This window comes from Poecilia reticulata, linkage group LG2 (genome assembly GCF_000633615.1).
Source record: "Poecilia reticulata strain Guanapo linkage group LG2, Guppy_female_1.0+MT, whole genome shotgun sequence".
Taxonomy (NCBI): domain Eukaryota; kingdom Metazoa; phylum Chordata; class Actinopteri; order Cyprinodontiformes; family Poeciliidae; genus Poecilia; species Poecilia reticulata.
The window spans coordinates 35,692,482-35,764,570 of NC_024332.1; the positions used below are offsets into that span (position 1 = coordinate 35,692,482).

At 36.9% G+C, this 72,089-nt stretch overlaps 3 protein-coding genes and 1 long non-coding RNA gene across 7 annotated transcripts; 1 reads left to right on the forward strand and 3 right to left on the reverse strand.

Annotated features, from left to right (window-relative positions):
• Positions 1-3,805: 3,805 nt before the first annotated feature.
• vgll3 (vestigial-like family member 3) lies at positions 3,806-8,176 on the reverse strand. Its single transcript, XM_008403706.2, has 4 exons — positions 7,763-8,176; positions 5,747-6,107; positions 5,102-5,653; positions 3,806-4,384 (listed from the first exon to the last, which is right to left on the reverse strand). Exons 1-4 carry the CDS (start codon positions 8,030-8,032, stop codon positions 4,344-4,346), a joined length of 1,224 nt encoding a protein of 407 aa, XP_008401928.1. The 5' UTR covers positions 8,033-8,176; the 3' UTR covers positions 3,806-4,343.
• An 11,098-nt stretch (positions 8,177-19,274) lies between these two features.
• On the reverse strand, positions 19,275-23,523 carry LOC103461387 (uncharacterized). Its single transcript, XR_533106.2, has 3 exons — positions 23,226-23,523; positions 22,223-22,273; positions 19,275-20,165 (listed from the first exon to the last, which is right to left on the reverse strand). It is a non-coding gene; the product is annotated as an uncharacterized LOC103461387 (long non-coding RNA).
• chmp2ba (charged multivesicular body protein 2Ba) lies at positions 20,159-33,427 on the forward strand. Its single transcript, XM_008403696.2, has 6 exons — positions 20,159-22,072; positions 26,721-26,812; positions 29,637-29,831; positions 30,553-30,655; positions 30,876-30,982; positions 32,024-33,427. The coding sequence occupies exons 1-6, from the start codon at positions 22,039-22,041 to the stop codon at positions 32,141-32,143; spliced, it is 651 nt and encodes a 216-aa protein (XP_008401918.1). The 5' UTR covers positions 20,159-22,038; the 3' UTR covers positions 32,144-33,427.
• A 2,278-nt stretch (positions 33,428-35,705) lies between these two features.
• pou1f1 (POU class 1 homeobox 1) lies at positions 35,706-55,768 on the reverse strand. 4 transcript variants are annotated; one of them, XM_008403665.1, is made up of 9 exons: positions 55,682-55,768; positions 49,047-49,151; positions 48,197-48,638; positions 46,463-46,615; positions 45,718-45,816; positions 39,511-39,771; positions 39,187-39,351; positions 38,160-38,220; positions 35,706-38,063 (listed from the first exon to the last, which is right to left on the reverse strand). In XM_008403665.1, exons 3-9 carry the CDS (start codon positions 48,330-48,332, stop codon positions 37,823-37,825), a joined length of 1,116 nt encoding a protein of 371 aa, XP_008401887.1. In that variant the 5' UTR covers positions 48,333-48,638; positions 49,047-49,151; positions 55,682-55,768; the 3' UTR covers positions 35,706-37,822. The 4 variants fall into 4 exon arrangements, with proteins under 4 accessions (XP_008401887.1, XP_008401880.1, XP_008401895.1 ...); XM_008403658.2 differs by lacking the exon at positions 55,682-55,768 and having other exon boundaries at positions 49,047-54,382; XM_008403673.2 differs by lacking the exons at positions 49,047-49,151; positions 55,682-55,768 and adding an exon at positions 48,785-49,035.
• Between the last annotated feature and the right edge of the window lie 16,321 nt (positions 55,769-72,089).

Consider the following 72,089-nt stretch of genomic DNA (forward strand, 5'->3'; position numbering starts at 1 on the left):
CAAATGTCTTCAGAAGTTACCTAATCGGCAATTGTGACTCACTTGTGTAAAAATAAATCCTGTTATAAATACCTATGTGAGGTCCCTGGGTTTGTGGGAATATTAATGCACAAACAGCATCATGAGGATCAAAGAATGCAGGAGCCAAATCGGGGATAAAGTTATATTACAAACAAAATGTTGACCTTTCAAGATCTCATACAGAAACACTGAGCTGCTGACATTCACAGTTGAGAGAATCTGATACAGTTTGCTAAAAGCTATGTAAGGGACGCAGCAGACATGTGGAAGAAGATCATTTGTTCAGATGAGACCAAAATGAGCTTTCAGAAAGCTAACACTAATGGAGTCATGCAGAGGGGATTGTTTTCTTATCATTACGTAATAATATGATATACAAATCTAAAGTGGCAAAATGTCAAACACATGCAAAGCACTTAATCCTGCTAAGTTGTTTCGTAGTTGCTCATATTGTTGTTTGATTTGAATAACAACAAAAAACAGTTATCAGACTGATATGCTAAATTAACAGATACAAGAAAACAAATTAGAACGATAAAAATTTCAGCTTACTCTTTTACAGAAATTGTTTAGTTTGAGGTGGTATAAAAAATGTTTAAGATGAGATGTGGCTGTTGACCAGCAGATCTATAATTTTAAAAAATTGAAAAAGAAAATTAAACTATTTTCTGCTATTGTTAAAAATAAACATAGCTCTTTGTCGTAGAAATTACATGAAGGGTACTGACGGAAAAGGCAATTATGTCAACAAGAAGATGAGGACCCAGAACCAGAAATTGGCTCAGAGTTTATACTTTTCTCTTTTGTGAATGCTCAGTGCAACATTGATGCATGTGGTTGTGTATACCTCAGTTTATAATTGAGTTTTTCCAATTTAATAGTACTTTGAACTTGATTGCCAATGAGGAAAAAACATACAAAGTACATCTGTTTATATGGATGTACTTGTTTGTAGGACCACAAAATCTCTGTTAAATGAGAAAGGGTTTCAAACACATGTTTTATATTGTTTTCCAAATCATAAGCTGCTTAAAGAAGCATGTTAGAATACACTGAAGAATTTCAGTATCAGCACAAAACAATGACTGTTTGATGTTTAATCAAAATTTTATGTTAAACACACAGAGTTCCCTAAATTTCTTACCGTCTCCTTGTTAATCTTTATAATTATGTGAACATAGTTTTACAAATATTCAAGGAGCATTTTGTACTGTCTTCCTGCAGTGGAAGTGCCTGTGGTGATTCTGCAAGGCTGCCAGTGGGATGCCTGTTAGCATGTTAGTGCACGACATGCAGATTCAGAGGCTACGGGCTAATGCTAATGAGGTGCCAGACTTTTAAATACTCCTGCAATGAACCCAAACATTGGTGGGAAACACATTTTGGACAACCAAACTTCACAAAGACAGTAAGAAAAGTGGTCATTATTGTTTCTTTTTTTTATATAACAACACTTTTAGAGATAAGTTCCACACTATTGGACTGTTACAATTTCTAAAGCAAATTGTTTCAAGGGTTTTGATCTGCATTTTGTTTTGAAAATCTGACTATAATGGATCCTGTAAACAAGTGAGCAAAAGATTTCTTTAACACCACTGCCATCCAAACTTTTCAACTTTATTAATTAACAGCTATCAGTCATGCTTAATGGATCCCTCCACATTTACACTCTCAAACTATTAATCTGTTTACTATACTGTTTTTTTTCAGGTGGTAAAATATAATCTTTTATAGAAGTACGACAGTCCTGTTGAAATCTGAGCGTCATCTTTAATGGTTAAAATAATGTTATAGGAAAACAGATACAACACATTTGTGGAACAAGAACACTGTTATTGTGGATAAGTTCAAACCTGATGCATACACACAGTCTTGTAAAACTGTCTGAGGAGCCAGAGCATGTAGACAAGTACCATTTTGGCTGCTTCTACCCACTGAACACTATAGCATAACATGTTCCTGAGAAAATGTGAGACATCTATATCAAATCTGTGCTTTTCTTGATTTGCTGTAAAATTGTGTGCCAGTGGTTTTCTGTCATTTAACAAGCATTTCTGTCTAAAGTATGAAGAAACATGAAACTTAACATGAACACGGCTTCAGTGTTGCACAGGCTCCATCCATAAAAGAATTATGTTACATGTTTTTAACTGACCGTTCACAGAATGTGTTTTTTGTTATCTAATGTTTTGTGTTTGGGAGAATTATAACAACTAAATGCCAACATTATAAACATATTCTTGAGAACTGAAGATAATTCAGAACAGTAAACAGCTAACTTTCAAATGTGTCCTCTCCCTTCAGCTATGTGTCTTTTCCTTCCAGTGCATTAAGATTTGTTGATTCTCCATCTGGACATGCAGCTGCTGTGTTCCAGATTTAAAGTCCCACTGTTTAGTGGAGATGAAGAATGAGATACGTGGGAGCTGAGGCTGGAATGTTGCTGGGTTGGTACTGCTGGTCATACCACCTGGTCAGGCCACTCATGGAAAAAGAAAACACATGCAGTAGATGTGCTTCAGTCACACCAGGGAACTTCATATTGATTTACACTGAGCTGCTGGGGACTTAATCTAACATCAGTTAAGAGATTCACATCTTATCAAAGCAATCATTTTGTTGTACATGTTGTCAAACAATAGCTCCATCAGTTGGCTTTCGAAAATTAGGAGTTTTGAAGATGCTTATTGCACAAATTAACTGTGCAGAGACCAGGAAGCACCAGTCAGAATATCTCAAAAAATCCAACTCTAAAAAACATTGCTAATGTTTGCCCTTCTCTCTAACTCTGGATTACTTTATGTATCACTAATGTCACCAATGTGAAAGATGAATGAGTTTTTAGAGTGAAGTAGGTAATATTTCTTCTGGATTATTTGTCATTTTTCTACTGGGATATTACATGTCGTCTCTCGATTCCTGACTCAAAAAGTTGTCTGTCATCTAAATCAACTAAGAGAAATGTGCCTGTGTGCTGTTCTGGGCCAAAAAAGAATCAAAATGTAAAAAATACTCCTAATTGTATCAGTAAACAATTACTCTGAATGCTTTTTTCTGTTTCTCTTTTTGATGCTTTGTCTATATATTTTAAATTGGAGTCAAAGGACATTTTCATTTTAGTCTTACTGAACGGCAGATTACATAGTTATGAGTAAACTTTCAAAAGGAGTTGCATGTGGATGACAGCTGAAGCATATCAGTGAAACAATCAGTTTTCCCGTCTTAAAAAAAGTTAAGCCCCACATGAAATTAAAAAGTGCTTTCATATCTGTTGAAATATTGGTAAAGTTGCAGATTACATTTTTTGTATATAGAGTTCATTATTCAGATACTAAATTATTTCCTAGATAGACTTTTAGGAAGATATATTTTTCATGTTCAGTAGTTATACTGACACAGTAACACCATCTGACACTTCTGTAGTAATTTTACATGCCTTAGCTTTTCAGACCAAGATCATGCATGAAGATTTTTTTAATGCTGAATTATTGTAATGTATTAAGCCAACTGCAACCAAAGCCAACCATCGTTTAACATCCATGTTTGTGTCTGCACACGAGTAGTCTGGTTCAGCCTAACAAACTTCCTTTCCAGACAGGAAATGCATTCTTTTGTGCCCAGTCTGGAAATGTGTGTGGATGTTTTCAGTACAATAACTGCCTTTGGAATGCAGCAAACTCCCTGCAAGAGTGTTTGTCAGCAATGAGCTGATTTAACCTAGTTTATACAGGTTTTCTTGAATTGTGTTGGCTTTTTCTAGGCTTTACTGAAATAAATACACATGTTTTCCAATTTATTTATTTTTATTAATTTATTATATTCAACATAAAGCAACTGTATTTGAATTACACATTTCTGAAGACAAATAAGCATAGAAGTCAATTAAGCAACGGTTTTCATACACCATTCACCAAATAACAGTTTAGCATGGTAAACAATACACACGCTGCAAGGAATTTACAGTAAAACATTAACAAGGCGCCAATAACGTGGATCAAAATCAAGCTCTTTAAACAGAACTCCTTGATCTCACATTAAGTTAAAAGTCAAAAAGATTTGCACCAACAAGAGATTTTCTATTCCTACAGCTAGTAGTCTTTTGTCATCATTTAAGGGGTCGTGACAGGTCGCCACTGCATCGTTGTCACACCAGTACAAGCCTGAGTTCATTTTCATTAGGACTGTGAGGACTCATACATAAATGAAACTGTAGGTAGTGTTCTTCATCTACATTTGCATTACAGTGCTGGTCATGCAGCCATAAGGTCACATAGTTAGTCCTTTTTTGGTGTGAGCAGATAGTCCATCTTAAGATTCATCCATTAGAACCAAATGGATGTCTTCATCTTGGTCTGATCAATAGCTGCAGAGAAAAAAAAAAAAGACAAGGGGATTTTTTTTTCTTTACTTTCCATTATCAATTGCACATATTAGTGTCCAAGTAAGAAATTGTTGGGACCAGCCATCTGATTCTGAGCTGAAGAAAGTCTGGTATATTACATTAAGATCAGGCAAATAATCCAATGGCAAGTCCTGTCAGGACTTGGGAAATCTTTAGAACTTGCCACTTTTGATTTTGTTGGACAAATTGGTTTCACACATAATCTATAGGTTTGATGAACTCTTAGTGCACTTAAAGCTGACTAAAAAGTCCCAGCTAATAAGACAAAGTGATAAAGTCAGCAACACTTACCAAAGAAACTGTATAATAACACGAATAATGTTTGGCTAAGAAAGCAGCAACAGAATTTGCAAGTTACCAGCAAAATTGAACCATTTAACATTCACTAATGTGGCTCAAAATCAATCTCTTTAAACAGAACTTCTTGGTCTCACATTAAATTTAAAGCCAAAAATATTTGCACCAACAAGAGTTTTTCCTATTTCTGCAGCTAGTAGTCTTTTGTCATTATCTGAGGGGTCGTGGCAGGTCGCCACTGCATCATTGCCAGTACAAGCCTGAGGTAATTTCCATTCGGACAGGTTAGGCTGGTTAGCCTAACCTGAGAGCAGGGAAGGTTAACCAGGTTGTTTTAACAATTCAAATAATGTTTTAAATAGATAGACCGTTTTAAAATACCTGAGTCATAAGTCTCCAGGGATCCATGCAGGGCCGCAGGGGTCCAGGAGACAGCGGCTGCAGAGATGGGGCTGTTGCTACCGAGATCTAGCTCTGCTTTGCCCCCTTCGCTGTGTGGGGAGCTACCAGGGCTGGTGGCAGCTTGACTTTGGCTCCTAACACTCGGCAGCAGCAATGCATTGAATCTGGGATCCAAAGCTGGGCTGTGGGGTGAGTACGAATGAAGCATGGAGTGATGATGCCTGGTGTGGATGTGGGGATGGGACCGTGGGTGCGAGTGGTAGACATCGTGAACATTAGGATAGCCACTTGTGCCCTGGGGACTCAGACTGTAGGTCCAGCTGTCAGAGAGTGAAGCTGGAGATGGGATGCTGGCCTGGGAAAGCACATGGCTGGCCCACAGTGCTCCATCTGGATGGCTGAAGGAAACGGGGCTGGGGGAGAACTCTGGGTGGACTGAGGAGGAAACCGATGGCAGACAGGAACTGACTTGAGGAGGGAAAGGACTGCTCCAAGATGAAGTGCCCTGACCATCAGGATGGGAAACACCATCTAAAACAGTCAAAAAATGTTAACACAAAGCCATAGGATTCTTCCCCCACCCCCATCTTCTTTGTTGTTCAGTGAGAAACTTTATATTCTTACCTTTCCATAGGTTGTTAGTGGCTGTGGAAGTGATCTGAGTCACTCTAATGGGCTTGCTCTCAACACTAAAGGAGCTGGGTTGACTGAGAGCACGGGAGAAATGTTCGTCCACAACGTCCCCAATGTCGCCTTGAAAGTAGGTGAACAACACACATCGCGAGCTCAAGTATTCTGCCTCAGCTGGTTGAATACTGTCCTTTAACTCTGATTCAGCAGAGGATCTAGGACTTGATTCAGCAGTTGCTGCTGCAGGACTCTGCTGAACACCCCGATTGTTCTGCAACATCCCTCTCACTCCTCCCTGAGGTGGCTCCTGCTGCTCTGTACACTCCTGCATCTTGTTGTAAGCACTTAACTTCCTCTGGAGGAGAGAACCAAGGGAAAAGACAAACAAATATATAGACAAACGAATTAGTTCTAGACCAGTGTTTCTCAACCCTGGTCCTCACCGCTCTCCATGTCCTGCATGTTTTAGGTGTTTCCCTTCTGCCACACACCTGAATTGTATCTCTGAGTGATTAACAGGCTTCTGCAGCATTTGATGGTCATGCAATCATTTGAATCAGCTGTTCTAGAATAGAGGCACATCTAAAACATGCAAAGCAGGGGGGCAGTGAGGACCAGGGTTGAGAAACATTCTAGACCTTGAAATAAGTAGAATAAACTTGAATATTTTACCAATATAACATATTCATGTCATACCACCAGTTAGGGATCAGGTGGGCAAAGTCCACAGTGAAGTAATGATATTAGGAAGTCAAGTGATGGTGAAGGTTTCAAATATTGCAACATGCTGCAATGTTTTTTTTCATCATGGAAAATATTTATACTTTTAAACACCTTTGCCTCTCAACTATTATTACAATATTTCCAATACTCTCATTGGCCATTAGCATCTTTGGTGCTGCATTCTATAATTTATGGATCTACTGGAGTGACCCTTCATTCAACAGGCTGAATGTCTTGTTGTAAAGTAAAGCATGAAATGCTGAGCCTAATGTCTAACACGCATTGTGTTCTGATGTGCACTATCAACACTGCATACACGTATTTATTAAATAAAATTTCCTAAAAATTTTGGGACATAATATGAAGTCCTAATGTCCACTCCTATAAATTCTCTTCTCCCTTCACACTGCAAGACAGTTTTGAGTGGATGTTTTTTTTTACATTAATTAAAGAAAGAAAAGGACAAACTTTGGTGAGTGGCAATATGTATTTGTTGATGTTAATGTGTTTTCTTTGTTGTCCTTCATTATTCCCATTTGTCAGTGGCTGTTGGTCTGTCACCTAAAAGATGACAGGATCACTTACTTATGTCATAAATTTAGGAGAGCAATATCCTTATAAACTGATTGACACTAACATTTGCACGTGTCAGAAAAGCAGTTTTGCAGATATACACTTGAAAACATGAATTTAGGTTTTAAAAACGTCTAAAGACAATCACGTTTATTTTTTAAAATAAACTTTAACAAACTTCTGAAATTCTATCGTAGCTTTTGGTTTTGGTGCCACATCTCAAGAATATCAACCAACCCTAATCAAACTTTTTTGGAGAAGTGTCTGCCATTAATAACTTGTTTTACTAAAGCAATCTGGGAGTCGTGTGAAGATAACTTTTTTTTATTCACAAACTGCATTCCAGCTATTTGTCATGCTATGGTCCACATTCCTATGTGAGTGACTGGCTGTCATTACATCACTGTTTGACCGCAGGATTAATCGCTCTGTGTCATTACGCCTGACCTGAAGTGAATACTAAATCCTAGATTGGAATTTAATCATTGAAAAGTCAAATCAAAGGCGACAGATAAGAAGATGATCCCTGTATTACTCTTAGTTTAGCTTTTCAAAACTTAATAGTCACGATTATAAAATTCAAATCTTAAATCCCCATTACCATAGCTTTTCAGGAAATAATCATTTTCTTAAATCTGAATAAAATCTCCGAGAGAAAGTAAATAAAAGTCCTTGTCTGTTGCGCAAAAAAAAGTACTTGTATCAGCGTCTCACCTGTTGTTGCTGCTGATGGTGGTTATAGTATGTCGCCTTGTACGCAGCTGCGGGGAGGTAGTGCGCTCCATAGCTTTGGTGGTACATCACATCCAGGCAACTCATAGCGAGGAAGCCAATCAATTTCGAAAGATAGAGAAAGTCACATGAAAGCAAGAAAAGAGCCGAGAACAACTCTCCTTGAGACTTTAGACGGGCGGTGTCCTCCGAGCCTGCAGCGGCTCCATATATACCCAATCGCCTACAATGGCCATGCCGTCCAGTTTGCATACAAACAATGCGCCTCCCTGCTGTGCGCTTCACCAGCACCACCCGGGGCTATGAAATGAATCTAAACGGTGTAAGACTCACGGTATATCCGGGAACATTCTCTCCTGACAACTTCCCAGATTGCTTTTGATCGAGAACGAATTCCGTTCTGTCTTTTTCTCTCCTTCTGTTTTGAAGGGGAGTTATATTTAGAGAGGGCTGTGGCCATTACGCACGCCCACCGGGGAAGGGCCTGCTATAGAGAATCTCTAAACTGTTGACACTGCGGGTTTCCACTCAGCAAAGTGGACAGGTGCAGCTCACCTTTTTAGAATATTGTCAGAAAGTTCATGTCATAAATACAAATCAGAAAGTGCAACTCATTTATTACACGGATTAATTACGCAGAGATGTTGTGTCTGTTAGACTTAATGATTGTGGTATACAAAAATTAAAGCTCGAAATGAAGCACCTCAGAAATGTTGATTTTTAGATCGCTTTTCTAGAGTGCTCTGGCACTCAGGGAATTTAACTCTCAGCAAGAACTGATGTGGGCAGTGGTTAACAAGAAAATCACTGTTGGTGGTGATTTATTTATACTGTGGTATGTTCGGCTCCAAAACACCTGGCAATGGCCTCAAACCCAACTTTGCTCTTTTCCAGTTCTAAACTAATATTAAGCCACAGTCACATGTCATTACAGAAACACTTTATTAACAAAGAAACCTACTAAAGTTTCCTTGTGGATATCCAATTGTGAAGTCAAATTTTGACTTAAATTTACAATTTTCCAAACAATAATTACTTTTTCAACAAATCTTGTGAAGCTAAATGTTGTATACATGTTTTTGTGTTGATCAAAAGATGTGTACTAAATTTTAGTCTAAACAAAATGAAAACCATAACGTTTTGAAAATTATTTTTTTAAGTACCCCATGTATTAGTTCAAAAATACATGTTCTATTTTCCTTCAAACTCTAACTATTTTGTCAGAGTTTTGTTTTTACACAGTTTTAAACTGTGTAAAAACACCAACTTCCTTAAGCAAAAACTGCAGTCAATCCATAAAATCTTCTGCTTTATGAATTGGGAAATAAATGAATTTATTGTACTTGGGGTAAAAGTCTAAAAGTCCAAGAAACTCTGAAAATCAATTATTACATGCATTAGTAAACTAATTATAACCTAAACCAAACACAGAAACACCTATGAATATAAACCGTGTGTGTGGTTGCTGATGTTTTCTCCTGGGCTGTTGGACTCATTAATTTACTGAGCTGTACTATCTGCTGCCACCTATTGATGAGATATGATATAACAATTCATCAATTCGACCCATGTGCTCATTATGCACCTTATAAAGTAAATTAGGTGAAATGGTAGTGAAAATAAAATATGTTTTACAAAACATGATGTCACAAACTGTAAGTCTTACTACACAAAACAAAGTTATTTCTGGGACAAGCACAATCTTCTTCAAATGCATACTGTGAGACTTTGAGTTTATTCACAACTTTGTGGTTACTGGAAAATGCAGATGGTATTATTAATTATATTCTTTAAATATTCCAAGTAACAAACTATACCAAGATACTAAAACTTAACCTATAATGAAAGTAAGCAGAAATAATTTATGTAAGAGTAAAACCTGGGGATATATTTTTCAAAAATAAACAAAAAATGAATAAATAAATGAATAAATAAATAAACAAATGTGACCCACCTTTCCATTATTCAAATAAGAGTTTCTTGTCTAAATCACAGAAATTCATTTTCCATTGTCAGCTGCATTCATCTACATCTTATCATGCTCTATAGGATCTGTGGAAAGATTAATATTTAAGGAGCACAAAAGGAAGATTTATTATTTATATGTAGCCCATGCACTACAATGAAAGCTGACACTTTTGTTAGCAGATGTGAAGACACGTCTGGGACTTGAACAGTAACAATCTCATCAATTTCACTTATGTTTCATTCACTTTGATGACACAGAGGAAAGCTGAATTATTCAGGCCACATGTTGAAAGTGTGTGGTGTTACTGACAGAAAAAATGCTTGTAAAAAGAGACAGAAATATGTTTGAAGCGACAGAAGCAGATAAAGCTGTGAAACCATAGTTTTGTGTTGAATTTGTTTCTGACTGAAAGTGCTTTGCAAATGTATTCACATTCTTTAAACATACTGTTACCTTCCAGCTACAAACTTTTGTGTATTTTATTTGGGGCTGTATGCAGTGTGGGCTGTACGGCGAAGGAGTTGGTATCACTGTTGCCTTGCAGCAAGAAAGTTCTGAGTTGAATTGTTAGGATCTACAATAAAAGACCCTAACTCTCTGAATCCACTGTCCTGTCCTGTAACGTACAGGCCAAACATGTGAACAGGTAAAGCACACATGTTTTGACCAACAGAAAGCAGTGTGTTTAGGTCAAAATTAAAGTTCCTTCCAATGTTTGTGGTGAACTTAAACCAGATTACTTCTGGCTTTTCTTCAGGAGTGGCAGATTTTTGGAGTCTACAACTAATAGCTGCAGTGCTACAGTTTTTCCTACCTCTGCAGCTCCTCCAGAGTAAACACAGGCTTCTTCTCTGGTTGATGCTGAGCAGCCTGTCAGTTTAGATGGACAGAGCAGATCTATTGTGAAAAAGTAGATTGTTCCAGTGAATAGAGGCAGCTACTGCAAATGCACTGCATCTTTGTTTAATCTGGGAAAAGCAAGGAGCATTTTGGTTATATCTTAGGATTCGCAATGGGATGAAAGGTCATGGAGAAACTAATAGGATCTTGAGCCAGCGAACCAAAGCCAGCCAAAATATGAAAATAATTCAAGAAATAATACTAATTATTGCATATACTTTTCAGGATCTGGAAAATAGAAACAACTACTCTGTCTTGTAATGAATGAGAATAAAGATTGTCAATATAATTGGAGTAAAAGTAAAAGTAGGGCAAAAAGATTAAATATTAAACTAATGAAAATATTTTGATGAAACATGTCACTTCATAAGTTCATTCATAAGGAGGGCAGTGGAACTGTGCAGGAATTATCGAACCTGTGTAAAGTTCACAGTTCACATTACAGCACACAAATATGCACAAACTGTCTGAGACAACCCTCTGGACCTCAGGGGGGGTTTCCACAAAACATCTGGAGCAGTCGGCGCCTCCACTCCTCTGCTCCTTAATGAGGCACAGAGAAGATTATTAGTGGTGGGTTTAGAGGGAAAAGCARAGGGAGGAGAAGGGAAAGGACTGGAATTAAAGAGAGGGAATTGTTTGCTTTTCCATCAAAGTGTCAGAAAGACCTCCAGTGCTTTTAGATCTAAAGAAACTTGATGCTTTTATTTAGCTTCCACCAGCACAGATCACAGACGTGTTTGAAGGAAACACGGATCCGGTTTTGGGGATCCATCCCATGGAACCAAAGAACAGCTCTCAAGGGTTTTGTCCTAGATACTGTGTAACTCTCAGAGGTAAAGGAAGATCAACGCCACTCTTTGAAACTTCACACTTTGAAATGTCACAACAAAAACATTGTTCTTAAAGGGGTCCCAGCATTTTTCCCCCCCCCCCCCCACCCCTCCACACTAAGTAAAGCTGGTTTTAATAATAATAAAACAAAAATCTCTCATATACTTCATACCTAATGAGCAGGTGTGTAATAACTCTGAGGTCTGTTGATGATTACATCTCACATTAGGCAGACTGCAGGATCAGGAATTTTGTGCTGTAGCTGTTCGGATTCTTTTGCCCCGGAGAGTCCATCGCAGTGTACACCTGCTTGTGTTTACTCTCAAGATGGCAGTATAATGATGATAACATTTATTATGAATACGAGATGAAAATGATTAACAATGTTCAGATATGCACGTAGTTCCTATATTGTAAATTAACCCTTTGGTCATCAATAAGGGAGTTTTTTCAATGACTATTTTTAGTGGTAAATGAATAAAAAACGATAAAATGATAATGTAATAGAAGGATGTATTGGTTCATTGTTTATATTTATTATAAACTTAAAATAGGAAAAATAGCATTGGTCATGGATAATGTTTCCCATCCCCTTACAGGACAGTGTTTGAGCTCTGGAGAGCTGACAAGCTGCTGCCTTCTATGCAGAAAGGAGCGATAGACTACTGACTGTCTTTCAACAGGTTTGTATATTGTCCTAAATAGTCTGTTTTACCCCCAGTATAAAAAAGCACAATTTGTACAGTTTCGTGTAATCCTAATACAATTGCCCATTTAATTTAGTACAGTTTTTTCATCTGTTTTAATATGTGCTTCCTTTTCCCTGTCTTTGGTGCAGTCTCCATTGATGGACCAAAAAAAAAAAAAAGAGTCTATTCTGTTTGTTTTTGGTCTGCTACCAAAAAGTATCTTAGTCACAACCAACTTAAAATTAAAGAGAAAAACTAAATCAAGTCACAGTTTATGTTTTCAATATCAAGATGATTTGATTTATAATGAGCAGGTTGGAGAAATGTGAAACATTCCAGTTTTGTGCAAAATAATATATTGCTTTTGTGTACTGCTTAACTTAGATTAATATTTAATAGTGTTCAATTTTAGTTTATCAAATTGTGACGAGAAAATTTGATTTATTTGCAGGTGATAATTATCCATTTTTCCAATCTAGAATGACTTTGGTATTTTTGACTGAAATTTCTCCATAAACGAAACAATTCATAATGTTTGTATCTAAAACATTAGACATATGAAGTAACAGTTACCTCAAGGATCTAGTAAGGAAATGCTGAGTTATTGGTGTTATTGGTTGTATTTGTCTCACTCACTGGCCCTCATGTTACTTTGTATGCATTTCTGTTGTGTGAGATTTCATCAAATTAGGCCAGATGCACTTTCGACTCCAGATGGCATTGTGCCTGAAAGAGGGATCATAGCAAGCTATCCATATTTATGCTGTAGAGAAGGAAGAAAAAGATTCGAGCAAACAGTTTGCACACTGATGGTTTGTGTTATGTGTGGTTTGTGTGCAGCTTTCCTTTGTAAATCTGAAGTCTTAAAGCTATCTTCAAGTCTTTTGGTAATGATCACGTTTGTGTAAACACATATTTCCAACACTACGTGGCCCATGAAAGAGAGAGGAAGACAAGTGTGAAGTGTCAAGCCCCTTAAAAGTCAGCTGCGAAAACAAAAGCGCTAAAACACATGACACAATAACAACACTAACCAGACATTTAATTGGGTACACCTGTTCAATTGCTTGCTAATGTTAACAGTGCAGTCAGCCATTCCTATGGTAACAAGTTCATGCATCTTGATATGAGGAAGGCAATTTCCTGAAGTTTAAATTACTTCGAGAAGAAAATATTTAACCTTGAGAGATAATTTTGCATGATAATCCCATTAGATCAGCAGCAAAGCTGAGAGCAGCTTGTCTGGCACCAGCAACCAATGTTCAATGTTCAAAATCACATAGAGTGGATTGTCTAAAAATAACTAATAATCCAGGAATTGAATGTTGTGTGGACAAAGTGCCTTTTAAACTTAAGGAGAAGAGGTAAGATGACAGAGTAAAGATCGCCAATAATGCTTCTAGACAAACATTAGCTAGGATTGTTGGTGTCTGATCATCTTTTATTACCTCAAAACTGTGACTTTCAAACAGAGACATGTAGGTACAGGACAGTGGATTCAGAGAGTTAGGGTATTTTATATCTTCTTATTGTACATTATAATTTTTTTCCCAGCTATGTAATTTTAAACCAGTAGACTAAGCAAATAATTTCTCAGATGTCAACATTATATGATTTCATGGGTTCAGTATCCTCTGTTTTGAACTGTCTTCATGTGGAGTGCCTGAGTTTGGGTAGGAGAGGTGTCTAACAATTAATGTATCTCAAAGAACAAAAATATTTGCAATTTTGGGATTTCAATGATCATCAATAAGGTTTGAACAAAAAAATCAACCTAGCCACTGAAAAAGAGTCCCAGCTTTTATAAGAGCTAAATATGAGTCTTGATGAGTAATTGAGTTTCAGGATGATGTACAACAACCTGGTGGTGTCATTTGCACTTTAATGAAGAAAAGAGTCATTTGTAAGTTAATGGAAACAAAAATTAAATGTCAAGCTGAGGAAAAAAAACAACAAAAGCACTTACAGAGTATCCATTAGCTCACTGATTGGGTTTTATTGTTCTCACCATTTTTGCACAGTTTTTACACGTAAATGAGATTTTTAATTGTGTTCGTTGGAAAAAGAAAAGTACATCCTTTTTTTACACTTTGCAAGCTCATGTGTTGGTACCAATGAAATCTGGCCATTCCGGAGCAACCACCGGACATGAAGTTCAGAGTCGCCACACTGACCTTGTTTAAAAAGCGCATAATTACACAGTCCATCCTCCAGCTTTAGTTCCCATTCTGCATGTGTAAAGATAATGGCAGCTACTCAGGCTACCAGCCAGAAGTTAATGAAATGATGGAGACTCAAAGGCAAGGTCACAGCAGAGAAGAAGAACTCACTTCACTGATGTTACTCCTCTTCGAAGGGTCACTTCAGGGAAAAAGTTTTCTTTTAAACAAAATGACCATGGATTTAAAAGTTAAATAGGATGGTCCACGGCAAATGTTAAGTAATAAGTTGATGTTTACACCAGACATTTGAATTTATGCTCCTGATATGTGTGAAATTAATCATGAGTTGACTTCGAATAGGATTTTACGGGGTAACTGTTAGTGTTTAAAATTTTAATGGATTTTTTTTTTAGTTTAAAAGTCCGACACATTACGAGTTGATATCTTGTGTGACTGTAATAAAGTGCTATTCAGCATGCAGTCTGAATGAAACAAATAAAAAAAACAAGAGGGAAATACGCAGAAGTCTTTTTTGCAGGCAATTGTGTGAGGGTGATATGTACTATTAGTTTGATTTTGTGCTTAAGTCACAAATATTAAAACAACATTATGTTACATTCTGTGACTCAATTGTATTATTTATTGCARATTAATATGATAAACCAACATAAACAATCATATCATGGTGAACTCAAAGGAAATCTAGACTTGCTTCTTAAAATCTAGCCTAAATCTGAAAAATGTGACATGCATTTGTATGTCTGRGTGAGTGTACACCTTGAAGAACAACCTTTCCCTGCAATTACAAATGTTGTATTTTGTGGTAGGTTTGCATGTGTAAGCACTGAACTGTYTGTACATTGTTATTTGGAGAACATATGTGTAAAGMAATTTCAAAKACACAAATCCACAAGCTCTGGACTTTGACTGAGCCATTCTAACACATGCAAGCTGGACCAGTCAAGGTAAACCAGTCTAATATCTTTTGTGGCATCTCAGAGGTGTGTGTCAGCATTGCCCTGCATTTAGCCCCATACACCAATCCATTACCTCTGCCATGCTTTTCTACCCCTGCAGAAAAAAGGCTTCCCTACATTTCTATGCTGCCAAGACCAAATTTTTGTGTGGGGATTGTTTGCATTAGAGGTCTGAACCACGAAGCTAACAACAAACCTCTAAAAAACTCTGAGGGATAGTAAGTAAAGGTAGTAAAGGTAACCAAATATAAAGTATTTGCACACTATACTTTTCAGAKTTTTATTAGTAAAATGGTTTTAAAACCGTTTATCATTTTCATACAGCATGAAACAAAAAAATGAACAAATAAGTGGCTGTAATGTGACAAAGTGTGAAAGAAATTCCAAGGGTCTGAATACTTTTTAAGGCACAGCATAGGTCTATTGTATAATTTGGTGAAAGCCTAGTGGACTTTCAAATATTGTTTGACTGAGATTTGGAACTGTGACTAGTTTTTAAATATGTACAATTTCTATCACTGCACAGCACAGCCACCTATCTTATTATTAAATYCTCTCATCCATCTATAACCTCCCACATCTAACTTTGTAGACCTCATCCCCGTTCTACAGACTGAAGGACTCGTCCTCTATTGCCCTTCCAGGCTTAATGACTCTAATTCCCTCATGCTAATGGTTCGTCTGATCCAGGACCCCTGCTGGGACCACCAGCCCACTTCTTGTGTTTGCAGCCTGGCTTGGGGGCAAGAAGGACCATGGACCAGAGAGGAGGAAGAGAGAGTAAAAAAAAGAAAAAAAGAGTTCTGGTTTGACACGTGTAGGGCATACTCTAAAACAGATTGGCATCCCCAGGCAAAAAAGAACCTGTAGAAAAGAAAAAGAGCGTGTCATTGAATGGTGTAACCGAGTGGGTGCCCCACTGAGTGTGAAATCCAAAAAAGGTGCCAGCAGCAGATTTAAACAATAACACCTTACTGTTTGACCTTACTCACCAAACCAGCAAGCCTTTAGGATGTGTATGTGAATGTGTGTGCATGTGTTGGCATGTCTGTGGCTCATCGTTGGTCATTTGTATGTAACTCCACAACTGCATCCAAGCACTACATCTTCTATTTTTTTTTCCATGGTTCTATGTGTGTGTGGGTGTGTGTGTCATGGGAGGCTGGGGAAGCCGGGAGTGGCAGTGGTGATGAGCAAACACTACAGGGTGAAATAATCTCTCATTACCCGCTATTCCCCGATGCTGCGCTGCGTCGGTGAGCGCAAGTACATTTGTCCCACGGGCAAAGAAGAGTGGAGTCACTCACTCGATTTATTAGACCATCCCAAATTCCCCTGCCCTGCGCCTTCCCCGCTGCTTCCTTTTTCTCCCTCCTACTCTCTCAGACACCTGCTGTCGTCCATATGTCCTGGTTTCCTCTCCATCACTTTGTTTATGATCAAATAAAAATGTCTCACTTTTTACTTAAATTCTCAAATAGATTGTTTTAAAACAGGATTATTCTACTTCTCTGATTTATTACGTTTAAAAATCTTTAATCGTAAATAGGCTTACAGCTAAACAAGAAGAAGTAGCTTACCTGAAACAATTTTGTTTAGTAAATATGCAAAATTCTAATTAAAACGCCTATTTAGGTCGTGCCAAAACCTAATGTGCAAACAGTATYAGCTGAAATTATGTTGTCATTCAAAGGAAAYACCTCAAAACAATATATGAATATACTTGCTTTAATTTTACATTTCACTCCATATCCATGAAAAAGTACATAAAAAGTCTGTAAATACAAATGTAAGGTAATTTATTTTTAGACAGTCCCACCTGACAATAACATTTTGGTAAATAATAACCTTTACTTCTATTCCTTTCATTCAGAGGGGGTAAATAAAAAAAAAGAAAAATAGAAATAATTCTTTGTAAGTTAAATTAAAAATTTAGGATCTATTCTGATGTGAGCCCATTTGCTTTCAAGTGCCATATGAACTTGTGGTAAAGAGCATAGCACCCTCAACCCATCCAACTAGATGATTTAAATCTAGTGACTTTTTTCCAAAACATGAGGCCAATCGTCACAGAAAGGGTTTGACACAAACAAAATCCAGCKTCTCCATTGCCATCTCAGTCTGCAGAGCAAAGTCCTTTAGAAAACTTGAGGGATGAGCTGAATAGAAAATAGTATAAGACAGAACTTGAAATTGTGGACGATCTAGAGTAGGGGTCTTCAAATGCAGTCCTCGAGGGACGGTGTCCTGCAACTTGTAAGACGGGTCTCTGATTCATTGACACGCCTGAGTCAAATTATCATGTTATTATCAGAACAAAATGTTACAAGTGCTGCCTTAGAACAAATAAAAGGACATTGCAATATGAACAGCTGTAGTACCAATGATTATAGTATGAACAGAATTCCCACCAACCAGTAAAACAAGAAGTCCTAGTGAAAGTAAAAGAGCAATTTAAGGACTGTTGGGGGTTGWAAATCGTAAGCCTCAAGAGGCTGATAGAGAAAACAAAAGCAGTGTACAGCTTCAGCTGCATTTATGTTAGACTGAAGAGGGGACAGTGTGTTTGTCACACATATAGATAYATCTTTGTGCCTAAAAAAACACAAGAATGCTCTTAAGCTTGAGTTTTCTCTTCTCTTCCGAGAGGTTGTCTAACAAACTATGTGTTGTSCTTCTGTTTGACAACGTCTCTGCTGACATATCAGTGGTGAACCCACCATGTATCCGTCAGAGTGAACAGGGGCTCCTAAAATCCCGAATCTCCCATTGCAGCTTCTGTCTCTATGTTCATGCAGACGATGTTTCAGCCTGCAGTTGCTTGTCAGGTGTGAAGGGAATAAAAKGACATATTTTCATATACTTTATCCTACTATCGCTCAGAATTTATTGTATGTTTGTGAAACAGGGAAATGAGACACACACTGAGGAGACTGTCGGGGATTTCATAAAATTCCAATGCAAATGATAAACCGTGATATATGATCAGATCCTTTGTTTTGCTGAAATACRGCACCAAGCTCAGCTCAGCTACAATAAAAAGGAAGCATCTCAGGAGCAAGATTGCCTGATGTCTTGCACTAGTTTGGAAAATATTGCTTCTGCTTCCCATTAAATCATAGAGCAAATGCAGGGCCTTGCAAAAGTATATGTGTATAGTATCTAGAAAATKTCAGTATTTTGTCATAATAAAACTAAAAAATTGTCTTGAATAATGATGTATCCAACTTTTTAGAGATAGACCAAAACAAAATACCACATATTTGTGAGGAGAAAGTGTAGAAATACCTTTCTGTAAACTTAGATCAGCAGGTGTTTTAGGATCTCCCAACATTTGTACATTTAGTTTATCTATGGGTGAAATGGAAAGGGGGGCTGAGTGCAAATGATTGAATTCAGTTTATCTATGCAGCCCAAGTTCACAATATTCTATCCTTTGTACTGACAAATTTAAATTCAATTATAAACTTTCTATTTTAATCATAGTTATCAAACAATGTGGACAAGTTCCCTTTAATATGCAAGTTGATAAAACGTGGCTGATTGCATTAAGTCACAAATTAGATTTAGGTTAGAATAGATGTTTGTAAACGGTTGAAACAATAAATTAAATAAAATAAATTAATTAAACAATCTATCATTTTTCTTCCACTTTTGGCCACTTTATTCTTTTCTATCAAAATAAATGTTTATACTTGCAAAATTATAAAATGCCAAAAAATTCAACAAGTAAAAATACTCATGCAAGAGACCTTGGGAAAAATTTTAAAATTTGGTGCAAGTATTGTGCTCAAATTACACCTGAAAACAATCCTATTTAAAGTGGTTTGAAACATTTAACTTTTTTTTATTATTATTATTGTTAGGACATAATCAGGCTCATATCTAAGCATCTGTCAATGAGTTTCACCTGTAAAGARAAGCAAAAGAAACATCAGATAAATAATTGCAAAAATCATCAAGTGAAGGTATTTGTACAATTTTTTATTTATTTATTTAGTTTTGGCTGATCCCTCAAAGCCAAGGAGCTTGGTGTACTTTATGGCTCTGACTCCCCTCTGTTTGTGGAGAAATCTAATTTCACACATGATTGTTTCTTTCTCTCTGCTGGGTCTGTGTGCAGACACACTGTAGTTAGTGCCTTAACATTACGTTCTAGTTTGCTCGAGGCTAGATCACCCGGTGAAGGAAGAGAATGGGGTTTACTGGAAAAAAACTAAGTGGAGAAAGTAGGAAACAATCCGATCTATAAAAGCAGTGAACAAAGAGAAATAAGGATGGACGTGTTTCCTCACGTTTCCATTGTTTCTTTTTTTTTATCCTTTGTTACATTGAAAAAGGAACGAACTTAAAATATAAGAGTAATAATTAAAACTAAAAAATCCTCAGTAAGATTGAGTACTTCATTGTTTTGATAAAAAAAAAGAAAAAAAAAGTAATTTGTCTACAAAGCAGATAAAAAAAGGACCAAATTCAATTTCTAAGTACTGATTTACATTGCACTGCTTTGCATCTACACATTCAGCCGGACCTCTTAATGCTTGGGGCTAGATTTATCACCGCCAGGGCCCTGTGATGATGAGGCCATTTAGCTTTGGTCCCTTTGGCCCTCCTCTGATTAGTGCTAAACATCTTCTCTAATAACTTTAACAAGAGTAATGCCTCAGGACAACATGCCGATGCACAGAGGCAACTGTGCATTCACACATACTGCCCTCCTTGGAGATCAGGGAAAAGTGCTGAGGGCTACCCATCTTCCTCTTTCAAAGTCACCCTTGGCGTCTCACATCGTTCCAGGATGYGTCCCCACACGCTTTTACGGCTTGTCTTCTGTCTCTTGCATTCATTCCTGTTCTAACCAAAACACAAAATTGAGTTGGTTATGGTTCAAGAGTCCCATTTGTCCCTCACAAACTTCCTCTCAGTGTTAATATGAGTCAGGAAAAAAAGGAATATATGAATACAAACCAGACTGGATAGCTTAGCGCTCTTCTGGGGATAAAAAGGAAAGAAATGAAATTTGGAATGCAATATGTGATACTGCTCTACWGGGAATTTCATGGACTGTCTTCAAAAAGGGAAGCCACTTCACTGCTCTGTGCTCAAACACAAATGAATTTAATGTACACATGCTCTGTAGGACAAAGAAGCTAATTATTTTTAGCTGCACTGATGTCATCGGAACTGASTTATCCAAACTTAACTTGTTTAACCTGTTCTGACTCTTGTCGACTCACCTGCAAACATTGCTGACTACAGCTCAGCATTTAAGCACTGCCCAGTTACAGTATGTACTTTAAGTGTATTATCTTTTTGTGTGTAACTGGTTGTGATTTTCTAGATAAATTGTATTCATATCCCTTGAATGTTATTGCATTTTGTTGTGTTACAGGCATTTTGCTGRGATTTTATGTAACAGTATACAACATAAAGTAGCAYGTAAATATGGACAAAAGTTTAAAACAATATTGATTTAAAATTTTWGTTATTTTTTAATACAAATTTTACAATTTTGGTAATTTAGGGCTGTATCGTGTATCAGTTTCTACTGCTGATACACTAAAAACCTGGGGTMATTCTGGATGGAGTTTCTGTATTCTCCCTTTGCATGCACGAGTAATCTAGCTTCCTTATACAGTCCAAAAAATCACTGTTATGTTAATTGGTCTTTCTTGCCCTTAGGTAAGAGTCAGTTGCTGAGCATGGTAATTTGTCTTGAGTGTCTAAGGGATGCTTTGTGATGGACTGGGAACYTGTCTAGGCACTCGCCCAAATCACTACCCTGCAAGGATAAGTGGTATAGACATTGGAGTGAGTTTTATTCAAACCCATTAAGCTTTTTCAGACTATGTTTAAAAGTAACAGTAAAACAACATCTCATTTCTCCCCTTTCACACTGATCAACTGTAACTGGACAAAATGTGAAAAAGTTCACCAAATATGATTATGTGCTTTATGTCAATTCCTGTGAATATAGAAAAAGTACAGAAACAAAGTTGCAAAGGTCATATTGGGAAGATTAATACGTTTAGCTRACTTGACTTCATTTGCTTTCTTAGCCTTTTTATGCAGATAAAATGACCATATTTCTTTGTTATATCATTAACAGACTTCCGTCTATGTGCTGCATTCAAGAGATACATGGAGTATGCTTTCAAAGAGAATTATGAAGACAACTTATCCAAAAAACAGACTAGATTTGTCAGTTATTCTTTGTCATYCTGAAAATAGTACCATTGACTGTTCTGTTCAACAACTGATGATACTTTCATGAGAGGTTTTTTTTTTGTTTTGCTTTTTTTAATTACTGTTATCATTGAAATAATTGACGGTAGTAACAACAAAGCTTAAATCCCCAAGGTTTTGCTAACTGTTTTTTAGTACAGAAGGTAGAGATAAGATACAAACACAAAAACTAGTTTAATTTCATCTTTACCACCCAAAAATAGCTCGAACGTATTGTTATTCTTTATTTTAATTTGGCATTTTTAGCAAACATATTCACATGAAATAGACTTTTCCGCGGTGCACTTGAAAGCAGCACAAAGGTCCCGCCGTGACGCCAGCTGAGGGAGGAACTCCCGACAGCACAAGTCAACCAGGAAACGAAGGCTGATAACGCAGACGTACCGTCCTCTGCTGACGGTATAGACGAAAGGAATTAGTACTGTTTAAAGTACACGGTTTGAATTTAATTTCTATAGTTAGTTATATACAGAGTAGAGGCATGGCTTCCMTCTTCAAGAAGAAGACTGTCGATGGTAAGTTTRTTCTGTGTTACAAAAGCTAGCTAACTTGTTTTTAGCCCATTTGTTTTCAGCCTATGTGTTCTTCCCGTTTGAATTAGCTGTCCCCATATAACTCGTTGAACCTGTTGTTGGTTTTGTTGAGTCACCAGTCACGTTACTAACCTGGAGAAAGCGTCGAAAGGTTCCCAAACTACCTGGATTCAAGGAAATAACCTAGGATAGGAATGTGATAGTTAAAATGCAAACAAATGACTTAAAAATGTCAAAGAACGTCTGGGTTTCTCACCACATAACCGAGGAATAAAAGTCAACTTATTATTTGAGGTTGTACGAAGAGGATGTTTTTATTGTCACTCAAACTTAGAAAATGTGATTTTATGCACATTAATTGAAATACAAAACAAATGACCCAAAATGAATGTCATTGAATATACTAAAGGTATATTCAATGTGCTTTATGTCAATTCCTGTGAATATAGAAAAAGTACAGAAACAAAGTTGCCTTTATACTAAAGGTATATTCAATGACAAAACACCGGATTTTTGCAAATGGTTCTCAGTCGAATGTTTTGAACACCTACGGTTTTGATTACGTTTCTATTTTATTTCAGACATAACATTTACCATTCATAATTCTGCTTAAACTTYGTTTTRCCAACTGGATTTTAGTACAGAAGGAGTACAATAAGGAAAAGGAGAGGGRAAATTACATTGTAATTGCGTAATGAATTTGAAAGGTTAAGTATGACGTCTTGGCATGCCGTCATCCTCTAACCTATTAATTTTAGTAACCCGATTCTGGAAAACCTTACAGTATGAATATTTTAATAATTTCTTCAGGCAACACAATCAGCCATTCAGAGTTAAAATGGAAAATCTGACACATTTTTCCTAAAAAATGTATAAATCAATTATTCGTTCTCAAATAATGACTCTCAGGACATAAAAATCTAATATCTACCTCTTCACTTTTTGTAAAAAAAAAAAAAAAAAACAATGTGTGAAAATCTGAATTAAACTATAGAACCAGGTTCAAGGGGGAAAAAAGGCATAGCAGGAGTAGGAAAATCTATCCACAGCATTGCTTACTTACTCCTCCCATCCCTGTCATTCCAGCCTCACCCACAGCAACAATCTGCATACTGTACTCACTGTGCTCCCTTACCTTCACAGTATGTTGAGTTGTCAACAGATCTTCTTTAATGCTGGCTTTTCTTTTTTTTTTTTTTTTGACGTTTCTTGTCTCATGCATTTCCCGAGTCTTCCCTCACCCTTTCATTCTCTGGACGGAGAGTTTTTGGATTTTTTTTTCTTGCCTTGTGTCTGGTCGTCGGAGTGGTTTCTGGTCGATTTTTAAATTTACTTCCCATGGTTGGTGTTGGGGGGGAAAGATGGCACATATTTGTAGGATGATATCCCTCCCACTTTGATACGTTGGCGGCACGTCACCTTATACGCACTTATGCATCATCCCTACAAGTGGTCCACTGTAGTGATGTGATTCTAACTAGTTTATTGTTTACTGACTTTGAAAGAATAGGCTTTATTAAGCTGCTTTCTCAGGATGTCATTCAGTTATGAAATAAAGCTTAAAAACTCGTGTAAAGCTGTCTTTTTTGCTTTTATACTCCTAATTTATATTTTGTAATTGTTTTTTATTATTGAAATAATTATTATAATATTTAGATATGATGGTGCTCTAATAGAAGATCAGGTCAACATTTATATTCTGAAGCAAATTAGTTTTTTTTTCTGTTTATCAGTCGTGTTCTTGATTTTTTTTTTTTTTTTTTATCACAAAATTCTCCTTTTTCAAATGTATATATTCATACATTTTAAGAAATGATAAAAAATAATTAAAATTCAGACCTTGAATTCAGAATCTCAGATGTTTTTTTTTTTTTTTTTTGACCTAGTAGCCGTGTGAATTATCCTGATTTGTTCTGATTAGTCAGCTGTCATTGTGTGACTTCAGGATTGTGCAATATTTCACATGATGCTCTGGCAGCTGACTGATTCAATATTGATGTCAGCTGCCAGAGCAGTTGCCACAGTTGTCAGTGTGTATTCAGTGTGTTGCTGATCTTGCTGCGGTATTTTGGATGCAATAGACAAAGACAATCAAACAAGCCTACTGCAAAGGTTAAGACTATTGTGCTTTAGATTTCTTTCAGTAGCCATGCTGCAGACCATTGACTTTATTGTAGGAGATGAGAAATGTTTTTCCTTTTGTGTATGTTTTTTTTTTTTTCTCATTTTCTTTTTTTTATGAAATAAGTACAATGGTAACAAAAGGTTCATTTACCTATTTTTCCAGTTAGCTTTTATCTAAGGAACATGTATTTATATATTTTAAGAGTGTTTATCTTCRTCAAWAGAATCTTTGATTTAACTTTAATAATTCTKCCTTACTTTTATCCTATTAACTTTAATGACTGGTTAACCAAGATGTTTTTTTTTTTTAAGTTTGATGTTTTTATTATTTATTTATTTATTAATTAAGATTACATCGCCATTTTATATTTCATACTAAATAAAAAACAGTTTTTAATTTTATTGCTATTTTGTATTATGGTTAAAGTGTATATATTTTTTACTAAGAATCTGGTATTTTAATATTTGAATATCAATTTTTTCCTGTAGAGTAGCGGTTCTCAACGTGGGCGGTACCGCCCCCCAGGGGGCATTCAGGGGGCGCTGGCCGACATTTTTACAAAAGGGGGGCGCTGGGATGCCTTTGGGGGGCGTTTAGTCGAAGATAAACTTTACACCTCAAATGCAGAACAATGCCGGTTTAGACTTTGAGCAACTTGGTAAAACTGTATTGTGTAACATTAAATCATGCTTGGCTGCAACTGTATCGATGGCAGCTCTTCTTCTATTCAGTGTTTGTTAGCTTCTGTTAGCTTCTTGGCGCAGCTTCGTTCTCCTGCTACTGGTAGCTAAAATCACGATACCCTCACTGAGTATCCCTCTGAAAAATGAACCCATTTAAATACAGAAATAAAGAAATCCCTCCATGGGTGATACCTCGAAGGAGAGCTTTCATTTTATAGCGTTAACACAGTGCTGTAAGTGGTCCGGTATGAAACGGGGGTGATAGAACAACACAGCACTTTTAAATTTCAATAATCAGAATGCAGAAATTGTTTACGTTGTTTTTAAAGGTTTATGTCAGTCTGCCTTTTCCCCATCGATACGCTTCCCGGCTGCCTTTCACCTTAGGGGGTAAAAAAAAAAGACGCGCACATTGCGCAAAACTCTGAAACAGGAGAAGCGGGACATAAAACGGAGCGACGAACTAGATGTGAATTATGGCATAAAAACAGAGAATCCGACGCTGAACAGTGAAAAAAATCAACGCATGATGTGAAACACATGATGATTAGGTGGCGCAGCAGGTGATGAGTGAAGATTACTGATGGTCAATAAACRATAAAATAAATCTAGCAACAGGAAAGAAACTAAAGTGGACATAGCAAYAAACCAAGAGAGGATAATACTAATCAAAAGAAACTAAATGGAAATGAATGAAGAACAAAATGCAAGAGTAAACTAAGAAACTAAAGTAAATACAGAGGAATAAACTGGTATGGCAAGACCTTTAGAGCAATAATTAATACAGAGGACTGTATGACAAGAATAAACACACTTTCCAGATAAAAGGCAAAATAATATTGTTGAAATGTCATGGGTTTGTTAAAACCACATCTAGTACTGAGAATAAATGTATCTTACAGACCATAACAGTAAAGAACTGATCACTTATTTATGTTTTTAATTGGATTTGATATATTTATTTCTTCAATATTGTTTTTCATGTCAGTGTTAATGTCATGAGGCTGATGACTCCATGACACTTTCAATTTGACTCATTAAGATTTGATTAAGAACCAGATTTGTTCTTTGTAATTTCTGTCCAGTAAAACTATTAATCTATAATCAATAGGTCTATATAAAGATATAATCCATTTTTCTGTCTCATATTTGTATGGCATTAAAAGGACCTGGAACTTTAGTTTTTCCACTGAAAACTCTGGTTTGCACAATAAATGCCATTTGGGTGAAGTTTTATGGATGATACTCTGTTGTCCCATTATCCTGAAGGCAGCACAGAGCTGCACCACCAGAATTGACAGAAACACTGAAGAGAAGAAGAGTTATGATTAATGTAGTTGCAGTTCTATCCATGTTTTAATTCCCATGACTTTTTTGTTCTCTGGGAAATTATTTTTGATGATAAATACAGAAACAAGCGTAAAAATCAAAACATCTACAATAGTGATAGTAATATTAATAATAAAATAATGGTCAGTGCAAAGTAGCCTGCAAATTCTTTGGTGGGGGGCGGTGAGGGACCTGGATAAAGGCTAGGGGGGCGCTGGCCCAAAAAAGGTTGAGAAACACTGCTGTAGAGTTTCCGCATCTATAAATGGGATTCCATTTCCTTTATTTCTAAATTCTGCTAGACATTTTCTTCAGTTTTATTGAAAAGCGTAATTTTTTTTGTGATTATTGCATACGTTCTATTCCCTTTCTGCAAAAATGCCTGGTGTTAAAGTTGATTGTATGAAAAGTGTTTTACTAATAAAACCTGATTTGTTGATTGAAACATACAGTATTAACCCTTCTGTCTTACTTGTTTTTACGTTTTCAAAAGACGTCATCAAGGAACAGTCTAAGGAGCTACGAAGCACTCAGAGACAGATCACCAGGGACCGAGCAGCGCTGGAGAAGCAAGAGAAACAAATGGTCAGAATTCACACACTCTAACCAATAAAGTTCAAGAAATGGAAAGTAATAAACGATGTCCATGCAGAGGATTTTTGTTAGATTTCTACATATTGCATCAAAGCTTCGAGGACCTCCAGCTGATGAAAAAGTCTTAGAAATCCGTTTAAATCTCCCTTTCACCACTAAGGACTAAACCCAAGTGGCTCATGGATCTAAGTGAAAAGAAAAGAATGAGCCGATGTGGAGGCTTTGCTCCAAGCAAGCAAAACGCACATGCACGCTCGCTCGCTCCATGAGGCTACAGCCGTACGTTACATGTCCCGTTTCAGTAAGATGAAAGAAGCGGAGAGTGTCTTCCTCATTTAGCTGTATTAAGTAAATATCGTGTGGGACATAATTACCTCCCTGGGGAACCCCATTTTTGTTCTTCATTAATGCTTTCCGCTAATTAGTCTGGTCTTTAAAAGCTTTGTTGTACACCCTGAATTAAAAGGATCTTGGCTGACAAATGAAAATTACCTTAATCTGCAAGTTAGCACAATCATAAGGGTCCCCCATTGTGCTTCCAATAAGAAAATGTGCCCACTCTCAGATTTATAGGCACAGCCTTTATTAAAAGCGGCAGAGAACCAAAGATTTCAAAGTATGTCTTATTATGATGTATATTCTATTTACACCAGGGAACACAAGAGCAAAATGAAATGGATGTGTTAAAATGAGTCAAATTTTACAGTCAGTCTTCAAATATGCGTATTAATATTTATTGAGGTGGATTTGTGCTGCATACCAGCATAAACATAAAAAAGCATATATTGCTTTTTTATTTGCCATGAAGTTAAGGAGGGCCAGATGAACTTTGATTCTGTTTATTTTTGGACAACTTATTTTTCAGATTTGAAGCTAATGCTCACTTTTTACAAAGCCATGACCTTCCAAAACCAATTACCCTACTTTGATTTGTCTTTAAGAACTGTACGACCAGTGTTCAAAAATGTTTAATTCACGCCTTTTAGCCAAGAACTGTCATTAATTATTTAGATTAGGAGTAGAGGAGTCATTCAGCGAGTTTGTCAGAGAGTAATGGTAGAGTTTCACTCATTTAAAACAAAGACAGGACAATTTAATGAATAAATTATTAATTTCTAAAATTATGAGCATGATTCGTACAGCTAGCAACTATAAAAAATTCTCTGTGCATCATCTATTAGGGATGGGTAGTCATTTCTTTTTTGCATCTCTGACTGTTGTCACATGCAAAACCATTGACTAAACAAAAAAATTTGATTGAATTTGATTATAAACTGTAAATTTTTTTCTGAGAGCAATAGACAGTACAACAGCACAATAAAATGTAACCACACTGACAACTGAATCTTTATATTTATTTATACAAAAAAAAGTGATCAAAAACTGTTTGTTTTTCTAATGATTTAAGTTCAAGTTTTGATTTCTGAGGATATCTGTCATTAAAAAAACTCTGCTCCCTGAATCAATGTTTAAAAGTATAACATAGAGCTGTTAAATATGTATTTTTTTTATCTGTAAAAACTCAGACATGGCACAGGAGTGAACTGATCTACCAAAGTTTAGCTCTTTCTTGGAGCTGAATGACCCTCATGCCTCCTACAGACTTCAGTTATTCTAAAAATAGCTGAGTCTTCACCCAGTAACCTCTATGCCAAAATGTGTTATTGATGGTACTTAGGTGTGTTCACTGACTGGAGAAAAGTAGGATTTTTGAGTTTCTGACCACATGGGCAGAGGTAAAGGCTTATTAAGCTGAAAAGCATCCGGTTCTGGTTAACTTCAGTATTCTTGGTGCTGTTTCCAAACATCAACAGTGTTTTAGCTTGTTAAAAAAATTGAAAGCATTTACTAATGTTTTCTGCAGATAGTAAAAAAAATAAATAAATAGAATCGTACATTTAGACTGCTTCAGGAAAAGCACAACAGCCTCTCAGCTGAGTGCTGCATTAGATCGTGTCTAGGAGGGAGCAGCTATCCATCACAACAAGGCTCTCCTCTTGATGTCTAAAGGGAAAGTAGATATTCAGAGTCTCCAATCAATACTACCATCAGTGCTTTCTTCCCCACTTTTTCCTTGTTGGTATGAGATTTTCTGACATTGCAGTTGGTAATGCAGCTTCTTTCCTTACAGTTCAGCCCCAATTTTTGCAATTAAATAATTTACAGATGAACTTGATGCATTTGACAAATGACAGTCCATAAATGTTTTGTGTTAAGAGGCTGAAGAAAATGGCTGAGTGGAGTGTTTTTTATGACTGTATCAAATATAAAGCATTTATTATTGGTTCCTGTTGAGGATGCTTTCAGCATGCAAGACATAAACAATACACTCTGGAGCCGAGAGACCGGCTAGCTTACTGTAACCCTCAGCTTCTGCCTCATCTCTTGGGATGCTCTCACACTGTCAGGCCCACACACACAATCCCTGAAGGCAGCAGCATATTTCCTCATGTTTACTGAAGCTAAATGCTTGGCTTGGCTTGCTAGCGAATAGTATTTGATCTAAAAGACGGTATTTATGGTGTCTGTATTTATAAACATCTCTGTTGGTCTGTAGAGATTTATGAATACAAACGCATATATGTATTTAAAATGTGAAGTCTGTCTGAAGGTATTTATTTTATTTATGGAACAACAGCTAATGTCTTGAGGGTAGGTCTGAATTGACAAGAATATTAAGAAAAGTTAAAAAGCAAAAACTTCAAAGTTCCAGTCAAAACCATTGACAACCATGTTTGAGGAGAAAACAAATTAAGATTGTACTTGGTCTTGTGCTCATTCATTTATAATTTTTTTTCTTTTTCTCTCTCCCCAGGAGTTGGAGATCAAGAAAATGGCTAAAAGCGGCAACAAGGAGGCTTGTAAGATTCTTGCAAAGCAGTTAGTTCAGCTTAGGAAGCAGAAGAACCGGACGTACGCCGTGAGCTCCAAGGTTACCTCCATGTCAACGCAAACTAAAGTCATGAACTCTCAAATGAAGATGGCTGGTGCCATGTCTACCACAGCCAAGGTAAAATCCTACACCATATTAGTTGCTCTGAGGTCAGATGTGCTAAATGTTTAGGAATTACTTCCACTTACATATTGTACATATAAACACCCAGAAAAATGATCAAGTTTTTTGGGGATTTTTTTTTTTTTGTCTTAACTTTTTTGTGTCATAATGGAAACATTATGAGAAAATGGTTATTGTAGGAGCTATATGTGTTTTAAGGGAAGTCCCAGCATCATTGTTAATGAAGTGTGACGAGCGTTTAATGGCCAGGAGCGAAGTATTGTACAACCACACACTGACAGGTTAAATATAATTAGGCTTCAGATTAATGGAGGGTGATGAGGTGTGATCGCTTTAAGTTTATTTTGACACAAATATATGGGTGCAGTTCTCTATGACGGAAAGAAAGAGAAATATTTGAACCAACTGAAAAGTGCGTCAGTCAGCAGGAGATGAGATCTTGGGTATGATGTCATCCTCAGTGACCCAAGTAGGTCACATTTATGTTTGCATGACGTGGAAATGAATGATCAGTCTGTGTTTAGACCTACCTGCTGCTCTTATCTCTGCGACAATGGAGGCAGTACGAGACGTACGGCCTCTTATCTAAAACCAAGCTAATACCGTATTTTCCTGACTATAAGTTAGACATTTTTCCTAGCTTGGCTGGTCCTGCAACTTATGTATGTTCCTCCCCCCCCAAGATTTTATCTTGCTTCCTTTCTGTCGTTTGAAGACGATGCAGGCCGTGAATAAGAAAATGGATCCGCAGAAGACACTGAAAACCATGCAGGACTTCCAGAAGGAGAACATGAAGATGGGKATGACCGAGGACATGAGTAAGTGCACATGATGCACAAACACATGTGGTGTTTATAAGCTTTTAACAAGGATTTAGAGGGTTAATATGAGAATGTATGTTTGGTAATAGAAACAAGTGAATAAAAATCAAGATGAAAGAATAAACAAAGAAAAAAAACCTACCTTAGAGTTTCAATTTGACTTTAAAATTTTGTGTTCGTCTTTTTATTCCCCCTCCCTATATCTTTATCTGTCCAGTCAACGACACTTTAGATGACATTTTTGATGAATCTGGGGATGAAGAAGAATCTCAGGACATTGTCAACCAGGTCCTGGATGAGATCGGCATTGAGATCTCAGGGAAGGTAAGACACCAAGTCTGATGTCGTCTGTTTAATGTTACTCTAATACATTTAAGCCCTTATGCCCTCATCATTACCTAAAGGAGAATCATAAGCATTTTGGGAGGATACAAATAAATGGGTTTTCTGCTGATTTTTACAAGCTTGTCTTTCCTAAATGAGGTAAAAGCTCTTGGTTACAAAAACAATACACTCTCCACATGGCTTTTCTTTTATCCGCTGTTAAAATGCACAACAGCTGCCGCACGGTGGGGCTCGCCTACAGCTCTTCAGGCTCAAGCGCTGTTACTGCCACGCTCTCCGTCTGCTGTATGTCTGGCTCCCCCTGGGGGGCTACATGAATTATTACCTCTCTGCACACTGCAGAAATCCACACGTCGTCCAACAAATGTACCCACAGCTGCAGTGAACATGGAGACAGCTTGATAATATTATTCTTTGTCTATAAAATACTGAAAGGAAAAGTCTTTCATCAGAGCTTCGGCAATGCGTGAAATTCATTAAGGTGGAGAAAACAAAATTGTTCAGTTTAAAGTAGTAGAAATGTGCTAAGAGTGCTTCACACAAGAAAATTATTTCTCCTTTTTTTTTTCCATTTTTGTTGCATCGTATTTTGTTCTTTAAAATTTCAAAGCACTTGTATAATACCAGGTATTCTGTGTCACAAAAGGCTGCAACACTGGATGGTTTACCGTCAAAGATTTGGCTGCAACATGTGCCAACACTGGAATCGGCTATAAACTCTCTAAAATACGGCAACGTTTGTGTTTTTCTTTCTTTTTTTTTTTTTTTTTTTCCATACAAAGTTGCTACGTCTTCTCGCACATTAGGTTTCTAAAATCTCTGAAGCTGTCATCTCAAAGAAAAATATCTTATTGTACAAGAAATCACAGATAGCTCACCAATTTTAAATTGTTTTTTTTAATTTATTTTTGTGGTACGGTGGAAAATCTATTCTTTACACTTGGTGACTAAAAAAAGGCTGTGTGATTATTTAATAATTCTTCCTGCTCATGGGATTTCCTGCCAATCTTCTGGTTTCAGATGGTCAGAGCACCAGCTGCAGGAAAGAACGTCCCCGGTGCCACCGCTGCCTCCTCCAAAGGAGCCACCATTTCCGACGACGAGATCGAGAGACAACTTCGAGCTCTGGGAGTGGATTAGTTCTGTTATTGTTCAGGTTCTAAGCTGGTGCAACTCAAAACTGTTTGATACGGACTCTTGTCGGATGCACTAGTTCTGTCATTGTTTAAAAGCTGCATACACTATTCTACACACACAAAGTCAAAGGCAAAAAGGCAGAATTTTCTCACGTTGTTATGCATATTGCCTTAAAGTTCATTGGACGTGTATTTATGAAAAAATATTTATTATGATACTGGAAAGGCCACAACTTGGCCCAAGAACTATGGTAATCTGCCTTTGGAAGGGCTAGAAATGCAGTTTGGAAATGTCTTTTCCATTTGACTGTTAGCCAGCATTTAGTTTGTCCTGTAATCAGTGACTGATGCTCTTTCTCCGGAAAGTTTTAATGCAAGACTTGGTGATTAAAAACAGCTTTGGGGTTGTCAATAAACAGATGGCTCTTGCCTTCTTTTTTTCAAATCATTTACCTGATGTTTGTGTTGCTTTGGGTTCATTTAAACCCATCTGACTCGTTTTCTCTGAGTGGAACCACCTCCATTAGAACTCCCAGTGGACAATTTTGCTTTCTTTTATCGCTTACAGGACATTTACAGCCAGGTGTTAGAATAACCATCACTAACTTTGCCGCTAAAGTTTAATTCAGGCTGGAAGACTGGCATGATTTTAAATTAATTGTCTGTTGATGTAAAGTAATTAAATAAGGTTTTATTTGGCTTCTAGGTTGTTTGATTTAATCAGCGATTGCAGAAAAGCGCTGGCTCTGCAGTCTCTTTTCTCTCTCGGCTGCTGTGCAGTTACTTTCTTTAGGAATCTTCAGCTGGCTCTTACAAAAGAAACTACACACACATGCACACTACAGCTACAAAATAATGGACGCGTATGTTGAAATGACACTGTGATTTCAAATGTTTTATGTCTGACTTKCTAACAAAGTGAATTGTTAATGTCAGCAGTTTCAGGCTCTGTGAGAGACRGTGATGTCTGTTCAATGAAACATTGTATCTTTCTCTCTCTGGCCGTTTAGTTCCACGTCGTTCATTCAAAATGAACTGAAAATGTCATTCTTGCACGCGTGTGACACACATTGCCCAACACACTCCTCTGAGGTTTTGCTCATCATTTCTTCCTCTATCATGCACCAGTCTAACATAACAGATTTTGATGAGTGCCGTTGCCTGGGTGGGAGTTTGTTTTCAAAGACATGCGTACTCATGTTTGTTTACTACTTTGTTATTGTAAATTGATTCTGTAAAAGGTTTATGGCTTTTATAAGGAATAAAGTTTCCTCAGGTACGATTCTGATTGGTTCTCATACTGTTTTTCCATATGAAGGGTCCCTCACATAAAATACTTTGTGAGGGAGAAAGTTAATTTTGAACTTTCTTGTAACACCAGGTGTCTGCCTCAACCATAGTGTAGAAAGAAGTCGTGACAAATTAACTTTTATTTTATTTTTCAGAAATGACATCCTAGGGTATTAAATGTCCATCCCCTTTTTGCAAAAGCTTTGTTTTTCTTAATATTTGTGTGTGTGTTTTAAGATAAAGTTGAAGTTCTTTAGAAATGACTATTTCCTCTGGTATATTTAAAAATAGCAAGTTGTCTTTTTTTAAAAGGTCATGCAACATTTGCGATTAAAGTTTTCTGTAGCTGGACCGAGTTCAAAGATGGCTCGTTAGWTTGTAAAGACTCCAGACTTATATTTTTGCTGTATTGTTCTTAGAAACAAAGTGAGTTTGTTTGGGATCATCGTTTTGCTTAGAACATTTATTTCAGTTCCAGCTTCTTACCCAGAATGCCGCAGTACATTTCTATATACACCATGCCTTTGATTACATGATGTCAGTTCCTTATGTTGGAAAACAGCCAGAAACAATGTTAMCACCCCCACATCACCCCAGAAAATATTTTTGTGGAAATTTGTTCTATTTCGTCTCCAAATATGGTATTAAAATGACATCCAAAGAGTTCAACTGATTGCATCTCACCAGACCAGTCTGGTGAATAAAGTCTGAATATTTGGACCGTCCAAATATTCTGCAGCTCATTTTAAATTATCTTCATTCATCATTTTTCTTTAGCAGTGCTGTCTACATACACTTTTTGGCACTATCCTTGGTCTTCCATTGTTTCCAATTTTTACTCCCTGTGTCACTCTAAAGTCAGTGAGGTGTGGTGATCATTACTGGTGAGGCGATGGCTTTTTGGAACACTTTTCCAGATTTAGAAAAAAAAAAAACATCTAATGGAAATATCTAGTTATATGATTGACATATTATAACTTGCTCAAGCATTTTGCATGGAATGAAATAATGCTTAAATATTGTGGAGGTTGAGACAATTCAACAGAGACCTGTATAATACATGTTGATCAACATGACAAAAGCAATTGAAAATGTAAGAAGAAGCAGAGAACTGAGCCTGTATGATGTCTGATGTCCAAAAGCTTTGCAATTTGTTGAAAGGAACAAGAAATAATTTTTTTGATGTGTCCAAGTGACAAATTGATTTGAAAATTAAACAAGTAGTTTTGAGAATTCCATTTCTGTTCTGAGAAATGCACCAACTCWGCRACAGAGAAAAACTGTAGTTTGGTTGTTGCTGACATCTAGTGTGAGTTTCATGTCAATACCTTTATTAGAAATGTGCTGAGAAAAATACTAAATATGTCCCTGCTGTAAGCCTAAATTCCTTCAAAATAAATTCTGCACATTAATCTATACAAAGAAAATGTTTTTTTTAGAAATATGCTGACAAGCCAATGATTTTGGCTCATTTCTGTATATATGGCAGCCTTTACCAACATTTCCATCATATGGTGCTGTTACAAAGCAAAATATGACAGTTTAAAGATTCATTAGCAAGCAATGTAATTGGGGAGAGATGGGGTGAAATGCAATTATTTAGTAAGTGAATGAATTACAGTAATTCCAAAACCCTTATTTGCAATGCAGAGAGCAAACCAAGAAAGTTGAGCAACTGTTATTGTTGCAAAAAGGATTCGAGTGAGTGATCGTTTCTTCTGCAGTGTGGTGATTGTTCAAGATCAAACCTTTGGGTGGGCTGGGATCAGGACCTCAATGGTGCAACTTCAACCCAAGCGAAACATCAAGAAGAAAATATTACACAAAATGTACGCCAGGGCTGCTTAAATGTTTTGTTTTCTGCAGAAAAATAAAAATCCTTTAGGCGACTTGTACCATCTGTGAAATGGACTGCAGAGATGAAAACTATGAACCTCACCATGAATCTTGTGCCACGCTGTGTGAAGTACCTGAGAGCATCCTAGTCTGGGGATAGTCTCTCCTCTAAGGGAGTGGGTTCACCATTTTGGCCTAAAACACTGCTATGACCGAGGGCTGATATCAAAACATCGTCCAGGAGCAAAGTGGTGATGAACAGTGTTTTCCCCAGCATGGCGGTGGAGCATGTTCCAGGGGAAAAGCGATAACTGAGTGGTTCAAGGTCAAATAGAGAAATTATGGCTCATTGCCAGCACTTTATTCAGATCTTAATTTCGCTGAGAACCTTATGCAATGCTTTGTATAAACTGTATGCATTTCTTAATGAAAGCCTTCTGAACTGATAAAATGTTTATTATCCACTTCTGTGTGCGGTAAACATATAACATTGAAAGAAAAACGATTAAGCAAAACTGAAGCTGTAAATCTGGAACAACTACATTTATCTTAAAGGTTTTGATCATGACTGCACAGCCACAGAATAACTTGACTTTTAGAGCTTGTTTACAGACAACTCTGAAAAGAAACAACCAAAAAACAAGTAAAGACACTAGAATGGTTTGCACTGACAAGAAATTACATGCATTCTTTAGTGAAAACAGTATTTTRTTGCTTAAACAATATATATGACAACTATGCTGTGTTTCCTTTACAATAGCATTAGGTATTTACATGTATGACAGAAAGCAGGTAATACCGTCAATAATTTGTTGAGTTTAGCTTTGAAATTTACTGCATTTTAACTAACTTTCAATCTCACATGCATAGAAAGTTAAAAGAGACACAAAGACTAACTTATAAATTTGCAACACTACCCTCACAGCCAGCATCAATAACACAAAGGCACTTTCACTCTTGCCAAAGAAGCTTTTCACCAAGTCTCTTTAAGGCATAACTTGTCTTTAACTTTTCACGCTCTAAGAATTGCACTGGCGGTCCGTAACCCCGCCGCATTTAACTCCCCTGGCAGCACTCGAGTTATATAACCCAACATAAGTCACAACGGAAACAGTTTGTTCCTGAATGAAAGCGTTGGCTGGTTTTATTTATGAATCCCCACTCCGTCTCCCTAATGTGTGCATTGATTTGATAATAGAGCTGTAAAAACAAGACTTGGCACTGGTGACATATTTAATCATAAAACTCAACTCACCGTTTGAACCTAGAGTACAGTCCAGTGTCCACAACTCGGACAGCCGGTTCATTTTACCAGATGAGTACTGGACATCTTTGGCAAGAATAAAGAAACTGTCTATCAGTCTTGCTGACATTTTATGTAACATATATATCGATCTCATAAATCAATTTCAAGCTGTTCCAGACAGCAGTTACTGGCTCTTGATGTACGTTGCAGTTGCAGTAACAGTAGCACAAGGTCCAAACTGTCAGAATCCTCTCGTTTTCTGTTTAGACATTTCACATCAGTCAGTCCAACGGGGTCAGGGTCAGGGTCTGGGTCAGCGCTGGCCGGTGATTCTCATTGTATGACACGTCAAAGCAACACAAAGCAACACCGAAATCAAAACATCACAGAATTGASAGACTAAAAAGCTCTATACTGTCTAAAAGTTTGATATTTAACTCTAAATTGTCAATCAAATTAACAAATTGCAGCAAAACATGATGGCGCAATATATTAGTTTTCAAATAAATAGGTTGTTGTCAAAATTGAAATATATATTATATAGTTGGTTTAACTTCAGCTAGAGGAAATTAAATATTTTTTCAAGTAGTTTGGATTAAGAGAGAGCAAAACAAAAACATTCGAATGAAGAACACAAATATGAAAAAAGAAAGGTTTTATAATTATTTTTTTCACTTTTTCTTGGAACAAATAAGCACAAGTTGAAGGACAGTGTTGTRGATTAAAGCTTTCAGGAAGGCACTCAGCTGATGGTGCCTTCAGAGAAAATCACATTGCGTGATTAGCTTTTACTGCGGTTCAATGTGGTTCAATTCAAATGAACTTCAACTGAAAAAAATAAAATAAAAATAAAAAATCAGTCCTCAGGTGTGCAAAGCCGCTGGAGGCATGCATACTTGAAAAGATTTGCTGCTGTACCAATTAAAGTTGGTTCTCAAAAAAAAAACCACACAGCTAAAAACTCAGACTTGATGCCATCTGTTAAAAAGTGTGAATATCATTTGTCATTTTCYTTCCACTTCATAATTTGGTACCATTTTGTGTTCTTTCTCGATGAAGAACATGCTGTATGAGGCTATGAATATTTTTTGCAAGGAACTGTATTTTGCCTGAATTAATTTCTAATAAATTTCAATACATTCATAGTTAATACAAGAAACACAAGGAATTTTTTCTTTTTTTTTTTACAAAGGTTTTYGCTTCTCCATTCCTGCAKGTTACTGAATTTATTCCTCTTGGATCTGCCTGAAAAGTTGTGGTCATGAAAGAGCCTCCATCGSGTTAGCTCAGAAGCCACTTTAGCGCTTCAGTTTACGTCAGTGGTCTCTGGGTTTTACTTATTTGTGTGAGACARTTTGGGCTGATTTTGGTCAAACAGGAGCTCAGGCTCAGGCTTGTTTTGACACGTTTCTCTCTTTGGCGTCTGTTGCAAAACCAGACTCTGACCACCTCCTTCTCCAGATGGAGGCCTTTGGCTATCCGGGCTATTTCCTGAGAGGATGGCTTAGTTTTCTCCACAAAGCTTCGCTCCAGGGCCTCCTTAGCTCCCAGGCTGCAGAATCAAACAGGGAACAAAAAGCAGAAAGCAAAATCCTTAAACACTGAGTGAGCTGGATGRTTATGCACTTGTCGTCCTCACTAAGTGTACCTGATGGTTGTTCTCCTTTTCCTCTTCCGCTCATTCATTCCAGTTTTATCGCTGTACAACGCTACAAGGAAGTCAAAGAGTATTTTGTCATTGAAGCTTATGAACGATTGAAAAAAAAAACATTCAAATGCTACAAAATTCAAGCATAGCTTTGTTCACGTAAATTTCTTAATTAATTTTGTCGCTTCTCACTTTGGCTGAATTAGTCTTAATTAATTAAACATCAATTGACTTAGCTCTCTCAAATAGCAGCAGATTTTCTCTTTTTTAAATTCTGCAAAGAAAGTAAATSACTCATGTGAAATCAACCAACAGCAGAAATGAAACAAATAAGTTGCATTTATGTCTGTAATTACATGAACCCAAAGCGAAACTTTTGACGATATATGTAAGATTTCTTTTATCACTTCAACTCAGTTATTGTTGTCAAGTAATTTGAAAATTATGCTTCCCTTTTTCAAACCCGATTTATCTATGAACATATTTAGACACTTTCATACTGTTTCAGGACACATTGCTTCGGTTTATCTCTTAGCATTTACATTCTGCTGATGCTCTGAGATTTTAACAAGAAAAATCTTTAAAAATCCTAATAATATTCTTGCCATAGAAAGTTTTCAATACAATGTTTTAAATTGTTTTGCTGCTTCTCATATTAAGCATATTTGCCACAACATGACAACATAAACGAAGGTTTGAGGGGTATGAAGACTTTTCCCAGGTACTGTGTATATATTTTTAGACATCATACTTTTGAGATGTTGCATAATCCCTATTCTCAGATGAAAACTAAGCTTCTATTTCAGATGTTGTCTTCTCCTTCATCTTCAGAAAAAAAAAAGCCATAGTACACTGGTTAAAATGGAGCAAGAACGTACATTTTTAGCACCCCATCCTAGTAATACCACTTATATAAAATACTATGGCAACAAATCAAAGGTGCAGGTTTAATGTTACTGGATAAAGATGACACCTACTGTAAATAAACACTGCATGGGGGATGATGGAGTGGATTCGTGTGACTCACCACCAGCCAGCTCAGCCTCGTCGAGCCATTTTGCCAGAATGGCCTTGAGTTTGCAGGCGTTCTTAAAGCTCAGCTGCAAATTTTCAAAGCGGCAGATCGTGGTCTGGCTGAACTCTGAGCCGTGCACTGCGGCAAGAGCCTCGCCTACATTAGTCTGAGTGTAGCCTGGGGTCAAAATAAAATAGAAATAGCAATGCCTCACAGAATGCAGCCAGCAGTGGGGAAGCAAGATGATTGCCGAAAAAAAGAGAAGAAAAACAGAGCAGAACAAAACAAAGCAAAATTTAGATGAAGAGAAAGCAGGTTGTTGTAGGTTGTACTCACCCAGTTTGATCCGGCGTATTTTGAAGTCATTAGCAAACATTTCCAGTTCTCGTATCTGCGGGGAGTCCATAGGGGGAGCTTCTTCCTGCTCCCGCATCCCTTTCCGATGTGCGTCACCTTTCACTTCTCCGCCGGGGCCTCCAGAGACCTCRTCGGCTGAAAGGAGTGTAGACGGCAGCGAGGAAAAACCGTGGCTTAGAGCACAAGAGCTGCTACTGAGTCCGTGGTCTGGAAACTTATATATGCAAGGAGTCAGAGAGCCTGCAGAGAGGAAAGTATGACAGAAAGAGACGATGTAGTGAAGGTGAGACACTTAGAGAGACGCCCAATGACTGGCAGAAAGTTTCTGAAAGTTTCTTTGAGTTCTTGTTCATTCTTTTTTTTTGAAAAATTATCTCAGACTGTTTGAAAAAATTCTTTGAACAGCAGGTCTGAACTTTAACTAGGCCATTGACAGGTTTTTCTCCTGCAACGCCTTGTATTTATTTATCTACTTCGTTTTATCAACTCTGGCAAACTTTCTTGTCTCTGCTGAACAAGCACAACAAGAATGATACTGCCACCGCTCTGTTTCACCATAAGGACAGTGTTGTTAGGCCGGTTTTCAATGATTCCCCCCCCCCCCCCCCCCCCCCCCCCCCCCCCTCCCGTACACAGAATTTTGTATGCAGGCCTAAAGGTTCCAATTTTATTTGGTGTGTTCCTTGATCTCCATGATGTTGATTTTACACTATTGTTCTGAAGTCTGCACAGTACAGCGGGTTTTTTTTTTTTTATCAGAGTCTCTAAAAATTTTTTAATCCTCTAAATGTTTGTGGATCTTTTAGAGTCTTTTATTGGGAACCAGGACTTGAGTTTCTTTTTGCAAAACCTCTGAGGAGAATGATTGCAGTTTTATGAGCTTGATTGAATGTGTTTCTTAGATAAACACCTCATAATGACAATTTCCACCCTTTAGTGAATAGAAGGTTTAAACCTAATCAGTGCCTCCCTCTTCATCTTCTTTTTGTGAAACAGCAAGTAGACTTAAGCTATCATTATTGCATCTACAGACAGGCACACACTCACAACCAGCGCCCACCGCTGCGCTTGTGGAGATATTTGTTGTGCGAAATTGGTTCTCTTTTTGAAGCTGCACACTTGGGTGACAGCTGAGCCAGTTCAATTTACTGATAAAAACAGAGTGCGGCGTCTGAACAAGGTAGTCTGTGACATGAGTGCTAAATTAATCTCAATGTATTTTTTTAAGGGACTTGCTGAATAGCTATTCTTTTCCCTGTCACTTAGCACAATATGCTGAAGTTTACCGGTAATTTAACAAAACTCACCTTTGGCTTCGGGATTACAACGCACAGATGAGTTCCCTGCTTGCACTTATCTTTTAAAACTCTGCATTCTGATGAAATACAAAAAAGAAAATCCGTACAAATAAAGTACTTAAGAGTGGAGGCGATGACTCTGGCTGGTAATTATGCATGACAGATTAATGACAGGCGTCTTCCAGAGAGTCATGCAGGGAGGAATCAGATGCTATGATTTGTTTGAGCGTCAGAGAGAAACACGATGGCCAATTGTCTACGAAATGCATAATTCTAATTGCATGAGGACAATTATAAAACCACTGATTGATCAATCTAATATTCTTACTGGAACAATTGCATCACTTTTATTCGTGTCAGGACTATTTGAACATTATAACACCCACAGTGAGCCATGCAATACTCCCCTTTGTGTAAATATGGACACAGTGCAAATTGTTACACAACAGCAAAAGAAAATGAAAATGTCATCCTTTCTTTGTCATAAGTTAGTTGGCTCATAGCGCCAAGTCAGTTTTTCTACCTTTTTTTCATATATATAGCCACATTTTATTGTAGTTCTGTTCCCCTTTTTTCATGTTGGCCTGATAATATAGCAAATATCTTTACTGATATTTAGAAATAAAAAGTGTAAATATTTGTGAATGTTGTGCGTGCGATGCTTGGTTAATTGTTAGCAACTAGAAAGAAATCTCACACTCTTTGTGACCATCAGCACGCTCTTGTAACAATTACTCCTGTCATCCTAACGAGACTTGTCTTTTGGAAATATATCCATCCATCCATCCATCCATCCATCCATCCATCCATCCATCCATCCATCCATCCATCCATCCATCCATCCATCCATCCATCCATCCATCCATCNCATCCATCCATCCATCCATCCATCCATCCATCCATCCATCCATCCATCCATCCATCCATCCATCCATCCATCCATCCATCCATCCATCCATCCATTTTCTTTATACCAGCTTTTGGAAATATATGTATACCATATATTTTCAACAGGTTTGAGTTTGGAGTCGTCCAAATTGGATGTTTTGTTGGAACCCAACTGTGTTCAGGTTCAAACTGCCCAGCTCCTGCTTTCAGGTCTAAAATGTTGTGGTAGCTTGGTAAACTTGAACTCAGTTGGGTTGTTCCTCATTATGAGTGGAGAGCAATCTTAGATTGTAAAAGATTGGAAAATGTATTTGAGCTGGAAAGGCAGAGTCAGATAGCCTATGAAGCACATCGGCGCTATTCTTTGTTGTTGCTCAGATGCATGCCATGGCAGGAAAGTTTTGATCATGATTTTACCATAATGTATATATATTATAAAACAATCTTTATATAATTTAATTAAATATGAAAGGTGATTTTTCATATCCAGTTAACCCTAAAAACACAAAAATAAGAGTTCAAATTCAAAGTTAAAAACAGATCCGACTGATTTTGATAAATGTCTGGCTGGCACTGCAGACACACCTCGGAAAAAACAGTCACCCACCAAGTCTGTATCAATTCTTTCCGTTCAGACACAGGAGCCTAACCCTGCAGCTATTCAGGGAGAGACAGGATATTGCCTGGACAGCAAGCTGCCATCACATTACAATGCCTCCGTGCAAAATTATTGTTAAAAAGTGTTATCTAATGTATGCAATAGATAATCTATTCACGAAGGTGTGCTTTTGTACCATGACAAACGTGTTTATATCACTGACATTTTCAAAAATGTACTGTTTGTGCTGTTTTTCACACAATTTATGATGTTACATGCAGTCTCAATATTAGACAGCTTTGAGAAATCAACATTAATCCTGATCAATGTCACTATGACCTGGTAACTTCAACACTAGTGGATGGATGGTTTCTGAGGCAGATAGGTTTTCTATTTCCCACTCATCTCATCAAGGCATTTTGTAATTTCCACTCAGTTGTGCCAACTACTTATTAAATTATTTACCTGTTCCCTCTGAGGCCAATTAGTTACAATGAATTGTATTCTGAGGTATCAAAATAAAGGGGGAAGGAGATCTGACATTTTTATTCGTATAAATTTTAAAGACAATATATTGCTTTTTTCTTACCACTCCCTATTTGTCCCCTATTCATATCTGAAATATAGAATTTCAAAGACAACATTTAAAAGTTTTGTGCTTTTCTTTCTTAGGAGAAACTTTTCTTTTTCACCCCAGAGAATAAAAAAAACTTTTTCTAGTTAACACACCTTAAGGTATTCCCCACACACACACACACACACTGAGCTGGTAAGAGAAAGTGGACCTTTCCTGGGCTCTACCTAATGCATCCACTGATGTTCCCTGGGGAAACAGCCATGCTACAGCGAGCACGGCAGTTGTTTGTGTGCTATGCAGACGTACCGGGCAGCAGTCACTCCCCACTGCCCTCCCACCATTACACAAGTGGACTCACTGGCTGTATGAAGGCTTCTTGATAGCCTTTTTGCCAGAGATTTGTTTCCTTAAGCAAAGCCAAAAGGCAAAAAGAATGCAGCAGCTACACTTGAATGCATATTCACAGCAGATCTTTTTAAAATAAGGTTTGGTTTTGTTACAGCCACTGCCTTATCTAACAGTACCTATTTGCTATCCTTCTAAAAACTGGTTTTACTCTACGTCAGGTTTAACTTTCGTTCTTTCTTTAGCTCTGTTTTGCCAATCAGCCACAGTAGAAGACGAAATATGGCCTTTGACTTGACAGGATGGCACACGGATACCTGTAGAAACTTTTCATATATACTTCCAACCAGAGAAAACTTTTCGATTAATGTATATTATTTCAAATGTATATCTGCGAGGTATATGAATAATTTAAGGCTGATGTCTGGCTCTTAAGTCATTATTGCTGCATAGATCCATGTGCGTGTTCACTGAAAAGTGCATAATATGCATTACAATTCTACCCTGCAAATAAAAGGGAAAGTATCTAAACTGGGTGCACCGTGGTGAAMATTTTTTTCTTGAGCTATAAAGGCTTAAAGATTGGAATAAGGGAGCAGAAGCTCCTTTTTTGAAATCCAAAAATTTAATAAAAAATACTTGAAATGACAAAACCAGCTAGAATCTTTTGCCCAGAAAGAATTTGGAAGTGATTAGCTTTTAATTTCATGCCAGTTGGTCTGCTGAATTCCCAAACATTTACAAATACTTTCTAAACTTTTATTGAAACGAGCAAAATCTGAAATAGTCAAAAATATTTTCCACTATCCTTGCATTTAACATCCAGTCAGTATTATTCTTTGCCAACTGATTTAATTACTACTAATGAAACAATTTAAACCCATATATGTCTTGGTAATTCACTTTAATGAATTACTGTAATTAGAAAATGTCCTAAGTCTCATRTATAATTTAATTTAATTCATATTTTTTTGAAGATTTTATATTACAACTTTTTCCCATTGATTATTTTTCAATTTATTATTGAGTCAATTTAGCACTATCAAAATGAAAAAGCTGTCACCCCTGATCAAAATAAAGTAACACTGAACCTGCGCTTTTGGCATATCTAACATTTTTATTACATCAYTGTCTTATCTTTTTACTAATGCCTGGCCATCTTGGAATGAAAATCCAATGTTCTACATGCTGCTGCTCCTGAAAGCAGAAACACACAGCAGAAAGCTCAGAATGCTGTGAGTCGGAGCCAGCAGTGATTCAGCATGCCTGAGTCTTCGTCAGCGCAGACAGAAGAAAACCGCACAGCTAAACAGCAAAAGAGGCAAAAATGACCCTGCTGAGTATTCTGTGATAACTCGTGCTTCACATGCTGCAATATTTCTATTGTTAATGCAACCCCCCCCCCCCCAAAAAAAAAGAGCATATCTTAGGCACAAAAAGGTCTTGTTTTTTTATTTTTCACATGTTACAACAATACCAACTCTATATCCCCTTTTGAGCCATAAATCTCTTTGAGCAAATTAAATAACCCTCATTTTGGTGATTCATGTGAGGCGACTATCCACACCAAGATCCCACTTTAACGCTTCATTCACATCTCATTACATTCCTTACTGATATTTCTTTATGATGTGGCCTGTCAGTCCACCAAATGGTAATACTTATTTCTTCTCGTGTGAATCAATATCTTTTCGTGCTGGCATGTATTAATCCAGATACCTTCATTGTGTTCCTTTCTTTAAAGCTGACAACAAAATCTGCACACAGGCCTATCTTTAGTGGCCTGATTTCACCATTTATTCACTTGCTMGAAGAAAATCTAAGATCATTGAAGTGACAAATTAGTCTTCCTTCCTCCCAGTGGTGCGGAAGGTGGGCCTCTTTAATTTCATCTTAATGTCCTTWAAGCACAGTCTTTGACAGCATAAATGGATCAATGCTGTCAAATTGTTCCAGACAGACAGTGGATGTCGCTGAGATAGACCTCAAATAATTAAAGCCATTAGCTTAGGAAGTAATGTCTGAAGCAATAGAAAACATTGTCAACAACTGTAAATTATTTTCAGGGAACAGGCTTCTTTGGGTATGAMATTATTGTTTAACAAATTGTGAAAAGTCGTATATAAATTTACATCAAAACCACTGATCACTTTCTTCAGAAATTGAATGAAACAAACATTGATTCTGGGGATAGAAAGAGTTAAAACCTGCATTGAAACTTTTGCTCCTGCTGACGGCTAAATACCTCAGCTCCTGAGAGGATTAAAAGGAATTAGCAAGACATTTGTCAGTTTTGGTCAGCTGCAGCACCAGATTGTTCAAAAGAAAGGTAATAAAGTCCTGAATTAATTTTATCTGACAGCAAACTCGAAACTAATCACAAAGTAAACACATTTCCTGCCTAATTTAATGGAATTAGCCTGCAGGCGAGGGAATGCGTGAATGTGCGAGTGTGTGCAGAGTGAGGATCTGTTCTTTACCTTGTAATGGATTTGCAGCACTCACCATGTTGGGGTGAGGGACGCCACAGGTCTGCAGGATACGTGTCTGAGATATACTGGCAGAAAGCATCTCCTGGGCTGCAAAGAAAAGAAACACGCAGTATCTTATTAGAACTAATAAAACGCAGTTGTGGATAAATTCAATGTAATTTTGGTTAATCAAAATCTGTTTCAACATTGCAATATACGACAAATGTTTAGCAAGTTATTGTTTTCCAAGTTGATGTACAAGGGAAGGAAATTAAATCCTAAGATTTGGGTATGAAATTGGGGTACGAACTGGCAAAGGCCTGTTGCCATTGGTGACTTGTCATTGTTAAAAACTTTAATTATTTTTGGGGTGCCACTAATTGAACCACTAATATGTTTTTTTTTCTGCACTGAACAAATGCAGTCAAATTAAACATTTTCTTGTTAGTCAAGACTAAGACTTCTCAAACATCTTTGCCAAGAGATGTGGAGGGTGACATCATGCTATTATTTTCTGAGTTAATTTCTAATGTCATACAATTTATTGCTTCTGACAAAAACACTTATTTGAGTTAACTGTCTACTGGATCGGTACATAGCATTCTTTACAGTATGACTACTCTAACTGAGTAGTTTTACTGCAAATTGGCCATTTCTGCATTTGGATAAAACTGGTGTAAAATAACAGCGTACATTTTTCCTGTTTTTGCTGATTTACTAACTAATTTGAAACTCTTTGACCTCATTTGCTCACCTGTCATCATGCCATAGGTTGCTTGCTGGTTGCTGTAATGGCAGGGGGTGACTGGGTAATGCAAACTCGGAGGAGCGTTACTGAGGGCGTTCCCAAGAGAAGAAGTGGACAGGTGCATGTGGGACCTCTTAGAGGTYTGACCCAGGGACAATCCTGACGATACCGATGCGGAAAACCAAGAAAAAAACAAAACCTGTTTTTATTTCCCATACAGAAAACACTGGTTCTAACATTCAGAAAATGTTGCCATGTCACTGATGTCTGATAATATACAACACACATAGAAATGTTAAATTTTGATAGACAATTAGAAAAACATCACGTGATGTTGAATAAGATTGAATTATGTATCAAACAGTGACTTCATAAAAATGGATTTTTTTCATGTTTTTCCTCTGGATTCAAGTTAAAGCCATTTTCATTCAAAGGGTTATTATTAGTCATATATAATTATAACATCTGTCCCAATTGTCTGGTAGGAGAAGGAAAGTTGTCCAGTTTACCCTCCTCCAGAAATAATAGGCATTGCAAGGATTTCTGAGCTGTTTTACTGATTTGTTACTCATTGCCTATACTGCTGTGGGATGATGCTGGGAGGAATACAGATTTGGTGACAAAACAAGACACATGCTTTGATGATGGCTTTTATCAAAAGCTCCGATTTGCATGTCGCTGTAAATGATCTTGCTAACCGCATAATTATTCATGGTTCATCTTCAGGCAGTTTTTTTTTTTTTTTATCTCACTCCAGGCACTAATGAATGCTCACTGCCATTGTTAAGATCAACACAAAGTACTAATGGCAATGTGTTTCAGTGAAAACAAAGATAAATACGGTACCATTTTATGGCTTTCTGACTGGTCTTACTTGTGAAACACATGTGTTTAACCTGCATGTGATTTTACATGTTCTGTTTCTGCATCTGCTACATGAACATGTTCTGTTTGATCTCATCCCATCTCTTGTGAGTCTTTGCATTTAGAAGGAACTTCAATCCAAATTAAAATGTTTTTCCACAATGTTCCGTCATGAGGAAGCGTGCAGGGAGATTGAAACAATTATATTCCCAGATTGCTGGGCCAAAGTAACATATTAGATACATTTTTCATGATTAAATTCAGATTTTGAAAAAAAATATGCATCAAAGTTGCATTTAATTTACTGGAAGAAATATGTTTTGATTAGACTTTAACATTTATGTGTGTCTTAAACTGCCAATAGATCATTTAAGAATTAAATCAATTAATATTGATAAATAAATTCAATAAACTTTTATTACAATAAAGAATTTTATTTTTCTTAATAGGCTTTAATGGACAAAGTGGCATGTAACCTCAGGTGTACAGGAATTGTCTTTACCCCCAACATGTACCTGTTATAACAGTTATGATTAGTTAGATATGCCTGAAGGGATGTCGATGCTCAGGAAATCAAAAGTTCATATCTTTCCTGGAAGAGAAGGATTAGAGCGATTGTTCTTGGYCTTCACCGCTACAGCTGGGATTTAGCATCTCGACAACACAATGTGGATTAAGGTTCATGTTAATTACGCTTTCAAAAGCTTTGCTGCGAAGCGTTTTTGTAAGCTATTTTTGTCTAAAAAAAATTAAAGGAGCTTAAAAGACAAAGACATCAATTGAGCTAAAAGAATTTAGAAATAACCCTTAACAATAGAAGTATAATCTCACAGACAGYGCATAACAAGTAGGAAGAACATTATGGACTTGATTTACCTGCAGAAACCATACCGTGAGCATGGGATGTGGCCGGTAAACAGTCACCGGTGGAGCCATGGTGCATGAGGATTGGTAAGGGTGAATCGCCTGCCAGCGGGGTGAAGGAATCAGCACCAAATCCCTGACATGCCATGTTTCTTTGGCTTTCTTTAGCAGTCTTAGTGTTAACTGATGTCTGTCTCTTAAAAAGCTTTCTTTTCTTTAACRCACAATAACTCACTTTATTTGGTCTTGTCTTCCATTGACGTTTTCTTCTCTAAATTGCATTCTTAAAATCTGWCATCTTGCCTTCTTTCTTGAGATTCCGTCTCGTCTTCTTTGGCCTCTCTTGTTCTGCTGTCTTTTTCTGACTGCGTTAGTTGTCTTACACCTCGAGTATCGTCTTCTTTTCTTGTCCTTTTTTCTCTGGCTCAGTCAAGCATGCATCTCCCTTGAGGCACTTGGGGAATATGAGGGTAGAAAACWGCGAGAGGTTAYTTTTTTCSTTTCAGCAACTCYGCCAAAACTCTTTAAAGTTTTAAGCAGAACCCTCAAACGAGGTGAATACCAAAATGGTTCATGTTCGATTYAAAATCACTATTACACCTGCTGAAATGTGAGTCTCCTCTAATGAGAGCTAAACAATGCAGCCCTGCTGGTCTGTTCTAACCTTCGTCGATCAATGGAAGTCAGCATCTGTCATGCCCTCAGCATTTTTCTGCCCTACTCTACTGCAGGTATTTATATCCCACCTACATCTAACCTACCCCTCTCACAACCTATGAGATTCCCCGTTTCCTGTCTAGCTGCTCTCCCCCCACCTTTCAATTCTATGTCAGTGCTGTAATTGCTTGTTGTTTGTACTTACCTGTGTTCTTCTCATCCCGTTTCCAAATCCAGGATTAGGGTACAGAGCTGCCGAGAAACCTGATCTCCTCTTCCCCTCTGCCTCTTTACCTCCGTCTCTTTCTGTCTCCATGATTACAAGATTGTGAAGAAACAATAGCAAAGTAAAGCAAACACAAAAATTCTATAGTTTCTTAATGTTTATTTGGAAATACAAGTTAGCAAATGACATCGGTTGAAATTTCTACTACCCGTAGTAGTAGAGTTCGAGATGAATTCAGTTCCCAGAGMATCATTTACAACTTGTTTTGTTTGTGAAGTAATAATCTTCATATACCAGTAAAGGAAGAGCATGACCACCAAAAGCTTGTTCAGAATGAAAGACCTGAACTCTTAGTTCTTTAAAAAAAAAAAAAGGTCCCAGACCTTTTTTGTAYGGCCTCATAATAGTTTTCATACACTGAACATTTACAGATTTATTTATTTTTGTTATAGTCACAAACATCAATATAATTTATTTATTATTTCATGTGCACAGACCGAACGAAAGTGCAGCATTTTCTCTACTGCTTTGCAAAACAACTCAATTCTGTCAGATTAGATGAAAAGCAACATTCTGTGTTCATCTCCATCAATTTCTAATGAACTTTGACCTGCTTGCCTGTCATGACGTTGACACCACCATTTTTATGAAGATGATGGAAAGTGCTTTACTATACATAGCACTTCTGCATTAAGTTGTTTGAACGCCTACTTTCACTTCCGGCGTCATCACAACACATGTTTTGCATGTTAATATGTCTCCTAAATTGCTACTGGGAAGTAATAACAATTTTCTCCATAATTTTCTTAAACTTCTGAGAACCTCACAGAACTGCTGTATTTATTATGAAATTATATTAAAGAAAGGCAGACCTTATTTTACTAATTATGTAATTTCTGAAGACAATTAATAACAATCAAGTTAATTTAGGAGTATCAGAATAAAGGGGTTGGGACCAAAACACACATCAAGTTTCAGATTTTTACTTTATATAATTTTTTAAGACAATGACTTACCTTAGCACCACTTCACAGATATGCTCTATTACATTGCACATAAAGCTTTGTCCCCTTAATGTGACAAAATGTTGAAAGTTTCGCTGTAGCATCTTGATATTTTGACTTGTTTAAAGCAGTCTGATTAATGTCTCTATCGATTAGGTGTACTTTAACTCTTCCAACTCCGTTCCATTAAATTTCATCAATGGGAACATCGAAATAGGTGCTTAGCACTCAGGTATAGTGTGGAGTTTATGATTGAATTCATAAAGCAATTACAAAATGAGAGTTAACGTAAATGATGAAGGTCAAGTTTGGGCTTTCAAAAGCAGATTGTAGGACTGATTGAACCTAATAATCCCATTTGATTGCACAAAATACTAAGAAAGGATCTGTCCACTCTGAAAAAGCTGCAGCTCTACTCTGCTCTCACGTTAGCACATATGAAGCCATGTTTTTCTAAATCTTCTAAATATTTTAGAAGATATTTTTAAGGGAAATATGTGCTGCAAAACTGTGGAAGCAAACATTACACCTGTGTAAAAGACTCATGTGTGGCTTCCATCTGGGGATAATGATCTCAAACACATGTCAAAATTCCTAATGATTTATCTCTGCAAGTGCAGGCAAGGTGTCTTTCATATCCCCTTCTTTTGTGTGAGATTAATATAGACTAAGATCTGTGGATAAGCCTTGAGAAAGCACCTCATGCAAATGCAGAAGGATTTGAAAGTTAAAGTCAAGGATAACCTGTTCCTGAAATACGGGTGACATTCCTTTTATTATTATTTAAGGCGGGTTACGAAGAAATTACAATCCAAGTATTCAAATGTCTTGATTGCTACTTTTGAAACGTTGAAAGCTAAAGTTAATTGCCAGTTTAGCTTGAGACACTTTTGTTCAACTTTTGAACAACTTTGACGAACACGTTCCTTGAACCAGACGCCTTGACATGTCTTGCGGGAGCTTTGGGACATTAATTGCCTCTGTTTTTGTTTCAGGTTGATGCAGACTGACCTGGAGTTCTGACCTCAAAGAGTCCAAACCAAAACAGAGCTACTGTTCGAGAAGATAGGTCACAATTACCATTGTTTCAGAGCGGTGTATGAGTTGTGCTCTGGATGCAGAGAGCTCCAGGTAAAGACAATGGGTCTCATCAGTGTGAATAGAGGTTAATCTGAAGAGTGTGACCACCATGCGCATTCTGTTGTGTCTGTATTTGTGTTTATCCTTAGCTCTGCTTCACTATTGTGGGTGTAGGTGGGCACCAGGTGGAAAATAGCTAGTGGGTGGCAGGCACGATTCAGCTTGCTTAAGCTCATGCAAATATAAAGAGAATGCACTGACAATGTTCTTCCTTGGAGTAGGAACTGACACGAATTATCCTGAATGAGTTTACTCGTCCTTTTAATCCCCCCAAAATGAGCAAAATTAGTGATGGGAGAAACTCTTAACTTGTGTTGTTTCAAATTACCATTTATAAGTCATAAATGGAAGCATCAGCCCAAAAAAATATGGAATATAGTCATTTTCTGCCACTGATTTCTTTTATTTTTTATTAAACTCCAATATTTTCAGAATTTAATTAAACAAAACAAACAAAATACTAAGCACTATTATCTTTGAATAAATCAAAGCTGAATCTAAAGCATTGCAAAAACAACTGACTGTAATGGTGATACAAAAAATATCTCACCAATACCAGAATCATCCTTAAAATAATTTTTCTCTGTCTTTTTTCTCTAAGCCAAGAACTCCCACTCAGGCTGTAGACCAAGGTCCCAGCTGGTGAATTGCATGACTACTTGTACACTGTGAGAGAAAACCATCATTGTTTTAAACAAGTTTTATGCAGAAGTTATATTCCAATTCTTATATGAGTTTTCACAGAAAAAAATGACCACTTTGTCTGTAATAAGTACATTTTGAATGGCAGACGTATATGAGCACCAAGAGATTGGTGACAGAAATCTCAAAATTTTCAGCTTCATCAATCCTGAGTGGTCACCTACCAGTCAGAAGCTCAAAACTGTGACTTTTTTTCTTTTTTGATCCATGAGTGAACTATATTGAGCTCCTGCCAGGTGGTGCGAACAACAGCACTCTTCATTGTAGAAGCTGTTGCAGAATGAAGATTCTGTAAMATATCACGGGGTTTGCTCTTTTTAGTATCAATGATATGTTTAAAATGAAGTCAGGGGAAACACCTTATTTTAAAGGGGACGTTGATTTCTTCTCAACAATTTGAAACTTGAGGGTGAGAGAGATCCGGTTTTTCAGCAAATAACAGGAAGGCTGTGACAAAAGTTCTCTGTGTCAACAATTTGGAACTTTGTTATGTAGCACGCTTAATTTAGAAAGGTTAGCTGGGTTTTGTAAATCTRATTAAGATAAGAGTAGGATTCCATTTGTGTAATGYTAGGCACTCTAACTCAAGGAAAACTCAGGATAAGCCGAAAATTGGCATTGGCAGGTTAAATGTGTTGAAAATTGGACATTTTAGTAAACTGGTCGTGTGAACATGACTGACTTGTCATCTCTCTTTGTGGATAAATAGTAATTTTATATTCAGTAAGCTTTATAAAGGGCTTGCTTTATATCAATTCAAACAGATCTTTTTATTTTAGTACTAGATATGTCCAAGTTGGATTATGGAATATAATCGTTTTAAAGAGCATGATCAAAATATTTTACAAAAAAAAAAAAAGATTGGTCAAAGATTACATACACGTAATGTTTTTTTTTGTTGTTTTTTTTATCGTAAAAGATTAAAATCCTTACAAAATGCTGTGGAYATTGTAAAAGTCTCAAATGCGTGCACACTGCTAGGAAGTATTTTTCTTCAGCCCTTTTAGACAATATTCTGAGTATTCTGAGGTACGGTGAAAACCCAGGTAATAAAAGAATAGGATTGCAAAAAAGGCAAAGCTTTCCCATGAGTACGCAAGAATACACTTCTGCACAAACCAACACACACACACATGTGCATATACAGACCCTAAACCCAATTAGTGACGAGACAAAGAGTCAAAGGGGTTCTCTTAAAGCACCTGTCCTATATCACCCCCTTCTTCACTTACACACACAAACACGCACGCACTTTTGAGCATGCACTCACACACAAATATAATTTTTCAGCATTCACAAATGAACAACTTCTCTATTATTTTATACAAATAAACAATATGATCCATCCTGCATCAACTGAGGTGCACACAAATTTATTCTGCACCTCCCAAACATTCAAAGTCACAAACAAGAAAGCGCATATCCTTTCACTGCTCCCACTACTGCAGTGGGAACAGTGCTGGGTGACACATTCTCACAGGTATCACATCCATGCTTACAGTGTGCCAGGTGTGTTTGCCCGCGTCTATGTGAGCGACAACAACAGAGCTCCCTGCAAAATGTGATGGCACAGCCCGGCGGGGTTCATTCTGGTGTGCATGTGCGGGACGCCGTGCTTGTGTGTGYCTTCTGCCTGCCTGGAGAAAACAGCCTTAAACTCCTCCTGTTATCATGAACATATCACGGGGTTAGTTTTAATTCACCTTTGTATGGTGAATTAAACCTGAGAACAATGTCAGAAAAAGACCAGATAAATTATGTTCAGAACATGTTCAGCAGGCAGTGCATGTATGGCAAAGAGGAAATTCACTGAATGTAGAATGCTTTTAACAATATACTTTGAAAGTAGGAATATTGTGTTGTATTATTTCTATGATCAGCGATGGAATATAGAATATAAAATCAAATAGTTGTTCATTTAACAACAAAAAATGTAAGTAAAATAATCATTATGGGAATCATTGTGAAAATTGTAGAGTTCATAGTTATTAGCATTTTAGAAAGAAAAAAAATCACTGTTACTCTCATCTGAACAGAGTCCATTCTTCAATKTTTGCTGTTTCCCATTTATAGCTTACGGCAAGCCTAAAGGTCCAAATATGGTTTGGTCAATATTGCAGACTGAAAGGAATTTGAGCCAGGATTGTCAATATCACATAGTTTATATAGCACTCATTGTTTCTCTGTCTGTAACAGCCTTGCTCTTCAACAACTTTAAGAAATAATGAAGCAGCTTTTTGGGTGCTGATTGACAGAAAATCAGAGAGAGTGAAGCATCAGGTAAATGTAGTAAAATAAAGGTCAGTTCGACATTGTGTGCATCACACATGACAAATGAGGCTGTTTGGCTTTTATGCATCAAWATKTACGTGGATACGACAAATTGTAGTTTTTATGAATCATTGTGTTTATTGTAATTCAGTTTCTTATGTGCTTTGCTCTGCAAAGGATACGTGTTTTTTTTTTTAACACAACTATATTATCTTGGTGGTTTTTCAGATAGAAGCTGATAGTATTATGACATATTGTCATAAGGGACAAAACCTTSACTCGAGTAACAGTGTTTGAATGATTAAAGCTGATTTTAACAGCAAAAAAGCAAAAAAAAAATAAAAATAAAAAAATCACTAAATCACTAGTGAAAATTTATATCCAGGATTTAAAAAATCTTATTGATAGATGTATTTACAAAATTCAGATGAAAAGCTGAATTCTAAGCCTTTGCCACAACCTAAAGTCAAACATTTTCTGTTAACAACTCCACATTTCAAAAAAGAAAAAGAAAACAAACTTATTTACTGACACTTTTATAGTGCGAGATGGAGGGCATTTTCTTTTCATCATACAACATGAACTTTATTGATTGACTCTGCAGCACTTTCTACGCTTTCCATTTTACCCAAGCAACCGGTGACTGCAGAGAGGCAAAGATGAAACTGAGATGCCTGTTTTTCACTTTCTGCCTCCATTCATTATGCAGAAGGGAACACAGAGGTAAGTTTGTTGGATGCTAGAATACATCATGGCAGAGGTCAGCTCTCCTGATGAATATCAAGCAAACCTTCTGCAGCGCTCCTGCTGCCATCTGCCCGGAGCTGAGCCTGACTCACAAACGACGCCTTGAACGTATCACAGAGGGCTAATTTCATCAACATATTCAAAAAAACCCCATTCGAACCACAAAGGTTAACCGTGCAAAGCGAGAAACTGGAGCGGGTTCTGGATGTGCTCTCCTTGGCTCCCGCAGATTACTATCACTCTTCATTAGGCAAATGTCAGCTTCAGATATTTGCGAACTAAATGACAGCTTAGCAGTTGTTATTTACAGATTCTGGCTCAACATTGAGGGACAGCACTGATTTGAGAAGAACTTTCCACTACATTTTGAGATTTTAACAACTAAAACATTTGTTGTAGCCAGAATCCAATCTGACTTAGACCTGTCTTTGAAAAAAAAAGGTGGTGCAAAAGAGGACTTTTACACTTCTACAGATATTGGCAAACTAACCCTACAATCCTTGGATGATAAAAACTGGAAAGCATTTTCAGTTGGAAAGAACTTTGTCTCATCTGTCTTTGTCTGATCTGCTGACAAGGTTAGAAACGCTGCAATCAAATGGACAAAGCATTTACATTTCCTTGCAAACAACTAGACAGGTGCAAGTATCTCTCTGCAAAACTGCATTGAAATGCCTGAGCAATGAAGGCAGTCAAAAGCAACAAGCCACAAAAACAATGTCAAAAATGATAATAATGTTATAGACCTACTGTGAAACTCCATCTGAGGTCTCTGACCATTGCATTTCCCTTGAACCTAACATCCAACCAGAGTCTCTGCCGCGAGCTCACTCAGTATTGCTTCTGAAAAACACACTAACGCTATTAGACTTGCTAAATATATTTATTACACAGCGTATTGCATGTTTAAAGAGACTTTTATTTTACAATCCATATACAGTTGTGGCGCTCGCTGAGTTTCGCCCACGGCCCTTTACATAGTCAACTCTACAGATGCTGCTCACTGCTCTTTGTGACTCTGCTTTTTTCTCTCTCTCTCTCTTTCTGTCTCCTCCTCTGCTTTCTTTGGTGGTGACAGCATGAAGGACAAATCAACTTGAATAAGAAAATGCTGCAGAGAGAGACAAGAAAAACTACTTGGAGAGAAAACTTTGTTAAAATCCGCGGTGAGACGACGAATCAAAGTTTATTTCTCTGGTAGTTTCCAAAGAACATCTGCTGAACAAATGTATAACAGGATGTAGAATATTTAATACATATTACTGAATGTACCGTAAAAATCAGCAAWCTCTAAATAAAATTTGTCATTTAGCGCTGTTCTGCTAGGTGTATTTAGCATGTATGGGGATGAGACRCATCCAGATGAGTTGAGTAGAAACGCTCTGGTAAATTAACACTTGACAGAGGTGAGGTGGGACTTCAAAGCAAATCAAATCAAATGTGAAATTTCACTTAACACCTAAAGTTCACCATCTTTTCTTGAGGGCTCGGTTGGGCTTTTCAAGAGTCTGACAGCTGATCAAAYGGGGAGAGAAGAAAATACRTAAAAGCAAACGAAAAGAACGAGACATGAAAAATTACTATACATGAATAAGCACATGCACACGGGATTATTTGCATGTAATTTAATCAGGTTGTTTAAAATTTGAATTGCCACAGAAAAATGCGAAAAATAAAAGGGGGAAAAAAAATCAAACAGGCAGTAACCAAGCAACAAGAAGACAGTATAGTTTGCTCATCTGCTTCATAAGGCGCCAAGTCCTGTGAGTTTCCATTAGTTTTTTCCAGTTATATAAAAAAAAAAACCACGTCAACAATAAAAGCTGATAGGAAAACACTGTTAATTAACTTTATTTATTTCATGCTGCTTTTGCACATTAACCTGTGAGGTTAAGCATTCCTGTTAAACATGTCATGAATCTCTCCTTAGAGATTTTAAAAAGCTTGTATGTTTTCCACATTTTTCTCCTTCCATCAACAAACTTCAAGGTTTTTTATGTTGGACCAATGCTAAGCAGTTGATAATTGTGAAGTGGAAGAAAAAAATGAACAAGGTTTTCATCTCTTGTAAAATCAGAGGCGATAAATTGCCTTAAGAAGTCACCTAATCACTAAAGAAAATAGTTAGTCCACCTGTGTGTAATTTAGTCATAATATAAATCCAGCTGTTCATTGATGACCTCAGAAGTTTGATAGAGAATCGTAGGAAGCAAACAGTGTCATTGAGATTAAAGAACACAGATATCAGGGATAGATATTTTAGATGCAGGGTTTGGTTAGGAAGAATATCCAGAACTGTGAACAGCTCACAGAGCAATGGTCAAGCTTTCATCTACAAATACGGTGAGTATGGCACAAACACAGAGCCAGGAATCCCAGTGAAGGAGAATGAATACTAATGCAAGCAGCACATCCATAATCTCATCAGTGTGCTTCCCTTTKGTTCTCAGTTATCATGATCTGAAGTTTCTATTGTACAAGCAAGTTAAACTAAAACTAAGCTAAACTCATAGATGGTTGATGAGTCAGACTCCCATCTTGAAAATGTTTTTAAAATGATTGCAGTTTTTCCTATTAAAAATCAGTGAACCACCAGGTTTGTTTCATACACATAAAAAGGGCAACAGACACTGACATGGTGCTAGGAAAAAATGTTCTAACAGAGCAGCTACAACCAAAGACCCTTCCAGTCAATCTGTCAATCACAACTGATAAACTGAACACTAACGTATAGTATAGTCATTGGTTATATGATCCTGAATGCAGAATAAAAATTATGATATTTWAATTTAATCTGAAATCTACACTCTGATTCCAAATGTTTCATCATAAAACCTTGTATTGCAATGCATACAATGACTCTGCATACAAGTAAAATTAATGAATTCAAAATGTATTTAAGTAACAATGCAGACCAATTGGGATCAATTGTAGTTTTAATATAAAGTTTATGGTATGAATATACTATAAAGTTATGTGTATGATATGTATTTAAAATAATCAATTAAAGGCTGCAGCTGTAAATTTGCATATGTGAGCTGTTCCCTTACCTGACCACCAGGAGGACACAGCAAGCACAGACATAATCAAGCTTTTTTTTTTTTTTTTTTTTTTTTTTTTTTTTACCCCTTTAACCAACAGCTGTAAATTCAGCAGGGGTTCCCGTCTGCTGCAGAGCTCATATGAAAGAAGTTTAGCAGAGAAATTAGAACTGGTGTTACTTGGAAACTCCTTATGCTGGATCAATACATTGACTATTCTGGGAAGGTTTGCACAGAATGTATTTTGAATCATGACAGGCTCCTGCAGGTCTAACAGATAAGGTAGTCAACGTCACATTGGGTGTTTATGTATCTGGACTCATCCATGTGTGCAACACTGGCAGCTGTTCACATACAATAAAAGACAGCTACAGGTACAATCTCAACAACTTTCCCAGTGTGATCGGGCAAACAGTTTACACAACAGATTCTGATGTAGCTGGTAAAAACCTCACRTCTTTCAAATGTACAACTCAATTTCTTGTAAAATGYAAACAAAAACACAARAAATGTGTCAAGCGCAAAAGAAATATGTGTCATATCAGGTCATGTCCCAGTTYATGTGACTACGAATCTCAAAGGAATTTGGTTCGGAAGCTGCTCAGTTTCCCCAATATGYCYTCCACATGGTCTGTAACTTACTCTACTTTCTTGTGAATTGGGTTTTACAACGTTTGAACTGCGAACAGCTGCCAGGTGCAGACACAAATGACATTGTGGAAGTTGTGGGAGAATAAGCACTCTCAAGTTCATCACTTATTTTACACTGCAGATTGCAAGCTGATCTTATGGCGCTGTGTGTTTAGAGCAAAGAGGAGGAAAATAGGGAGAAGGAAAATGAACGAAAGCTAGGAAAAACATCATTTCAGTTAGTTCTGAAAAACACACTGCAATTTCACCTGAACTTGATGTTTAAATGGAAGAAAATTAACTCTACTTGAGGTAGACCTCCCTTAATTGGTTAGATTTCCTCTTGTTTTCTTAAATGTCAGCTTGCACATAAAACTAAGCGTGACTGATTAACACCATTTCGACAGTAAGAATGTAAAATGGTTAGGCGTTATTTTAACACTGCATTTAGTAAGAAACTGTACATCAAAGCCCAGATTCTGCAAAATCAAAACTATCTTAACTTTTCTGTATTTCATCACATTATAGATCCACAGCCTTTGATGTATTTTTTATAGGACTTTAAGTGATATGTATATTTATTGTGAAGTGAAAGATGTGATTAAATCTTTACTACTTTAGAGAAACTTGAAAAGTTTGGTTTTCATTCATATTCATCCCGCTTTACTATAATACCCTTAAACCCTCTAGTCAACTGCCTTGATTAACTTAATTAGTAAATAAATTCCACTTGTGGGTTATTTTGCCTTATTCTAGGCAATAAAACCAAGTACYAWACTATAAAGCAGGGAAATGTGTCAAAATGTGAAAAAGTTCAAGGGGTGGGAAAACTTCTTAAAGCGAACATCTACAAACATTAACTCTAAACATTTTCAGAARATGTTTTAAACAGSTAAAGTCAGCTAAAACAGACTTCATACATTTATCTARCTGTGAGCGYCATTGCTTGAAAAATGCATGTACATGTTCAACAAGCAAAAGTTGATGACATTTGTCTATTTGAAGTAAAGGAAGTATTTTTAATCTCACTTCAAAACACTCCAATTAACCCATYAATCCAGCTCAACTCCTCTAGATCCTTAACCAGGAAATTCAAAGTTTATTTCCGTTCATCCCYGTTTAACTGACAGTATCAGCAAAAGTGCCAGCAAAGGAGTGTCAGACAAACAACAAAAACCGAGCCACTGAGTCCATAAATTTGTGTCCAGGCTGCCTTGGATGGTGCCATAAGGGCAGATTAAATATAAAAAGGCTGACACTGACAGGCAAAGGGTCTGCCACTGGTACACTGATAACAACCCGAAAAGCCAGTGTATCGGACAGCTCTGGTCTTAATATGCAGGCCAAGTCTCGTCTGTAGTGACAGGAAGACGAGAAGAAGGAGACAGCATTACTGTGTGCCTTTGGCATTTTTTTTCTCTCTCAATTCAAAGACCTGATTTGATAAAAGAAACAATGTAAGTGAATTAAATAGACTGATAACTACCCAGGTGAGAACACAAAAGAATTAGTCAAAAGATAACATGAATATGAGTGGGGAAAATGGGCCACACAATAGATTCTAAAAACAATAAGTCTTCTCACTCTTTTTTTTCTCTCTCAGTGTCTCTGTATGTGGTAAAGACCGTAGCTCGGAGGCTCAGATCAAACGGTCGTGGTGATGAAAAGAGCAGGTCTCCGAGGGTTGATAGAGAGAGGAGGGTACGAGACACAGAGATCAGAGAGAAGGAACAAATGAAGGATAATTTGCCCTGATGATTCAGAGCGTAATGAAAAAGCTTCAAAGATTGGCAGCATGAACTCTGGATCATTGGTCATATTCTGTGATCGTACACAGATCAGCTCAATGCAACACCAACGGGACTGTGGAATAAAATGCAACTTAATCTGAATCAGCTTCTCTTTGAAGATCTTTTCCTATTAAGGACAGACTTACATTCTTCACTTCGACTGCATTTCTGTTGTTACCGTCATSGTGAATCTTGGCTCTGTGGAAGTGAGCTAAAAGCCTGTTACTGCATGTTCTCAGGCTGATTTCAGGAAACTATTTATAACATGTTGTATGAATCTGGGCAAAGGTTGCCCTTGTAAATTATTACATTTTTTTTATTTCCCTCCACATGGCTACTATCCACCTACAAGCTTCCATGTGAGCTTCATGCCAKATTTCTTAGTTTCATCATCCTACTTAAATGGAATAAATGACCATGAATATATGCAATTAACATTGTTAAACAATCGCAACAGGAAATGCAAATACTCCAAAAAGTATCAAAACTCCTTGAASTTTTTTTTACTTTTTGTCATGTTACAGCAACAAACTTAAATATCTTTAATAGTGGGATTTTTTGTGCTACACTAAAACAAACTAGTGRACCACTGTGAGGTGAAGTTTTTGAAAATGTTCTCTCTAAATATCGACATTGTGCGTTTGTATCCACATTTTAGCTGCAAGCGTTTTCAGGTTTCTCTCTCTTCTACTGTGAAAATCCCATTTTTGATTGCTCTCTCATTCTTAACTAGAACTTAACTCTGGACTTTGTCTGGGGCATTTTAACTCAAGATTGTGCTTTGATCTAAACTGTAGCTGGTCCTAAACTGTAATATAGTTTATATATAGTTATGTAGTATAGTTGTTTTTCCACTGGAAAATGAACCTCCTCCACATTAGTCTCAAGACTTTTCATCCTCTAGTGGGTTTTCCTAAATCCCTTGTGTTTAGCTCCATCTGTTTTCCCATTAACTCAGTATCCCCTCTGAAGAAATCCCAACATCATGTTGCTGTCATCACCAAGTTTCTCACAAAAAAAATGCATTTTTGTATTTTGTCAAAATACTGAAGTACATTTTTTGCTSTATGCTCTTTAAAAATGTATTTGCCTGTATGAGTCCRAATAAAAAGTTCAAATGGGCAAACCCTACAGACTTRAAAAGTTAAAACTAAAATCAAWGTGTCCTTTTCTTCCCACTTTATAATTCTGCAACACTTGTTTATGTATTTATTTATTTATTTTTAGATACCAGAAAATTTCCCCAAACAATCATTGAAACTGGTGCTTGCAAAATTATAAATTATGCAAAAGTTGAAGGCTTTTGCAAGGCATACGGTGGAAAAACCCACCTAAGACAGCAAATGCTAATTCAGTTGTCAATTTGGTCTGAAGGAGTTTTTTTTTATACATTGCAGTCATGCATTGGTTGTCCTTAGGAGAAGTGCTCTGAGTTTTCTTGGAAATCAAAGAAAAGTGACATTTTGGATTACTCTCTTCATCAAACTGCTGAACCACTGCAATGCAACAGCAGCTGAGTTTGTTCAAGCATGTACAATCAGTACTTTGGATATTTTTTTTTTGCTTCTGCTGCAACTATTTGAGCGGCGAATAACATAAATAAAATCTATCTATAATGAATGTTTTGGCATTTGAGTACTTGATATTGATGCAGATGCACGAGAAAACATGCTACATGAATGATGTAAGCCTTATAGGAACAATAGCTGACAAGAGACRCAGATTATAGACTCTGAACATTTATGCACAACAAACATGCCCRTGGCTGTGTGGACACGGCTGTCCAGTCATTGTTTTCATTATATAAACAAGCAAACTTTGAAAGTAAGAGCAAAACAAAGACTGAAGCCTTTTTAAAGTGTTTGCTGGGTGTTTATACATTACCAGTTGAGAGTTGGAAAATATTCAGTTTTGTCCTTACAGATCTCCTGTTCTAAGATACACAATTCACAGTAGCACAAAACATTATTATAAAAAAATATGCCTTTCTTATAATTATTTTTAGCAACTCACATCACATAAGTGYACCATGTTTAGTGAGCATTAATGGCAAAAACATACATTGTGCTGTACAGTGCTTGCCCTTTCACACATAAGTTGAAGCCTCATTCTAGAACTGATTCTGTTCGTATGCCTCTGAATGTTTGTGCTTTGTTGAGAACCGAATCCCGTTTTTCTCTATTATGGTAACCGAGCATGCATCATCGGCTGGGAGTGTTACACAATGCAGAAGGACAGCAGCAGAAGAAGAGTGTATTAGCAAAATGCCGAAGTTTGATGCCCTGTGTGTTTTACTTTGCATGAATAAATCCTGCCTTTTCCATCGGTTGGACCAGCTCAGCATACAGATTTACTTATTCGGTGCTTGACTTGAGTTTATTCTAAATCTCTGGACATAATTTGCCCAAAATATAATCAACTGCTGGATACYTTTGGGTAGCACACCAAATCCAAAAACTATGACACAATTTCAACATTTTATTTCAGAGTATAGCTTTAGAGTAACTTGAATTTTCTGCCAGGTAAATAAGAATGTTAATTATATTTAGGAATTTCAGAGGCAACCTAATTGTCAGTAAGTTCATATTTGAAATACATTTAAATAACAAAATTAGCTGATTTCATATTTTATGACATCCTTTATTGGCCCTTTAAAAAAAGGGCCAATAAAGGATAATTCATCCATAATTTTCAATGATGGGCAGAGATGAAGGCTACGGTTTATTTAAGTCATAAAAACAAAGACTTGACTTAGACTTATGACCTTAAGACTCAAAACTTGAATTATTCTGATTCACGTATTTTTTATACAGCCTTTATCTTAAGCAGAGTAAGCTGGTATGTAAGCTAAARGCTACATCTCTGATGTCCCTCAGGTTCATGTTTTYCTGAAAAAGGATGTGCTTGATAGMTTTTTCCATGAAGTCCATGAAGGTTATGAATGGTTCGTAAMGTYCTATTTATGCTAGCAGTGGATTCATATCAATAGCCACCTGTCATGGTTGTTGGTTGAGACATATTCAAGTTCAGATGAGAGAACAGCAATTCCATTTTGCAGACAAATGTTTGCTCAAAAATWAAAAAAAAARRWTYMMMAAAAMCMARGRRGRWKKKSMARRAAAACTAGAACACAGATAAGAACACGGGGAACCCAACATGGAATTTACTGGCAATARAGATCTGGTGAGAGAGATGAAGACACTGATGCATTTAACCACATGTTAGCCTGGAGAACACTGAATGAACACAAAATGATCTACTCACCAAATGAWAGAGAGTAACTACAACATAAATATATAAGAAGGACTGGAACACATTAAATAACAAAGAAAGCCAACAAAAGTACAAAACATCCTTAGTGACATCAGTAAAAACACATGAWAGCCAAAAACACAATAGCTATAGACATGAGAGCTCTCACTAATTGAACTCTATAATAAATGAGTTGGGGTGGATTCTTATTGGTTATAGGCCATTGCCTCCACGCTTACGTCACACCATAGATAAGTGAAGCTGGTGAACCCTGAGCTGTTATTGTCTTCCCTCACAGCTTAGCGATGTACCAGCTGGAGATAAACTTTGCCGTTACTGTTTCTTTTCTTCCAAGAAACCTTCGCAGATGGCAAGAGGTTATCACATGTTCTGAAAGGGAAAATCTTTTAKAAATATCTGTGCAAAGTCAACAGTTTCCACGTGCATCGTTTCACTGACATTTCAGTGCATGCACCAAACCACTTTGTGTAAGACTGTGTCTGAAAGCAACCTCAAAAATGTGTGTTGCAGAACAAAAGCAACGGCCCTGTGTCATCTATGATAATCAGAAACTCAACATTTATGCATCATGACCAGGGTTTTGCACTAAAAGGTCACTTGTCAAGAAAAYGCAGAAAAATATCACTTTTTAGCCTTTGAAGAAAATGCAGTGTCGCAGATTTGACTAAATGTCAAATATGCACTAAACTAAATGTTTAGTGCTGTGCTGTTGGTTTGTGCAGCTCCTACATGCAACTGGAATAAAATGTTTGAATAGCAGCTTGCCTTGAAATTGCAGCTCCTATTGTGATATCGCACCTCTGTGCCAGCACTTCCCCCATGTCTCATTGCACTCGACACATCACATAATAAAATATATTTTCAGGGTCAAATAAATGTCTGTGTGGAAAACAGAAAAAAAAAAAGACTTTTACAAATGAGGCCTGAAGTTAGAGAGTCTCCATGGCAACAAGAGATAGCACAGCAGAAGATTACTTGTCAATCAAACATATCTGATGTAATGAAAAGCAGATGATAAGGGGAAAGCTGTAAGAATGTGTACACAAAAGCAACCTGCAACAACCAAGGCTACAGAAATAATTAATGTTTTTAAAGACAACGCTGACTGTTGGGGTCATGTTAATATCTGTGAAGGTCAGGCGGTGCATCAAATAAGTACATGCCAGATTAAAGTAAGCTRTTATATACACTTCTTGTCTGCATTATTGAGGAGGATTGACTTATTCTCCATACTAACCTAATCCTTCGTTCGGTTAACATCAGCGATTTATAAGGATTAGGGATGGAAAGTTTTAGATTAAATTTAATTCCAACATTAAATCTTATTTGGTGGGTTTYTATTATCATACTACTGTACATACAAACAGCAATTGTCCACTCTGGAGCTGGGAGATTTAATTGTAGGTTTTTGTCATTGTTAACATTTGTTGAAGTCATCCTTTTGAGRATTTTGTATTTGCTTGGATTAACTGGGTTGTGGACAAACTATATACCACTTCGTCTTCAGTGGTCAAGCAGACAACTTAGGGTTYCGAGATTTAAGCAGCTGATTAAAACATTAGCATTTCAATATCTTTAGAATAATTTCACAAAGTCTATGAAAATAAAAGCTATGTGGTTCACCATTCAACAAAACTATTCTTGAATTAGGATTATTTCTTCTAAGAATKCAAAACWAATTTTATGCTCAAATCCAGCTGGGTTCTTAGTGATTCGTTTRTGTTTTTACTTTATCTGCCTCTGCTTTGSTCTGAACAGAGACTTATAAAAGAAACTGAAAAATTAACGCTCAACAATAAAGCCAAAGACTGCAAAATTGAAAACTCCTTCAAAKACAAATTAATGCTACATATTCACAAACTCTGCAAAGAAAGACATAAAAYCTTTTGTCACGGTTYCCAGGCTTCTGAGCCACATGYAAGGTACTCCCATGGGTCCACAGAACTGTTCAAAAGGTCTATTATAACATTTTCTTGGTTCGGGAAATGACAGCAGTGGGTAAACAGACTCTGGTGAGATCTGAGTATTGGCATAGTGAAGCTTAATGTTTTGTGATGACAAAAGCGAGCTGAATGTTGTTGGTGATGCAGAATGCCAGKGAGGAAGGAGGAGAGCATGGAGTGGTGGCTTGAGTGGCGACGGTCTTATGGAGCTGGAGCTGARGCTGTTGCAGGTTGGAGAAGTTGAGRAAACATGAAGACAATGCAGGACGGACAGGTTGGAGAGGATGATTGGTGAAAAAAGGAGTCTGAAAGATGCCAGTTGTGGTGATAGGATCCAAATAGTTATGGAGCGGGAGTTGTAGATGGTGGGTGACGGAAAGCAGCATGGAGGCAAGAGCTAAAGAGCACACGAGGAAGTAACTCTGGAGAGGAAAGCACAAGGAGACAATCAGTGTGAAAGCTAAGAACGTGGAGGCACTTGGAGAAAGTATGAAAAGCTAGAGATGTTGCAAAGAATAACATTCAGGCATTTGAAGGCAGTCAGCTCCTCTTATCCAGTGGTTTGATGAGCTTGATGATTAGCAGGTGCACAGGTGCTCCAGCACTGAAAGAAAGCTCCACACAAACACAAACATCCCCAAACTCTGACACTTTTATTCACACTGTTTGACATCAGGGCTTTATGATGCCCAAACTAAAATCTAGACTTTGTCATAAGCCATTTTGTAACTAATTTAGTCTCCACTTTGAGTCATTGTCCTTTTGGAGGAGTAGCCAACCTTTAACTTCCTGACTCATGTCTTAATATGTTGGTTCAATAATTCTATATATTGTTCTTTTTTTCTTCTTGAACGGTAAAAATAACAGTTGGATATTTTAATGACGTTTTTATATATAGATAAATGTTTGAGCAGCTACTCCTGRTCTTTAGGTGTCTGAAAATTGAACGTAACAGTAAATCGGACTTGTAAAAGTGCACAATTTTCTTCCTCATATATTGCCTGCATAACTTTGACTTTTTGTATGATACAACATAATATGTTTGAGGAGTATCTCCATTTAACTTTTTGTGCCTTAATCTTTCAAAAACTTTCACATTATCATGATGATATTATCATTCGTCATCTGAGTTTTTTCAAATTATTTAATGTGAGGCAGTTAAAAAAAGTGTTGTGTTTTGGCAAGTATGGTATTTAACTGTAAATAAAACATTTATGAAAGAGTTAGTTTGCTAAAATATATTTTTTTAATCTCAAATAATTTTTGAAATCTGAACAAAATGTCAAGTTGACCTGACTGCCAGTCATTTGACAATGTTCCCATCTGGCAAACAAGAATAGTTATTGCTGTTACTTGGATCTGAGAAGTCAAAGCAAAATATGACATCACTAAAGGGTTTAAAATGTTTGTCTCAGAAAAGTGAAAGTTTTTGAATTGGAATTTTATTTTTTTATTTGCTGTTAAACTCTGTGAGAGTGCTTCTGCTAAAAATAAAACTGGATCAAATCTCTGTGAAGACTTAAAAGTTATCATGCATGTACAGGTTTTCTTATAACTGTTTACTAAGTCCAATAGGATATAGTTGAAAATGCAAATCATTGAGGGATTTTCCAGACAACTTGTTGCTTCGGTCTTCTGAAGCTAATTATTATTTTTTTATCTGTCTTACAAGTAACATTTGCAGCAAAGGATAAACACTGTTCAACAACTACACACCCCTAGAAGTTATTGCTGGTGTTAAATTATAACCTTTTCTTGCTTAAAATTGGCAACCTAGTCTTGATCACCCTTACACTCTAAAAAGATGACCCAAATATGGACATTAATTGGGATTTTTACTCACACAGTTTTCGTTCAGCACCAGATGAAAGTGGCTCTGAACACTTTCATCACCACAGGGTAGTCCAGCAAAGACTTGCTGCCAAGGTAGAGCTACTTTTACAGCTATAGCCAGCGCTTTCAGCAGTGAAAACAAATAGATCTGGGGCTCATTAAAGACTGAACTGGATTTTGTACTTATTCTTGAAAAATATAGACCATACACATGGGTGAAGCTTTAAAAAAAATCATGTAGACTTTATAAAACCGTATTATTGTTTTATTCTGAGCTGTTGCTCTCTATGCATAACACAATTTCCTGGTTTCTGACATTGTTTTGAACGTCCTAACTACATTCAAATGGCTGTTTTACATACTGGAAAAATGTGAGGCAAAAGCTTCATTATTCAGCTCTTAGATGAAATTATTACCGTCTCTTACAGTGGCAAAGGGCCATGCAGAGCTGGTTTATTGGCAGCTCTGAATGGGAAGCCTGATGATCCAAGTTTTTCTTGGCTTTAACCGGTTGAGCCGCCTGAGTTCCAGACCAAGTGGAAAATTGCAATAATTTTAGCTGGTTAAAATAAGCTCAATAAGTCTTTTTTTTTTTATTTCTATTTTTTTTTTTTTTACTTCATTGTCTTTGACCTATATGCAGCTATTTTTATATTGAGAGAATAATTTACCATTTCTAAACTAAAAATAACCCTCTAACCAACCCGATTGGATGATATTTATTATCTATTCTCTATTTTCAGTTTATTTACTTGATCGGACTCACTAGTAACATAACAACCACAAACCAGATTGTAATTTTAAAAGATGATATTAAAATGCTAAAAGATTTTGTCTCATAAAAATCTTAAAAACCAGGCGAAAACTTCCATTCGCCTCCATTTTCTCTGATTTCAACAATAGCAAATAAAATCCTTTCGGCAAAATAGGGTGGTGGCCCTTTGTGGCTGCATGTGGTGTTGCTCGTCATCCTCAACATGTTATCATCTGCATCGGATTCTGGTGCCAAACGTTTGCATCAAATCTAACTCAGTGATTCCATCTTACCCTTTTATCTCATTGTTGATAGCGGCTCTGAGGCTACCTGCTGAGGTGGATCACAACGGCAGATTCAATTCAGCCCCCAGTCTGTGATGACCCTTTCAGCTAATCAAAGAGGCGTGCAAAACACATGCTGCTGACACATTAATAGTAAGATTTAAAGCTGCTTTTATGTTACTTTGTGATGGACTTACAACTTTTGCCCAGTAGTGGTCCATTTATCCTTACTTCAATTATATGAAGTCTACCAGCCCTTTATACTTTAAGACAGCCCCACAATGTTCCCACCAGCTAACTTCCTTTTTTTGCGTGGTGTTTTTGGGGTGTTGTGCAGAGCAATTCTTTCTTCAAAGATAATGTGTGCAACTATTCACTGGAAGGAAATGTGTTATGACAACAAGCTGTTTATATGCTCTAAAGAGGGGGAATATTAATAACTACAAATAATCTACAAGTTAAAGATAAGTCATGAGAATACGAGTAGTTTTGTAAAGTAAATGTGACTTCAATCACCTCCATTTTTTCTGATTCAAAGCTATACAAACTCCCCAGCTGTGATTTCTGGTGAAAATTGGTGGATATAAATTAGCTATAGGAATACTGTGAACCACAGATGACTTTTCTCATTTTAAGTAATGGTTCCTCTTCCCTCCTGAGCAACATAAATTGCGACGTCCTCCAGCCATCGCTTTCAGAAGAGAGGACGTCTGCATCCAGTGTTTAAGCTGCAAAGCAAGAAGTGTGAAATAAAACTTTGCACTCACTCATAAAACATAGTTTGACTTTGCTTAAAGCTCATACACCAAAGGTGGCTGAGCACCTTTCACCAATCTGTCCACGCAATTATTTTTCTTCCGTACATTCTCGTCACACAGCCTCACCGTGAGGAGCTCAGCGGCAAAGTAATGAGATAGCGCAATCAACAGTGCCTACTGTCTGACTTTCATTGGTACTTCTGCGATGGACTTGAGAAATGAACAGGGTACAGTACAGCTATTGTATCCAACCTCCCACATGAGAATGGGATCAAGTCAACTAGAATTTGCTACAGTAATGTACTGAAATGTGTTTATGAATAAATTATCCCGTAAAACAGTGATTAAGACAATTCTCTGTAAAGTGCAACTTGTTTCATATCTTAAAAAGAGACTGTTTCAGTCAAGCATAGCCAGGCACATAATGAAAGGTTGTCTCAGGAAGTTTAAATGGCTTTGCCTGCATTTTTAACATAATGTTTGAGTAAAGTTACATAAACTTCGCTAAAAAAAATAAAATCCCATCACGGTGTTACAATTTTAAAGCTGATCGCAGTTGTATTTCTATGGCTCAGTTGTTTTCCATCATGCTGCATTTCCCTGGAATCATTTACTTCACACCCACGTGGAGGCACAGTTTGTCTTCCGAAGCTGATTAGTCTTGTTTTGCTTTGAACAAATGCTGTGATGGTAATACCGGGTGTTTAGGCATTTCACAGGATTTCACAGGTTGTTTCATTTCCTTTGGGGGAATGAGTTGCCACTGAGGAACAGGTGCAAAAAAAAAAAAAAAGAAACTTAGGGAGTAACATTGAATTAACTGTGAAAAACCCTTTAATGATTCTTAAATAAAACTAAAAAGAGAAACAATATCAAATACCCTCTAGAATATTCTATTTTAGAAAGTGTTAAGAAAATATATTTAAAATAAACTACTTGTAAAACTTAACCATATCTTCAATAATTAGTTAAAAATTAATGGTGTTTCAAATAAGGAAATCCACTTCAAATTATATTCACGGTTCAATTGGAGTAATCATTTATCTATGATATTTCTAGTGAAACATGTACTAAGTTGAATTAAAATAACTTAAAAGGGTAGTTCTCTTTAATTAAGAACACCGCTTGTTTCCTTGTTATCAAGTTTGATCACTTGATAAAATTCTAGACAGGGCCATAAAAAACATCTGTCTTTATTTTAATGAAAAATAATACTTTTTTGTTCTTAAAATGAAAACTCGCTAAAGCACACTCCCCCTAAGTTAAATACAGCGTTGAAGGGAAAACACGCCCTCCTGTTTAAAGTGTGGGACCCGGAGGAGGAGGAATAACAAGGGTTCGGTGAATGTGCATATGAAACTGGGGGGCTCGGTACCTCAAAAAAGGTTAAGAACCACTGATCTAGAGTCAACTTTCTCCATGAATTCCAGTGTGCATAGTTCAAAAATATACATTTTTAGCAATACAGCTAAAAATATTAATGATGAAAAAAAAAGGTAGTTCCATATTTGCTTCCTGACAGTTATTTTAGCTGAAATAAGTCTTTGTGGTTATTATTTCCAGCACATTTGATGCTCAAAGAGTGAAGTATTTAAGCATACTTGATTTCTGAAAGGAGGGAGTGTGGCAAGATTACATAGGTCTTTGAAGTGTAAAGGAGATTTGGAGGAAGGGGAAGGGTGATATTTGAAGTTGGACGAAATTGCACAAGGGAAGCAATAAGGAAAGTGACTCTGATGCAATACGAAGAGGAAGTGAGCCAGAAAATGACTAGAGGAACAGATAATTATAGCAATGAGCTGAAAAAAGAATAATAGAAAACATCAGAGGATGTTTGAACCCTAAACCAATGCATTCTGAAATAAAGGGGAGAAAAATGTTCCTGCATCATATCAGAGCATCCATAATCTATAACTGCTTATCTGTGTAGGGTCATGGAAGAAGGCTGGTGCTAATATCCAGTGGTCACAAAATCATACCTAAGGGCAATTTAAACAGCTAACCTAACTGTCATGTTTTGGACTCCGGGAAGAAGCCAGTGGACCTGGAGAAATTCACATTCAGAGGCAGAAGGAGTCCAAGCCGGGGACTAGAGCTAACCACTGTATTCACCATACAAAGTACTGGGTTGTACTGATTTGAGCTTCATGAAATAGTCAACCACAGACTGGTACAACATGATCATAAAGAGATGGACATTTCTATAAATCAGCTTCTACTTTTAAGCTATCAAAGACACCTAATAAAGTTGTCAGTGACTGAATATCTTTATCCAGATATGTTTATTTTATTACCCAGTGTTTGACCTGCCGTGTTTTTTTATATTCACTTAGGTCAGAGTATATATTTACTCTCATCACTTGTGACACACTTACAGTTCAGATTGTATTGATGATAACGTCGTAACCTTTTGAATATTCATATTTTTAAAGGTTTTTATTTGTCATGAACATCAGGGATGTGAATTACATGAATTACATTGCAACATTGTTTTTTAGAAGTAGTTACATCCCTAAACCGCCCCATGCCCTGTTGCTGACATATACTATACAAATAAAATTCCCTTGTCTTACTCACATGTACACATGTCTGAATTTTATTCATGAACATATTAGTATGATTACAGTATTGACTGCTGCAACTATCAGTTTTTCCTTTCTTTGGAAAATGAAAACTGTATATCAAAGTTTCTATCCCTTTTGTAAAGCAAAAGGGATAGAAGCGTTTACTTTTTCTGCATGAAATAGAAAAAGGCTGGCCAAACCTGAGGGTATGTAAGGACATGAGCATACAGCATTATGCTATTGATTATTCTCTGCCTATTCATCAATTTCAATTAATCTAGAAAGCAG

Bases quoted from the DNA above. Each gene is read 5' to 3' on its own strand.
- vgll3 (XM_008403706.2), bottom strand. From the start codon at position 8,032: ATGCAAACTGGACGGCATGGCCATTGTAGGCGATTGGGTATATATGGA. The intron at 6,108-7,762 runs GTGAGACGCTGA...TCTCTCCTCCAG, and splicing joins ACCATCAGCAGCAACAACAG to AGGAAGTTAAGTGCTTACAA. The intron at 5,654-5,746 runs GTAAGAATATAA...TGACTGTTTTAG, and splicing joins CACTAACAACCTATGGAAAG to ATGGTGTTTCCCATCCTGAT.